General features: G+C 41.9%; 3 protein-coding genes across 3 annotated transcripts in view; 1 reads left to right on the forward strand and 2 right to left on the reverse strand.

Annotated features, from left to right (window-relative positions):
• Positions 1-7,258: 7,258 nt before the first annotated feature.
• pkdccb (protein kinase domain containing, cytoplasmic b) lies at positions 7,259-37,119 on the reverse strand. Its single transcript, XM_034159534.1, has 7 exons — positions 36,445-37,119; positions 31,450-31,563; positions 28,058-28,329; positions 26,213-26,292; positions 25,858-25,965; positions 11,802-11,978; positions 7,259-8,146 (listed from the first exon to the last, which is right to left on the reverse strand). Exons 1-7 carry the CDS (start codon positions 37,036-37,038, stop codon positions 8,040-8,042), a joined length of 1,452 nt encoding a protein of 483 aa, XP_034015425.1. The 5' UTR covers positions 37,039-37,119; the 3' UTR covers positions 7,259-8,039.
• An 8,390-nt stretch (positions 37,120-45,509) lies between these two features.
• On the forward strand, positions 45,510-69,009 carry disp2 (dispatched homolog 2 (Drosophila)). Its single transcript, XM_034194942.1, is given in 15 exon segments — positions 45,510-45,736; positions 51,949-52,081; positions 52,644-52,885; positions 52,964-52,993; positions 53,086-53,209; positions 56,235-56,350; positions 57,103-57,218; positions 57,567-57,664; positions 63,794-63,955; positions 64,760-65,042; positions 65,045-65,424; positions 65,426-66,699; positions 66,701-67,078; positions 67,080-67,192; positions 67,195-69,009. Coding segments are annotated over 15 exon segments (4,446 nt in total). The 5' UTR covers positions 45,510-45,641; the 3' UTR covers positions 68,097-69,009.
• LOC117531953 (RNA pseudouridylate synthase domain-containing protein 2-like) overlaps positions 68,868-72,089 on the reverse strand; it is an 11,083-nt gene continuing 7,861 nt past the window's right edge. The window contains 1 exon segment of the mRNA XM_034195140.1: positions 68,868-70,939. Within this exon segment, the coding sequence (XP_034051031.1) occupies positions 70,109-70,939 (831 nt within the window). The 3' untranslated portion in view covers positions 68,868-70,108.

Here is a 72,089-nt window from a genome sequence, read left to right on the forward strand (position 1 = left end):
GCACCAAACCCTCCAAAAAAGGCCAAGTTGTCAGCTACGTGCTGTGGAAAAAACAGAGGGTCATTGTAGAACACGTGAGTTTTTAAAAAATGGTTTTCATTTAAAAAAGAAAAATTGAAAGTCCATATTTCAAACTACGTAAACAAAGTCTGTGGAAGAACAAAGCTACGGTAAAACTCAAAGGTCTGCTGTGCAGGCCTCCCCTAAAACACTGATTCACCAACTCCAGCTTATTAAGAACAGGACATTTTTGTGCTATGAATATAGGTTACAGTAAGATTACGAAACCAGGGATAACTCAAAATGCCCGAAACCTTCAGGGAAATTTCACAAGTTCCCTGTACTTTTTTTTTTTTTAAATATCTGGTTTAACAATCTTACAGTAACATAATACAGCATTTAACTCAATCAGCACCACATCCTTCAGTGTCCATAGTGTGGATTAATGTGTTTCGAACAGGGACATAGGAAGATTTATAAACCGGGGGGGGGGGGGGGGGGGGCTACGCCCTGTTCATTAAATAAGCGAACCAGAAAGTGTTAGTGTTATTAATTATTATTAGAATTAGTATTTGTATTATTATTATGTGCTTTTGAAAATAATTTCAATTTTTAAATTATTTTCTTTTACATTTTTTAATCCATGGTGGCTGTCAGCCAACACACCACCATTGTTCAGCATCTATAGTGTGGATTAATGTGTTTCTAAAATTGGTGTAGGAAGATCTCCATTAAAAAGGTGGGGGGCAACTATGTCCTCACTCACTCATTCACCTTCAACCGCTTACTCCAATTAAGGGTCATGGGGGGCTGGAGCCTATCCCAGCAGTCTTAAGGCGTGAGGCGGGGTACACCCTTGACAGGACTATCACAGGGCCACATATAGACAAATGAACACATTCACACCCGCACGCGCACCTTCTGACAAGTTAAAGTTTCTAATCCACCTGACCTGAATGTCTTTGAAGCCGGGGCACCCGGAGAGAACACATGCAAATACGGGGAGAACATGCAAACTCCACACAGAAAGGCCACAGATGAGAATCGATCTCATGACCTTCTTGCTGTGAGGCAACAGTGCTAACCACTTATCCACTGTGCTGTCCGCAACAATGTCCTGTTCCATTAAAATAACAGAAATAGTGCTTTGCTGCTGTTGTTATTTTCTGAAAATATCTTTCAATTTTTATGTTATTTTAATTTTTTGGAGTTTTTATAAAAAGCTTAAAGCTTATATAAAGCTTTCGAAAACTGGTCACTGACAGTCAGCATCAGTTGAATACCAATACTTAAATAGTAAGGCTACTTTAGCTTCTTGTTTAGGCCATTTGCTTCTGGTGAGTGTGGGACGTTTCAACCATAGGAGTTGTTGGACTAGGATGTTTAACCCTAAGATGCTTCTACCAAATAACTATGCCACAATGTGGACATTTTGGTCAGAAATGACATCCTTCACACATTTAATGAGTTGTAACCCTAACCATAACTCCTCAAGAAAAAAAATAGAAACTGACATAAAGTTAGTTAAAGTTGTGAAAAATGAAGTTAAAACAAAGATGAGTTGGGTTTCTAGTGTATTTGAACATCTTATCCTATTGTTACACCAATATTAATCAGCATATATTGGTACTAAACCAAACCGTGCATGACCGTGTTATGTTCTAGGCCGACACGGCCGCCCACCACTTTGGGGATTAACAACCTGATCGCACGCCTGCATCAAGAAAAGTGATTTAATCTGTTAGTTCATCATACCATCACAAAACACGTCACATCTTCATGCCAATATCACAAAATTATTTTGTTATGGTATCACAAATTTTGGGGTGACATGGTTGGAGGCAAGGGGGCTGGTTATGTCTAAAATAGTGACTGAAACTTGACCATGTTACAAAAAAGTGATGCATTTCGGGACAGTATCACAAAAAATAAAAAAGCATGAGACTGGGCTGGTATAAATTACCTGTGCTTATTTAGTTCAGAAACAATTCTCAAACGTAACTGTTTTTGATACTTGTCAAAATAAAAGCACAGTTTGTGCATTGGAATGTTTGCATCTTGACAGACTCTGGTGTGGATTTGTAACAGAGGAAAAAATGAGTGGACTGGGTTTAACTGATGAGGGCTGGCTTGCACATCTGGCCGCTGCAAAAAAAGAGCATGATGGTTAATTCAGTGAGGGAGAGGCTCTTTGGCACCCTGCTGATGTGCAGCTCTGCCACCTCAGAATACAGCGCGTCTCCTCTGCTGCACGACAGGCAAAAAATAAAGAAGTGATTAAGGGAGAAAACTGAGGAGTTAGACATTTAAACAACAAGAAAAGCAGATGTGTTTTAGCAAAAAAAAAAAAAAAAAAAAAAAAAAAACCCACATAACAGCTTTCTTTTAACTCTCTTGGGAGACAGAGTTTAGGGTTTTGGCACTTCCACACAATATTTGAAATTATCAATATTTTTAAAACTTTTATATTAATGTGCACAGATTTTTTTTTCTGATCAAAATATACCACAATTTTGGCATGAAAGGAAAAAAACACAACTGAACAACATGAAACAAAATGGAATGAGAAGCAGCAGAATTTTAGACAATTTTTCCAATTTTTTTAAGGATTTGAGCAAACTATGAACTAGCTTAAGTTTCCACTGATATACCTTTAAATACCTGTTTTGTCCTCATTTTGATGCAGATGGACTTGCTGGACCATAATATCAGGTAAATAAATACAAATACAAATCTTCAAAAACACTAACTATAAAAATACTCTTAAGTTTAAAGACTTTAGCATGCTATGCTAGGCTAACAGTAATATCACAACTGCTTCCTTCTGGTCTTCTTCTACGCAGCACTTATGGCACTGTACATAGCACTGCCCCTAGTGGCAAACTATAAAAGTGAGCGGCCACATCCTGCACAGGTCTGGTTTTAAATCCTCATTTTTGCCCCATTTAAGTACAATAACAAGCAATTTACCCATAAGAGCAAAGGACACAACTGTAAGTTGATTTTTTTGGCTGTGAGCCCATCTTATTTTCGGTAAAAGTTAACTTCTCAAATGAATAAACAGTCGAGACCTTGCTGCACATTTTGTGAACATTTCAGGGCTTCTGGTACACTACTTTCTTGAAATTAAAAATTAAGTGAAAAAGATATTTATAAATGTCAGGAGTGTATGGTTTTGTTTTGTTTTTTCTTGGTACGCAAAGCTTTGACCTCCCAGAATTAACATATAAAAATTTGTTTTTGCGAGTATTACGACTCTTGAGTTTGAAAATATGAAAGTTTGCTGGAAGGAAGTATGGAAGGACAGAATTTCTCCTGACAAGCACAACTTACAGTTGTGAAAAAGCTACATGTGTGTTTCAAACAATGTAGCCATCACTGTCCACATACATGTTAACAAACACATCCACTAGAGGGCACTTATCCATTGCTAGCTGTTATATTGCGGTGTACCTGTGTCCAAGTGTAGTTATTTTGTACAGATGTTGCCAGGTGTTGTGTTCCGCTTCAGCTACAATTTCCTGCGATGCCACTTAATTTTGTCCATAGCCATAAACTTTCCAAAAATGTGGACAAATATGGACAAAATGAGTGCAGAGTGTAGACAAGGCTCCGTCCATTTCCGTAGTTAGCGTTGATCGCAAATGTGACGACAATGCTGATATGTAGCCAAACAGAAGTAAAACCCAGGCTTCAGTGTAGACTTGTCCCCAGTGTGAGAACTCCTCCACAACAGGAGTCGCACACAGAAGACTGGTGACAAATGTGCCTTTTGTTCGTGACCACCAAGGGGCGCTGTGTTCTAGCAGAAATAGTGGCCTAGTTGTACGTTATCTCTCTCCTATAACAATAACGCTAAACATTCAAGTTTTTCTGTATTCAATTATGTGATATTTAATGACAGATTCTTGGTTTTTGTTTGACTGTGAAGTTAGTTTCATCACGTCCGCCACATATCTGCGACAACTAGGTCGCAATGACGACATCAGTGCTCTTAGCCAATCAGTGCCTGATGTTTAGATTGGGAAATTCACAACTTGGTTACTGCCTTGTCACAGTTGAAAAAATATATTTGGATCAACTCCCTAACATAAGTGGGAGGGGCTAGAAGGAGCGTCTGGATAACCGAAAGTGTATCTTTTTTTGAGTGGGGGTCGGGGTCCAGGGCAGGATTACGATTGATGAAATCCAGAGAACTGCAGTGTAAAAAATGTGTTGAGGAGGAAAAAGTGGTGGGAGGGAGGAGCACAAATGCCCCCCCAACTTCCTACAACTATGATTTACAAACATTTCAGTTTAAAGGAAGATCTGCAAGAGCCGTGGAAAACCAGAACATCCATTAGTTCTGTACAAACGACAGAAGCCAAGATAAATTGAGCAGACGATTTCTTCGAGCAGGAAGAACCACAACTGAAGGCTTCAGAGAGTTAAAACGGCATCCAGAATTTCAGTAAAGGTCACGTGTGGAAACCCTTCATTCCTCTGAATTCCTGCTCAGATCTAACATGCATGTTAGATCTGCACAAAATGTGCACAAAATGAAGACGCAAACCGTAGAATCTGATCGGCTGATTCTTCAGTGTTTTGAAGTGAAGTGCAGATTAAAAAAATGACTAAAAACAAGCTGTGGTTCCCATCAGTCCAGCTGTGCTGTTGTGATCTTATCTGATCAGACTCAGACTCTTTATCTCCATAATCAGACTGTAATCATGCAGCTTTGTCCAGACAACAAGGGGCCAGCGTGCAGTGAAGAGGAGCCCGAGGCCTCGTCGATGTCTCATCCATAAAGTGCCATTTGTAGACAGAACGTGTCTTTTCAAGTCGGCACTCGTGGTGAGCACTGAAAGAACTTAAACTGCAGCTTCAACTGGAATCAGAATTTCTTTACATGTGGTTTAGAAAATCCGTTTTTGGTCGTTTTGTTTCACCAATGAGATGACACAGATTGCGGTCGGGATCATCCAGGTGGTTTCTTTTTGATGAAATACTGCAAAAAATGATTGTTTTCATGAATGAACTATGTGTAATTTTTTTGTGGTTTAGTTTGTGAATAAAACTAACAACATTACCATCTACTAGATGTTATTTTACTCTTTCAAGCATTTTGAAACACTGAATCTTTTCAGTTTCAGTGGCTCACATTTGAAAGCACTTGTTTAATCTAGTGCTATTATTAGAATGTCATAATCAGTTGGCCACCCCACTGAGTTTGGTCTGCTTGAGGTTTCTTCCACAAATTACACCTGATGGAGTTTCGCCTGCTTGCTCCGGGGGGTTGGTAAGGTCAGACCTTTCTCTTGTGAAGTGCCTTGGGGTGACTTGTGATTTGGCACTTTATAAAATTAATTGAAACTTATCTATAACAAGTGGTTCAATTAACATTTCAAACTGCATCAATGTCTGAAGAAATTCTGACATTTAGTGTTTTATAACAAAGCTGTTTTCTGAAAACTCTGGACTGGACTTTAGACCAGATTTTTGTTGGTTTATTGTACAATCGCATTCGGCCACTAAACCACAGAAATGAACCAACACTGCACCAACTGCACCTAATTTTAAGACCAATGTACTCATTGTGCACAGATGAGTGCAATTACATTTGCTATTTAAAAATCAGGGGCACTGGGTGGCAAAAATGATGTTTCATGATTCATGAATTATCACGTGACAACTGAATTGGTTCCAAATCAGTTTAAAACTGTACAGAAAAGTTTAAACTGACATCTAATTAATCAGATTAAGGAGACTTTAATTAATTTCACAGTTGAGTTAATGTTTTAAAGATAGAACAAAATAACATTTAAGACAGTTTTTTAAAATTTATTTATTTATTTTCAATTATTTGAAGTTATTCAAAGGCATTTTAAAGCAGTTTACTCTTTGTACAGAATATTTTAAAACCAGATTATTTAATTATTCAGATAAAAAAAACTAACTTAAAACCATTTTGTAGTTAGTTTAAATGTGTTTAAAGATATAACTAACTTTCAAAGCTGTTTTTAAAATTACTTTAAGCAATTTAAAGGTATTTTATATCGGTTTACTCTTGGTACAAAAATTACTAGGTTATTTAATTACTGAGATAAAAAAACATTCTGTAGTTGGTTTAAATGGTTTAAAGATAGAACAAAATAACTTTTAAAGCAGTTTTTTTTTTAAACAATTTAAAGGCATTTTAAACCGGTTTACTTGTACTCTTGGTGCAGAATATCTTAAAAGCAGATAATCAAATTTTTCTGATAAAAAAATTAAAACCATTTTATATTTGGATTAAATGTGTTTAAAGATAGAAAAACATGTTACATAAGATATATTTAAACCGGTTTTTAAAATTATTTAAACATGTTCAAAGGCATTTTAAACTACCATACTCTTGGTATAGAATAGTTTAAAACCACATTATCTAATTAATCAGATTAAATACTGTTACAAAATAAATGAGCATAAAAATCTATATCTAATTCTGAAATTTTTTAAAATATATTCCAACCTCATCTCTCCCTCATGTAAAATAGTTTAAAACCAGATTATCTCCAACCAGATTAAAGATGGGTTGAAAGCATTTATCATTTGAAGACATCTTAAAAAAAACAAAACAAAAAAAAAAAACTCTTGCTTTAAAGACTTTCAAACCAGTCTGAAGTCATTTAAAAGCAGTTTGCGGTTGATGTGTAACAATCTAACACCAATTAATCTCAAATAAAATGGAAAAGGAGCAAATCCTCACATTTAAGAAACAAGTACAATTTTGTTCTTTAAAAAAAAAAAATTACATAAATATGTAATAAACAAAATGTGATAATTCTTTCCGCGACCCTGACTTTACTAATCCCTGAAGCTTCGCCCTTATCTGCAGCCTGACGCGCACAGATGGCACAGGCTTTGTCTGCAAACCACATAGTGGGATCTGACCGTCCTGATTTGTCTTACAGCAATGCCTCATGTGAAAAGAACAGCAAGTGAGCTCATTTCCATGTATTAATTAAGGCTGATAATGAACTCAGCATGGCACGGCATTTTCAATGCATTCCTCTGCTATTGTGCAAACGCCGCCGAGCATCCCGGCCATTCACATCAGCTGCAGATTGTAGATGCAGGCACATAAAACACACACACACACACACACACACGTGCAGGTTTTCCCTCCCCCGTCAAACCCCTGACACTCACTCGTGAAGGTGCTAATGAGAAATAAACAGTCTGTTAACTGTTGCTGCACTCAGTAAAATTAAAATAAAAAGCAAAATGGCCATAAAAGTAGAAAGCATATTTTTTATACAAATTACAAATTGTAACCTTTTACATTTCCAACAATTATAAAAAACAAAAACAAAACACTGATTTTGACTTTTCATTGAAAATAAAAGTTTCACCCACAAGGTGCACATATAACGTACTACATTGCATAGTCGTGACAGAACATTTCCTCATATAAGAACATAGAACCTAACAGGCTGGAATGGTTTTAATCATCTTTCACTGATGACGTGTAAATGCTAACATGCTTTTGCGACAATCTCAGAGCGCGGCGCAGCTAAGCCAGTGAACCGTGTAAAAACCCGCCGAAACCTCAGCGCCTTAACTTCAAAGTCTATTTGCATAAGAGCTTGTTTTCTTTTTCTCCTTCTCGGGCTTCAAACGTGGAGCTGCAGCCGCTTTGGTTTCATGAGCAACGACTGCGGCCCGGCCCAACAACGGAAGCCAAAACACGCGGTAAACAAAGGCAAGGTGGAAAAAGAAAAAATATATATATACGTTGGCGGTACAAGGTGTGGCCGCACAGCCCCCCCGCAATTGTACCTGAAGGGAAACCCCTTTATATAGTAGCTGGCAGATGCTGTGATCTGGCACTTAGATCAAACAGTCACTGAGTAGAAGCCCAGAAAATACATCACATTCACTTCAAACGTCTCCTCCTTCCTCCAGCAATTCCACACATCCCAAACACCTTCAGTACTCGACTGAAAACATTTTAATTGCTTCATATCACCGGCCGAGTGTCTTCTGCAAACACTGTTCTCCTCTTTGTCTCCCCCAAGTCACCCTGTTGAATTCTGAGGACTTTTGGCTTTCCTCACATACACCTCCGACATCTGATCGGGAACCAGGCGGCTGAAGCCACTCCTGAAAGAGGCCAAGACGCGACCTGCAAAGACACAAGTAGTGCAAAACACGTCAGCACGTGACACATTTGGACTCGCTATTCCTTAATAACGTTTAGACATTTTCAGAAGCATTAATAGACTGTAGAAGCAGGAGCTAATTTAAGGCGTCGTCACTACGTATTCATGAAACCAGTTTCATTCTGACGAGACTGAGCTCAGAGGTCAAACATACAGTGAAACCATCGTCACCTAGCTACAGAAGCACACCGCACTGGTTAATTTTTCTTCTTTTCTTGTAATTACGAGATCAGGGATCCAATTTTTTTAATCCAGTGAAGGCAATGGGCTTCCGTACACAGCAACTCTTTGTCAGAACAATTTTACATTATTACATCATCGGTTTAACGACACATTTGAAAGCGCACTTTCTGTAAAGCTCTGAAGTAATCCCACAGCTTTACAAATATTAAAAAGTATTACAGCATTTTATCTAGCAAACCTTGCAGAGCCTTATGTTCCTTCCTCTGCTTTATAAAGTGTTTATAATATGTAGGAAAAACTCAAGCATTTTAGTGATTGTACTTGTTTCTGGGTGAGGTTGGAAACTTTCTGAAGGACACTCGTGAAGCAAAAAACAATCACCAACAGCCAACAAAGCTTCAATTCATTCAATTCAAGTGTAAGTGGAGCCGCGAGGCAGACACCAGACGAGAGGATGGAAATCGTGTCCATAAAGGACAGTAAAATGTGTCTCATCTTTTCCCCCTTCATTCAGCTAAATTACCAGATGGTAACATTCATGTGTAAACAAACATGCAAAGCAATGAGCCATATTGAGTTTCCATAAAAATAGTCGAGGTCATCTCCATATATTATGTCGCGTTCACACTGGATGCCACGCAACGCCACAAATTCATCTTTTGCTGAAGGAGGTACATCTGGATGACGGCCGCTTTCAGCGATACTTCTGCCTCTCCAGGATCCAGTTTGAGGACCTCCTGTCTCATTCGCGGGCGCACATGTGAACAAAGAAAAAAATAACTGGCTGCTGCTGCAGTTCCTTGCTCTACTCTCCAACTCTGTCATAACTGTGTTATAAACCAGTAACCATTTGTTTTATTATACATATGTGTAGTTAATAAAATTATCTTCACGGACGATTCGTTCGCGCGTGCACATGTGAACAAAGAAAAAAAACTGGCTGCTGCAGTTCATCGCTCTCCTCTCCAACTCTGTCATAATTGTGTTAAATAAATAAAGGACAAAAGGGACATGTCCACATCAAGTATAAACTCCAGACATCTCCACGTCACTACATATCCAGTCCCTGATTGGTCATCGCGGCACGACAAGACGAAAAAGTTCAGATTTTTCAACTTGGGGAAAAGGGCGACGCGACGCGATGCAATGCGATATCGCGCCACAAATGCGCCAATCGCTTTATTTGCGTCGCTTGATTCGCGTCCATTCGCGTCGCATTGCATGGCTTGAACTTTTGTGGCGCCACAACGCATCCTTCCATAGGGATTACATGGCAACCTGACACCGCTGTCGCTCGCGTGGCGTCCAGTGTGAACGTGGCATTAGGGGTCTGCATGTCTCATAAAACGATCCGACGTGTATCGAGATACTTGGGCTACAATCCGACTTAGGGACAATGCTTTTCAGTATGGAACAAATTGATTTGATACAATACGATGCAATCAGACTCAAATTTTTGTTTAATGTAGACACTGATTTTCCATGATAAATTGGAATAAGCCAAACGTCGTGTTCTTACCTTGAAATACTCATTTCATAAAAGGCTGGTGATTTTCTTCAGGGTTTTTACTACTGTGCTGCAGCACCAAGGTGTTGCCTCTGCACGAGTTTTGCTCACCAATGGGGGCAGCATCACAGTACAAGAAGCCCAGAAGAAGAGGCCAGTTGTTTTAACCCTGTTAGCACAGCATGTGCTGAAATTCATCTAACATCATGTTTGATGTGATGTTTGAACTCCCCAATTTTATTAAAATTTAATTCCACTGTGCAGCAGAGACGATGCAGTGATGAGCCAGCCAGAAACAAGATAGCCTTGCAGCAACATGGAAGCAAAAATGGGCATTTAACAAGGATACAGGAGAAGTTGACCTGCTGCAGCCTTGGCCCCATGTATGAACTGTGCCCAGGGCTAACCCTGAACCCTACCCCTATCCGAATGCTAACCCTAACCCAGACTGAGTTCTTAACCCAGGCAGAGCTCTCTTGTTAACTTTAACAAGCCCTTAAACAGACCTTTTCAATATGAAACCATAAGAGTCTTGCGCTGACCTCTGAATGTTTATGAGCATTTCAAGACACAGAAGTAGCAGCATAACAGCTTTACTCAACTAATTCGTAACATGAAACTCAATGCAGATGTCCGCAAATCAATGTAGCCATATCATTTACTTTAACCCTCTGGGGCCGACGCCGTCGTATACAACGGATAAGACCAAGCTTTACTAAATTATTAATAACTTTATATTGATATGAGATAGAAATTTACTTTTTTTTTTTGCTGAAAAGTTAACTCCGCAGACTTTCGAGTCAGCCATCGGCCATCTTTGTACTCCTCACAGAAGCTGTGTGATGACGTGCGCAATGTGAGTGTCCAATTGTAATTGGTTCACCATCACATGGTTTTCCAAAATCCAATCGTAGGGCAGATTTACCTCACGTGAAAAGCCAAAGATCGTTTTCAGGAGTGATATGTTACTAGTTGGTCCGTTGGAATAGCCCCCGGGTGCTCCAATGAGTACATACTATTAGTACATACTCAGTGTGTCCTGCGCCATTATGCACAGCGTTCAGTGAAAGCAGGAGCAGACAGAGAGCCTCTGATGACAGTCTGACATGGTCAAACAGAGAGTGTGTAACTATCAGGATTGCTCCACTAGTTTGCATGTGAATGTTACTGGATAACTCTGTTGCTTTCTTTGCGTAAAGCACTGTTTACCATATCAATGGAGAACAAAACGCATAGACCATTTTGTATATATTGTTCAAAATGTGCATTTGTGTTTATTGTTTGAACCTTTTTGTTGTACAGTCTTTCACACAAGACCTCAAATTACCTTTATAAAGTGTCAAAAAGAAGTTGTTTATTATAGTTTGGTGTGTTTTGAATAAATGTGTGTGGAAAATTATTTTTCGCTTTATTTTTTCCTTGCCTATTTTTGATTGTAAACCTTTATTACACTTAGAAAACACAACAAAAACATATATATTCTGAAAGCACAGGTTGTCCTGAAAAAAAGAGACATAAAACTTGATTGTGGGATGCAGGGAGAGCTGTTAACAGCAATAATAAAACATTTATGCCAGGCGAGTGAACTGTCCAAAAAATGCCCTCGGACCCCAGAAGGTTAAAATCAATCTCTGATTCGTATTCGTAAATTGTTACATCTCTAACATACATATTACGAGAAGTTGATAATGTAATTATCCTGATAGGACTACACGCACAAACAATGCTTTCAAAGGAACCCAGGATATGCATGTCATCATGCTTGTGGTCAAGGTCACATAGTTACGGGCTTGTACCGATGAGTTAGTATTCCTGCGAAAACGGAAAATGCATTTAGTGGACACTTTCCATGATACCAACAGGTTCTGACAAAGCATCACCATTTGGTAATTTTGGGTTAAGATGGCACGGCAGTGGCGTTTACTGACCTGACCAAGTTGTCTGCCCACTGAGGCTGAAGCTGGTGCACTGAGAGTGGGAGTTACAGATATACGCGGCCTCTTGGATGCCGTAGACCGACAGCACGCAGCCCTGCTGGCTGTAGGAAGGCCAGCAGCGGTACTCCACATTCCCAGAAGTCCTCATTCCTTGCATGACAGTGTAATCTGGCCACAGAAGAGGAACATATGAGCAAAGACTCTGAAATGTTTGCTGAAGATAGAGTGATAGTTTAATGAGCCCCCTGGGTAAAAACATGGAGTGCTGGATGAAAAGCATAAAGAGAAAGAACGAAGAGAATGATGGCAATAATGATGCATTGTCGAGACATATTTCCTGAATTCATGAAACTCTGGCTATGATTTACAGGTTTAAAAGGTGAAGAATGCAGTTTAAAGAAAGAACAATGTCTTATTGTGAAATATATATATATATATATATATATATATATATATATATATATATATATATACACTTTTTTTTTAACAGGAGAAAAGAGCACATTCACAATTATTTGACAATCTCAGGTAAAAATATGCAGTGGTCGGAACAGCTAACCAAAAAGTTAGTTTCGATAACCGCTAAGCCGCTAACTGAAAAGTTAACTTTTATAACGCTGAACTGATAAAATGCTAAAGAATAGAGCCCAACCGATATATCAGCCAATATAAGCCCTTTTCACAGTACTCACTATCGGCCAAAACTTTGCCGATAGACCGCCGATAATGTCTCATAAACAGAACAGTTACTGAAATAATGTTTGTGTCGGCAATGTAAAATGTCCTTGCACCGTTTGTCCAGTAGATGGAGCTCAACTGAGAGCTGCTTACACCCCTGCTTAAATGTGTTCATCACCGGCCCCCGTAGTTCGCCGTCACACTGCACTGATTGACTGACAAAACCATACAAGTAAGTTTATAAGGATCTATATCCTTATCCTAAACCTATATCTAAGTTGCAGCAACAAGAGGTACAAGATCAGATGTATTTCACAACTCTTTTTAAGGATATGTATTTGCTAATTTCACAAAGGTTTAATTCTTGATTGCATTTTTTCAAATCAAATCAAATCAATTTTATTTATATAGCGCCAAATCACAACAAACAGTTGCCCCAAGGCGCTTTATATTGTAAGGCAAGGCCATACAATAATTACGGAAAAACCCCAACGGTCAAAATGACCCCCTGTGAGCAAGCACTTGGCAACAGTGGGAAGGAAAAACTCCCTTTTAACAGGAAGAAACCTCCAGCAGAACCAGGCTCAGGGAGGGGCAGTCTTCTGCTGGGACTGGTTGGGGCTGAGAGAGAGAACCAGGAAAAGGACATGCTGTGGAAGAGAGCAGAGATCGATCACTAATGATTAAATGTAGAGTGGTGCATACAGAGCAAAAAGAAAAAGAAACACTCAGTGCATCATGGGAACTCCCCAGCAGTCTATAGCAGCATAACTAAGGGATGGTTCAGGGTCACCTGATCCAGCCCTAACTATAAGCTTTAGCAAAAAGGAAAGTTTTAAGCCTAATCCTAAAAGTAGAGAGGATGTCTGTCTCCCTGATCCGAATTAGGAGCTGGTTCCACAGGAGAGGAGCCTGAAAGCTGAAGGTTATGAGGTCCCTAAGATAAGATGAGACCTGATTATTCAAAACCTTATAAGTAAGAAGAAGAATTTTAAATTCTATTCTAGAATTTACAGGAAGCCAATGAAGAGAGGCCAATATGGGTGAGATATGCTCTCTCCTTCTAGTCCCCGTCAGCACTCTAGCTGCAGCATTTTGAATTAACTGAAGGCTTTTCAGGGAACCTTTAGGACAACCTGATAATAATGAATTACAATAGTCCAGCCTAGAGGAAATAAATACATGAACTAGTTTTTCAGCATACAAGACCTTTCTAATTTTAGAGATATTGCACAAATGCAAAAAAGCAGTCCTACATATTTGTTTAATATGCACATTAAATGACATATCCTGATGAAAAATGACTCCAAGATTTCTCACAGTATTACTAGAGGTCAGGGTAATGCCATCCAGAGTAAGGATCTGGTTAGACACCATGTTTCTAAGATTTGTGGGGCCAAGTACAATAACTTCAGTTTTATCTGAGTTTAAAAGCAGGAAATTAGAGGTCATCCATGTCTTTATGTCTGTAAGACAATCCTGCAGTTTAGCTAATTGGTGTGTGTCCTCTGGCTTCATGGATAGATAAAGCTGGGTATCATCTGCGTAACAATGAAAATTTAAGAAATGCCGTCTAATAATACTGCCTAAGGGAAGCATGTATAAAGTGAATAAAATTGGTCCTAGCACAGAACCTTGTGGAACTCCATAATTAACCTTAGTCTGTGAAGAAGATTCCCCATTTACATGAACAAATTGTAATCTATTAGATAAATGTGATTCAAACCACCGCAGCGCAGTGCCTTTAATACCTATGGCATGCTCTAATCTCTAATAAAATTTTATGGTCAACAGTATCAAAAGCTGCACTGAGGTCTAACAGAACAAGTACAGAGATGAGTCCACTGTCTGAGGCCATAAGAAGATCATTTGTAACCTTCACTAATGCTGTTTCTGTACTATGATGAATTCTAAAACCTGACTGAAACTCTTCAAATAGACCATTAGACCAAGTAATGGTTTAATTACTGCCACCTTAAAAGCCTGTGGTACATAGCCAACTAATAAAGATAGATTGATCATATTTAAGATCGAAGCATTAATTAATGGTAGGGCTTCCTTAAGCAGCCTGGTAGGAATGGGGTCTAATAGACATGTTGATGGTTTGGAGGAAATAACTAATGAAAATACATCATACAGAACAATTGGAGAGAAAGAGTCTAACCAAATACCGGCGTCACTGAAAGCAGCCAAAGATAACGATACATCTTTGGGATGGTTATGAGTAATTTTTTCTCTAATAGTTAAAATTTTATTAGCAAAGAAAGTCATGAAGTCATTACTAGTTAAAGTTAAAGGAATACTCGGCTCAATAGAGCTCTGACTCTTTGTCAGCCTGGCTACAGTGCTGAAAAGAAACCTGGGGTTGTTCTTATTTTCTTCAATTAGTGATGAGTAGTAAGATGTCCTAGCTTTGCAGAGGGCTTTTTTATAGAGCAACAGACTCTTTTTCCAGGCTAAGTGAAGATCTTGTAAATTAGTGAGACGCCATTTCCTCTCCAACTTACGGGTTATCTGCTTTAAGCTGCGAGTTTGTGAGTTATACCACGGAGTCAGGCACTTCTGATTTAAAGCTTTCTTTTTCAGAGGAGCTACAGCATCCAAAGTTGTCTTCAATGAGGATGTAAAACTATTGACGAGATACTCTATCTCACTTACAGAGTTTAGGTAGCTACTCTGCACTGTGTTGGTATATGGCATTAGAGAACATAAGAAGGAATCATATCCTTAAACCTAGTTACAGCGCTTTCTGAAAGACTTCTAGTGTAATGAAACTTATTCCCCATTGCTGGGTAGTCCATCAGAGTAAATGTAAATGTTATTAAGAAAAGATCAGACAGAAGGGAGTTTTCAGGGAATACTGTTAAGTCTTCAATTTCCATACCATAAGTCAGAACAAGATCTAAGGTATGATTAAAGTGGTGGGTGGACTCATTTACATTTTGAGCAAAGCCAATTGAGTCTAATAATAGATTAAATGCAGTGTTGAGGCTGTCATTCTCAGCATCTGTGTGGATGTTAAAATCGCCCACTATAATTATCTTATCTGAGCTAAGCACTAAGTCAGACAAAAGGTCTGAAAATTCACAGAGAAACTCACAGTAACGACCAGGTGGACGATAGATAATAACAAATAAAACTGGTTTTTGGGACTTCCAATTTGGATGGACAAGACTAAGAGTCAAGCTTTCAAATGAATTAAAGCTCTGTCTGGGTTTTTGATTAATTAATAAGCTGGAATGGAAGATTGCTGCTAATCCTCCGCCTCGGCCCGTGCTACGAGCGTTCTGGCAGTTAGTGTGACTCGGGGGTGTTGACTCATTTAAACTAACATATTCATCCTGCTGTAACCAGGTTTCTGTAAGGCAGAATAAATCCATATGTTGATCAATTATTATATCATTTACTAACAGGGACTTAGAAGAGAGAGACCTAATGTTTAATAGACCACATTTAACTGTTTTAGTATGTGGTGCAGTTGAAGGTGCTATATTATTTTTTCTTTTTGAATTTGTATGCTTAAATAGATTTTTGCTGGTTATTGGTAGTCTGGGAGCAGGCACCGTCTCTACGGGGATGGGGTAATGAGGGGATGGCAGGGGGAGAGAAGCTGCAGAGAGGTGTGTAAGACTACAACTTTTTTTGAACTTGAAAATTCTTCTCTGTTATAAAGTTAATTAATATGAGGACAAAGCTTCAGCTTTTAGCTCATACCTTTTTTTGTTAAGGGTCCAAAAAAGAACATTTTATTCATTTAAAAAAAAATAATAATAATATCGGCTGATTTATCGGCTATCAGCAAATCAGCCGATTTATCAAATATTGGCATTTTTTTAAATCCAAATATCATTATCGGCATAAGCCTAAAAAAATCCATATCGGTCGGGCTCTACTAAAGAATTTAGCGAAAGCTACAGCTAACCGCTAACAGCTAACAGCTAACTTTTAGTATTGACTCAATACGCTGTCGGCCAAGCCAGTTTTGAGTTTAAGCACCGTAAGTGCTGTTGGCTAAATTCAAAGGAGATCACAAACTGAAAACAAACAATGAGGCAGTGCTTCTGTCTTTATGCACCTGGCCCGCTGCTATATATATATATATATATATATATATATATATATATATATATATATATATATATATATATATATATATACACGAGGGCTGTCCATAAAGTATAGGTCCTTTTTATTTTTTTCAAAAACTATATGGATTTCATTCATATGTTTTTACGTCAGACATGCATGAACCCTCGTGCGCATGCGTGAGTTTTTCCACGCCTGTCGGTGACGTCATTCGCCTGTGAGCACTCCTTGTGGGAGGAGTCGTCCAGCCCCTCGTCGGAATTCCTTTGTCTGAGAAGTTGCTGAGAGACTGCCGCTTTGTTTGATCAAAGTTTTTTCTAAACCTGTGAGACACATCGAAGTGGACACGGTTCGAAAAATTAAGCTGGTTTTCAGTGAAAATTTTAACGGCTGATGAGAGATTTTGAGGTGATTCTGTCGCTTTAAGGACTTCCCACGGTGCGAGACGTCGCGCAGCGCTCTCAGGCGGCGTCATCAGCCTGTTTCAAGCTTAAAACCTCCACATTTCAGGCTCTATTGATCCAGGACGTCGTGAGAGAACAGAGAACAAAGAAGTTTCAGAAGAAGTCGGTTTCAGCATTTTATCCGGATATTCCACTGTTAAAGGAGATTTTTTTTAATGAAAGACGTGCGGACGGGTCCGCGCGTCGGGACGGGTCCGCGCGTCGGGACGCAGCCGGCGCGGAGCGGCGGCACAGGAAAAACACCTCCGTGTTGATAACCATTTGTAAAATCCAGGCGGCTTTTGATGGCTTTCAGTGGAGTGAGTATATGAGAAATTGTTTAACAGCTGGACATGTTCCAACTTGTCCTTAAGGCTTCCAACAGAGGTGTTTTTCCTGTGGCGGAGCGTCGGGGCGGCTGCGAGCCGACGCGCGGACCCGTCCGCACGTCTGTCATTAAAAAAATCTCCTTTAACAGTGGAATATCCGGATAAAATGCTGAAACCGACTTCTTCTGAAACGTCTCTGTTCTCTCACGACGTCCTGGATCAATAAAGCCTGAAATGTGGAGGTTTTCAGCTTGAAACAGGCTGATGACGCCACCTGAGAGCGCTGTGCGACGTCTCACTCCGTGGGAAGTCCTTAAAGCGACAGTGTCACCTCAAAATCTCTCATTAGCCGTTAAAATTTTCACTGAAAACCAGCTTAATTTTTCGAACCGTGTCCACTTCGATGTGTCTCACAGGTTTAGAAAAAATTTTGATCAAACAAAGCGCCAGTCTCTCAGCAACTTCTCAGACAAAGGAATTCCGATGAGGGGCTGGACGACTCCTCCCACAAGGAGTGCTCACAGGCGAATGACGTCACCGACAGGCGTGGAAAAACTCATGCATGCGCACGAGGGTTCAAGCATGTCTGACGTAAAAACATATGAATGAAATCCATATAGTTTTTGAAAAAAATAAAAAGGACCTATACTTTATGGACAGACCTTGTATGTATATATATATATATATATATATATATACATATATATATATATATATATATACATATATACATATATATATATATATATATATACACTCAACAAAAATATAAACGCAACACTTTTGGTTTTGCTCCCATTTTGTATGAGATGAACTCAAAGATCTAAAACTTTTTCCACATACACAATATCACCATTTCCCTCAAATATTGTTCACAAACCAGTCTAAATCTGTGATAGTGAGCACTTCTCCTTTGCTGAGATAATCCATCCCACCTCACAGGTGTGCCATACGAAGATGCTGATTAGACACCATGATTAGTGCACAGGTGTGCCTTAGACTGCCCACAATAAAAGGCCACTCTGAAAGGTGCAGTTTTATCACACAGCACAATGCCACAGATGTCGCAAGATTTGAGGGAGCGTGCAATTGGCATGCTGACAGCAGGAATGTCAACCAGAGCTGTTGCTCGTGTATTGAATGTTCATTTCTCTACCATGAGCCATCTCCAAAGGCGTTTCAGAGAATTTGGCAGTACATCCAACCAGCCTCACAACCGCAGACCACGTGTAACCACACCAGCCCAGGACCTCCACATCCAACATGTTCACCTCCAAGATCGTCTGAGACCAGCCACTCGGACAGCTGCTGAAACAATCGGTTTGCATAACCAAAGAATTTCTGCACAAACTGTCAGAAACTGTCTCAGGGAAGCTCATCTGCATGCTCGTCGTCCTCATCGGGGTCTCGACCTGACTCCAGTTCGTCGTCGTAACCGACTTGAGTGGGCAAATGCTCACATTCGCTGGTGTTTGGCACGTTGGAGAGGTGTTCTCTTCACGGATGATGCAAAGGAGATGTGTTGCACTGCATGAGGCATATGGTGGTCACACCAGATACTGACTGGTATCCCCCCCCCCCCCCCCCAATAAAACAAAACTGCACCTTTCAGAGTGGCCTTTTATTGTGGACAGTCTAAGGCACACCTGTGCACTAATCATGGTGTCTAATCAGCATCTTGGTATGGCACACCTGTGAGGTGGGATGGATTATCTCAGCAAAGGAGAAGTGCTCACTATCACAGATTTAGACTGGTTTGTGAACAATATTTGAGGGAAATGGTGATATTGTGTATGTGGAAAAAGTTTTAGATCTTTGAGTTCATCTCATACAAAATGGGAGCAAAACCAAAAGTGTTGCGTTTATATTTTTGTTGAGTATATATATAAAGCATAATTTACTTTCAACATGCATGGACTCAGACAGTGGGCAGAAGACATGAATCACAAAGAACTTTTCACTTATGGTTTAATTTAAAAACAACTAATTCTGGAAAGTTTATCAACATTATTGGCGACGCTGTCAATTTTACAAAGTGAAAATATGATATTGCACATATCTTTTAAAGTAATGCGCTAATTCTGAAGGTTTTTACATGCCTCGTCACAAAAACTGCCTGCTTTTCGTGACACGGTTTTTTATATTTTGCTATTTATAATCTTCCCCTTCTTCTAACTCTAACCATAGCATAAGTGTCTACCCTCTCCAAACGTTAATCATGACTCCCCCAGACCCCCCTTTCACCCCACATTTTGTGCCCTCTGTCACGAAATGAATTTGCGCCCCATTACAAAAACACCCCATTTTCGCACCCTCGTCATGAACCCATAGATTAATATACTTTTTGTAACCCAGTCCTACAAACTACCGCAAGACTTGGTTGGCTAGACGCCACCTACCCCTCGGCCAACCCATAAATTGGTAAAAAAAAAAACATGGAACGTGGGCAAGACCAGCATGACACAGATGGGAGGAATGAAGCCTAAGTAGACCTATCTCAAAGTTACAAAGCTAGCTAAGGCTAACAGGTTAGATCAACTGAATTTAGATGAATAACGCATACGAGGTCTGTTAGAAAAGTATCCGACCTTATTATTTTTTTAAAAAACCATATGGATTTGAATCACGTGTGATTGCGTCAGACAAGCTTGAACCCTCATGTGCATGCGTGAGTTTTTTCATGCCTGTCGGTTGCGTCATTCGCCTGTGAGCAGGCTTTAAGTGAGGTGTGGTCCACCCCTCTCGTCTATTTTTTATTGCGAATAAATGTCTGAACGATTTGGAGCTTTGCTGCGTCAATTTTTTTCCAGAAACTGTGAGAGACCTCCAGGTGGACACCGTTCGGAAAATTAATATGGCTTTCAGGGACGATTTTATGGGGATTAAACAGATTATGGGGTGTTACTGCCGCTTTAAGGACGGCCCACAACTGCTGAGAGCGCGGCGCGCTCCTAGCCCCCATCGACAGGCTGACACCCCGCTGGAACAACCAGATCATTTCCAACGTCAAATCAACCACACACCTAATTGCTTATGACTTTATGGCTTAAAATAGCTTAATTAGCTGTATAAATGTTGACTCCTTATACAGTTGCCATGAAGAGAGAAATTGGATATATAATCCAAAATTTGTTCTTGGAGCAGTTTGTAAACATGCTATTTCTGCTGCAAAGTTGGAGGTTTTAACATGGGCTTCTATGTGGACAGGCCTGTTTTTGGAGCCCTCCTCAAGTGGCCATTCAAAGAACTGCAAGTTATCACACTTCTGCGTTGGCTTCATTTTTCAGCAATGAACGTCAGAGGCTTGGTTCTGCACCAGATTTTGGATATTCTTTACCAATTATTCCAGAAAAACACACATACTTTGTGAAACTTTTTCATGCCAAAGCTGTGTTTAAATAAATACATAAGCTGATGAAAAACAAAAATGCATAAATGATGACGGTTTGGACTAAAGTTTGTGTGAGATTAGCCCATATTAAAACTAGTTATCAAATAAAAAAAGGGTAAACCAACCAAGCTTCATCGTCCCAACAATTGCTCTGGTGTTCATCACTGTCATTCTTGCTTCTCACGGATCAGGCCAGAAATCATCTGCTCCACATTAACAGGAGCCACGTGAAAGACGCGGCGCACGTCATAACAAAAGCCTCGCCTGTTACAAAGTTTGAACCTTCCTGTGAGCGTCGAAGAGGAGAACAATACACAAGGATCATTCTCTGTCGGTCAACAGCTACAAAGAACATTAAAATGAGAAAGAAAGAGGGAAAAAAAAAAAAAAACAGGCCCTTTGATGAAGTAAAAGACGCCTCCTCATCTGTCAGGTTCAACCAATCAGGTTCTGATCTCCTTCAAATCACAGGGGAGCTCAGCTGTGGAAAAGCAGCAGGTCCATGACCAACGAATCTCCATCTGTCAGCGATTTCAAATTAAGACGTGATGAGTGTCTCGCTCAGCTCATTACTCTGTGCTCCTGTTTCAGCTGCGCTGCCTCTTAGCCTCATTTATCATCAGTCTTTGTTTCTTTCAATACGCAACTCCACTTTCTTTTTTTTCTTTTTTTACTCAACCTGTCGGAGAACAAGAAGGTTCTGAGGAGTCTGCTCAACTAAACATAATCACACTACAATTATCTCCAAATATAATCACATAGACTTCAGACTTTTAAAATAAAATGACTTGTAATTGAATATTTCTAATATACAAAGTCTTAGACACTAAGGTGTTTCTGCAAAATGTGATTTTATTTGGAAATTAGGAAGATTTTATGAAAAAGTTTTGTGTTTTGCTCATTTTTATCAAAGTTGTATATGACAGCATTATTTGTATTTTTTAAAGTAGTGTATAAAGAAATTGATTACTGTGATTCCACAAACACAACAATGAGGATAATCAACAAATACTCACATGCACGCCAATAAACATGAAGTTTGTGAAAAGAAAAAAGGTTATAGTTCACCTAAAATAATTCTGTTTTCAAGTTGAGGGGTTGACATGTAAGATACTTTCATGCTGAGCACTACTTATTGGAAATCATTTAATGTTTAAAAGCATTTCAATATTTTTGCAGCTTTATTGTTTAAGAAAAAAGATTCATATTGATATCTGATTATATGCTCAGAGAAATATAACTACAAAAAATACAGTACATACACGTACTTGTTAAATTATACAACTAAATTATTCAAAATGTAATGAAAAAAATTAACTTATTTAATTATTATTATATTTTTTTCAAATGTTAATCTATCAAAGTTACTTTTTTATGTAGATAAAACTGATCTTTGTCATTTTTGACTAAGAATAAAATAGGTCATAAACACAGGTATGACCATGAGCTGCAACAGCATTGCAAGTTATCCAAACGTGCCCTTAGATTTAGTTAATTTTCCATCCCTTAAAAAAAATAAATACGTAAATAAAGGAGATTTGTAAAATTCACCCGTTACTTTTAGAAAAGGATAAAACAGTTCATAAACACAGGTATGACCACAAGCTTCAACAGTATCCTAATGTATGCAAACATAAGGTTTAAAAACCTCAGCTTGTTTTTCTTCTTGGTTTGTTTTTTGAATTACAAAAAATTACAGTAAAACTGATAACTGTCACTGCTGACCTAAAAAGGTCAGAAACAGGAGTGTGACCTTGAGCTTCTAACTGAATTGTAATTCATGGAAATACCTTGAGAGAGACAGAGAAACAGAGATTCAAATAAAAAATGTTTGAAAAAGGTCTGCCATGCAATAGACTGTCCTGGCCTGAACCCCGCTTCTCACTCAGTCACCTCTGGTATAGCTTCCAGCACCCCGTGACCCTTAATTGGCAAATTTAGAAAATAGATGGTTGGATGGATAGATGTGGAAAAAAAAGAAGGAGCTGTTCCACTTAAAACAATAAGAGACACCAGTAAAATTGATCACAAACTTATCATAAACAGGAGTTTGACCTTGAGCTGCAACAGCATCTTACGTTATGTAAACACTTGATTTGAAAAGAAAGCCCCTATTTTTGGTTGGAGAAACTGTTGGCATTGTTCTCTGTGACCTCTGATGGACAGAAATAGGTTAAAAACAAAGAATGCCTTGTTTTAGGCAAATAATCTTAAAACTGGGTGTTTTGAACCAAAGTAACATGACTGCCTACCCACCCCACCCCATTGAACATATACAGCAACACAAACCACAGGGTACAACACCACCCCTCGGGACCCATTTGTGTACAGAGATAAAAATTAATACTCTGATTCATTCCAACATTTTACAAAATTGTGGGGAATTGAGGTAATTCAGTTGCCGACTCTGATCATCTCTATAATCTCTGAGGTTTCTGATTGCTCGTTTATCATTCTAATAGGGAACCAACTTAATCTAAATTATAGTGATGAAAATCTTTTCTCACCTTAAACTATTTCACAGTAAATGAAAACTCTTCTCTTTATGACGCCTCATAGCAGCAACAAAACTCCACCGTTAATCTGAAGTGCACCAACTCCAAGCACTTAAAACTCAATATGGTGAACGAGCACGCACACATTTTTTTTGCAGGTCTTGGCACACGCGGGGTTGAGTCATTGCACCTCCTTGTTAAGCCAAAACATTCCCTCCTGGTGTCAGCGTCAGCGCCCAGGCTCTGAAACTGTGATTAAATTCACAAAGTGCTGCTATGTAAACAGTCCGGCATCTGGGCGACGGAAAACCTCACCGCAGGAACGCAGCCAGTCGTTCTGTTATTAATATTTCATAGAGCCGAGGGTGAATGGAGACAGAGGGGTGAGGGGCATGCAGAGGAGGAGAACAGCCGACTCCCACTACCAAAGTGCCAAAAAACTTTGCAAAAAGATCTGAAGGCCAAAATAACTCAAATACAATCCCGCCTATATTATTTTACACCGTATAAGAAATAACTTTGGGCGTGCTGTGACGTGGCACGCTTATCCAACCTTTCTGGTTTTGTCGTCTTTTCTGCTACCAGTCAAAACTGCCAAACCCCACTCCCCCTTTTTTTAACTATAAAAAGAAAGTGTAGATTGTCTACAGTTCACTGAAATTAAAGCTACAATATGCAGGATTTAGAGGTTATCAGTAGAAATTGTGTATAGCATTTATAACTATCTACTCATTAGTGTTTGTATAACACCTAAATACATCCTTGTCATTTGATTGGTGGTTTGTATGTAACATGATATTTAACCTTTTTTTTATTTTAACCAGCTTAGTCCCATTGAGACAGAGATCTCTTTTACAAAGGAGACCTGGATAATTTTTAAGTTTCCTACCCACCTAACATGCATGTCTTTAGATGTGGGAGGAACCCGGAGCACCCAGAAGAAACCTGCGCAAACATGGGGAGAACATGCAAACTCCACACAGAAAGGCCACAGGTGGGAATCGAACCCATGGCCTTCTTGCTGTGAGGCAACAGTGCTAACAACTAAGCCACCGTGCTTTTAATGGATATGGATCTGGATCATTCATCCCATTTACCATTTTGTTCCATTTTCTGTTCAAATTTGGTTCCATTTAACATCCAATTTTGATTCCATACATTTTGCACCATTGCACACCGTGACCACCGCACACTCACACTAGCGGCACCGCCGCTTATCTTAAAAACAAACATGGCGAGGTTTGTTTTAGTGACAGATGATGATTTGAACGAGCTTATGGACGGTGCACATTCTTCTAACACAAAAAAAGACAAATCCACTACGCCGTAAGCCGTATGGAGGTATTTGCAGTATTCGCTGGGACGCCTCTTGCTGAAGTAGAAACACTGTCAGATTAAGAGCTCACCAAATTTCTGTCGCAATTTTTCACTGTACTCAGGAAAGCAGACGACAGTCTGAACAAGACGAGGTCGATGTACGGCATCAACTACGGACAATATCATCATTTTTAGACCGTGACAGATGTTGATATTAGCAAAACTTATTTGGATTGGATTGGATTGCTATTGAAAGTTCATGTTGGACTGTTTGGAACCTCTTGACCTCAAAAGACCAGTGACGAACACCAAAATGTAAGTCTCCTTTTCACTTGTGTATAAATTCATAAAATGTCAAATGACAAGCATCTATTTTAGGTGTTATATAAAACAAATAATGTTTTTTTAATTTGTGCAACGGTAGCCTCGTTGAATGGAACATTTAATCTTTCACCTCATGAAATATTCTTACCATTCCACTCATACACATTTATTATGATGTTGATACAAGAGCTCAAAAAGGACATTATTACTCCGCCTTTCACATTTAGCAGTGTGATCAGAAGACAGAAGAAAAAAGAGAAATCATATATTATAAAAACTGACAGAAACTTAACTCATCTGCACACGACGCATGTCTCCCTCCCTCCATCCCTATTACCCCCCCACCCCTTGTGTTTCCACTCCCCTCACCCTGGCTTCCTCCCTGCCACCTCAAAGGCAGCACGGTTTTTACTGCTGCAGCCTTCAAATCCCCAAGCTGGGCGGCACGGTGCCCTCCTGCTGCAGCCTGCACCCTTCAAATCCCCAAGCTGGGCGGCACAGTGCCCTCCTGCTGCAGCCTGCACCCACTTTGCCTCAATTCAGATGACGGACTGCTTCAGGTTTAGTGCACATAAACAATGTCAAATGTATATGTGTTGTCTTTAATTCTGATGTGTGCCATTATTACGGTAAACAAGTAATAATTGTGCATTAATTTCTGTATCTTGTCTGAGGTAATTGGAGTGTAAATGTAATTTCGTTGTTGTTGCACTCGTGTAATGACAATGACAATAAATCTCATCTCATCTCTCATATACTGTTTATCACAAGATGCAAGGCAGCATCAATCCCCATCACCAAAGAAGCGATAAAGTGAAGGGAACCAAAATCATCACTGGCAATGGCATAAAGCCAGTCTCACCACTAGGTGGCAATACATCCTACGCACTTCAGCTTTAAATTAAACTGTAAACTGTCCGATGTGTGAGGGACAAGAAGAAAAAGAGGGTCCACAACTGTAGCCTTTATTCATTGTGGTTTTACCTTTGAATACTGATGGAAGCAGGTTGTCCAGGTGCAGGCCAGATTTGTAGAGGTGGAGGATGTGTTCAAAGGACGCCAACGTCTGATTGATGTCAGCTTTCAGCTCACCTGCATAGAACGCATTCATCCCCATATATAACCCCCCGCCCCCCAAAAAAAGCCAAACACACAGAGGTGATTTATGTCATCGGCAGATGTAATCTCAACAGGTAACGTGTATTCATTTCAGTCACATGTTAGTCGTGCCCACTTAATGATGCACACAGACAAGCGTGTCATTACACGACTACAATAACAATTTGCTTTCTGATCTTCCACGGTTACGTTCTGTCATGTCAGGATGACTCGCACTTACCCGTGGTGTTCATGATGTGATCAACCAGGTGTTTGAGGCCGGGTGGTGCCTGGTGCGGCAGCAGGTAGGTGAAAAAATACCTGAGGCAAAGCCAAAAGGAGAAATGACACATGGAAAGTTAGACAAACCTCCCTGTCACGTTCACATCAAACACGGCTCATCACACGTAAAGCTTTCAAAAAATCTGACAGGAAAAGTGTCTCTTTTTTTGTTCCTGTTAAAACTGCCAATATAAGCATCAAAACACAACTCTTTACCTGTGTATAACGCAGAGGTGTACCCAGAAATTTATTGGGGGGGGGGGTGCCCACTGTCCATGAAATGATTTTCCATATCAATTGCAATTTCTAAACATTTTCTCACTTTCTAGTAGCAACTGCTCCAGCTAGTATCTAAAGTGCTTTGCAGTGCTTTAATATAACGCAATGCTAAAATACCCCCCCGCTGTATGAGCATAACAATAAGAAACAATGTGATCTTTTGACCTCTTAAACAGGTCAAGGTTAGTCATCTTTGAACTTGTCCAAGGTCTGCATCTCAAGAATGTTCTCTGTGAACTTGAAGACTCTGGCAGTAACAGGACTGGACTTATGCTGAACACAGACAGATGGACGGACCCAGAACCTTGGCAATACCCGATGGCCATATTTTGGTCTCGGGTAAAAATCTGCAGCAGCTGGATCTTTTAATGCTTTCAAAACATCATCACTTTCGGAAGCAGATGTGTCGTTGTGTCATTTAGTGTTTTGTGTATTTTGAGACAGTCATTTTCTGAAATGGCGATTGCCATCGATTTGTTTGGTCTTCTGACCATTGCAAAACCCTGAAACATTTCTGAAGCAATTGATGCAATCACAGTTTAGTATTTCAGCCATCTGAAGCAATCAGGGCATTTGGTTCAGCATTTCTAGTTTCTGAAGCAATCAGATCATTTGAATCAAAGGTTTTTTTTTGCCATCTGAAGCAGGTAAATTTTTTTTATTATTTTAATATCTGCCATCTGAAGCACTCGATTAATTTGGAGCAAAGGTTGTGCTAATTGAAACAATCACATCATTTGGTTAAAAGCAATTAATTAATTTGGGTCAAAGTTTCTGCCATCTGAAGCACTCAATTCATTTGGGTCAAAATTTCTGCTTTTTGAAGCAATCACATCATTTGCTTCAAAGCAATCAATTACTTTGGGCCACAGGTTCTGCTACTTGAAGCAGTTAATTTGATTCAAAATTTTTCCTGGCTGAAGCAACCAACTAATTTGGTTCAAAGATTCTGCTATCTGAAACAATCAATCTGGGTCACAGTTTCTGCCTTCTGAAGTAATGACTCAATGTGAAATTTTGGCTGCATGAATAGCCAGAAATTAATCTTTGCATACCTCTGTCCATTAGATATTACCATTGTAGTATTTCATATGTTTTGAAACACTGTAGCATTTTCTGAAGCAGTTATGCATTTATAAGCAGTGAATCACTTTCTGAATCAATTACTTGAAGTAACATTTGGAGCACTTTGAAATAGTGAACCATTATCTGAATCATTTGGTCCATTTAGTGCTTTGAATCTATCAAAACATAGTCACTTGCTGAAACAACTGTGCCATTAAATGTTTCCAACATTTTGAAATTTTCCAAAGCAATCGGTTCATTTGGGTCAAAGTTTTAAATCAGTCTGCTTGAATATTTTAGAAAGGGCTCAAAACCCAACGCCGGCCCCTAGCACCATCTTTGGTACAACTTTGTTATCGCCAGCAGTAAAGATGTCACTTGGTTGTATATTTCAGCAGTCATCAGTGTCTCCATCGTTCCAGCACGCATCTATCACCTGACAAATCTGAGACAGTTTTACCTGTAGGCGTTGTAAATGTTCCTCTTCTCATTCAGGTTCTGACAGACTCCGCGGGCCGAACACGACACGGAAAAATTTCTGTGGGGGAACCGGAGGGTGCAGTCTGTGTCCATCTGACAGGTGGGCTCCTCTGCGCTGGCATCATCCAGGTCCGTCAGTTTCAGCGCGCCAGACACCGTGACAAACTGCCGCGGCTGGAAGTCCAGCAGAGTCACAGAGCCCAACGGCGACTGCGACAGGAAGTGGAGGAGCCGGACCAGGTCCAGACACACCTGCGATCATATGAGACACATCACAGCGAAGAACAGTCTGATTAAGTCACACTGCAGATAAGTTCAATCGGAATTCTGCCTCTTTCTAAATGTGCTGCAGCGTTCCCGTCTGCTCAGAGCGACGGTAAATCTGACAAAGTTCTAATCATAGAGGGCCTGATTTACGAACATCCCAGATAACAAGTGCTAAATTAGTGGGCATTCCAAACTTTGGCACATTGGGGTGGTGACAGTTTTGCTGATGATTTACTAAGAATAACTGCACAAATGACATTGTATTTAAATAAGGATTTTACATGAGTTAATGAGTGTAAAGGCAAAGTTAAATTCAATCAGCCGCTTGCAGGGATGCACCTTGTAATCTCTGCCACATAACTGAGCATGTTCATGCGCTGACAGTTACAGTTAAAAGAAACAACAAGCAAACAAACCCCCCCCCCCAATTAATTCAGACATTTAATTACGGTATTATTCCATCCATGGTATTTAAAAACATTTTCCTGTGTATAGTCAGCGGTGAATAATTGCAACAGGAAATGTTGCATTTAGTCCCTGAGTAAGACACACCCACATGCGCACACAACCCAATAAAATAATCTAAAAATAAATAAATAAATAAAAGCACGGAAAATATCATCTGGGCATAGATCCTTGAAACCTTTAGACCATAAGACACAAACAAACCCCACACAGAAGTAAGAAGCTCTCTCTCTCTCTCTCACTCTCTCAACCCATGTAACCCAACCCAAGTAATATATACTCAAAGAAACCAAAACAAGTACTGAAATGAAGTTATGTGTAAAAATGTGAAATGACACAGAAAAAAAGCATCTGAGGCATGAAGAAAAGGAGGTGCAAAAAGGCATGGAAAGCCAAGACACCAGCTGAAATCTATCAATAATTAAAAAGCAATCCTGCCCCTTGTCGGTGCAAATTAATATCAGTTGGTTCAGTCCTAACTGATATTAACCCACCACCTCTATGGGGTCCAGAGTACATTCCAGGACAGAGCCAGCCCTGCTGACTAACCTGTTGAGTCTCTTCCTGTCCCTCTCAAAACTTCCACAGCCCCAGCAGACCATAGCATAAAGCATGGCTGATGCCATGACAGAGTCGTAAAAAGTTAGCAACGGTGTCCCGCACATGGCAAAGGACCTCAGCTTTCTCATCAGGTGAAGATGACTTTGGCCTTTCCTGTACAGGACATCTGTGTTGTGTGTCCAGTCTTGTGTGTTGTTAAGGTGAACACCCAGGTATTTGTACTTCTCCACAATTTCTGTGTCCAAGCCCTGGATGTTCACAGGCACAATCTGAGGAGCCTTCCTTTTGAAGTCAATCACCCCCTCCTTTATCTTGCTAGAGTTGATGCACAGGTGGTTTCATTCACACCAGGCCACAAACTTGGTGATGACCTCCCTGTACTCCAGATCTTTCCCCTCAGACACACGTCCAACAATGGATGTGTCATTGGAAAACTTCTGGAAATGACAACTGTCCCTGTTATAGCTAAAGTTTGATGTGTACAGCATGAAGAGGAAAGGAGAGAGCACTGTACCCTGCGGGGCCCCTCATGCTGCATACTACCACATCAGACACACAGTCGCAAAAGCGATGTGTTGCAAAGTGATGAAGATGAAACGAGGGTGGACATTTCAGCAAGACAATGATCACACAGTCAAGGAAACTCTCAGTTGGTTTCAGAGAATGAAACTAAAGCTGCTAGAATGGCCCAGCAAATCAGATTACTTTATTCCAATAGAAAATCAATGGAAAGAATTAAAGATTAGAGTTCACAGAAGAGGTCCAAAAAACATTCAAGATTTGAAGACTGTCTGTGTGGAAGAATGGACCAACATTACACCTGAGCAATGCATGAGACTAGTTTCTCCATACAGGTGGCATCCTGAAGCGGTCATTACCAACAAAGCCTTTTGTACAAAGTATTAAATAAATTTCAGTAAAAGTGTTCAATAATTTTTCCCTGTGTCGTTCCATTTTATTACACATAATTTCTGTACTTACGTGTTTTGGTTTCATTGCATGTGTAGATTACTTGGGTTGTTATGGACATTTGGTGAAAATTTCATGTTGGTAGGACCTTAAGAATCTATTTACTGAGAAAAAAGGTGATGTGTTCAATATTTACTTTATCTGTTGTGCATGTATGTATGTATGTATGTATGTATGTATGTATGTATATGCATATAATTTTCTGTTACTTAATTCACATAAATGTAATATTTACAATTTCACATTATATGAGGAATGCTGTGAATGAATGCAAAATGCTTCAAATCACTGCGTCATTTGGTCATGTGAATTATAACACTTGAATTGCGTTAATGAACCTTTAACTGATTGAAGATGATCAGATTCCTCAAATTGTTTTAGCTGAACTAACTTATCAGGTTTTTCAGCGTGCATTACTGAAGAATTAAGAAAAAATATATTGTGTTTGAGGTCATTTCACAAACTGTACTTGTATTTCCTCACACTATTGTTCCAGAATTCTTTCACTCGATAATAAAGCTGAAAACAAGCTGCATAAATGAGACATGAGCTGTGCGCTGATGGAGCACGAAATCATTGTGTCAAAGCACGAACATAGCTGCAGCATTAGGTAATGCTCGGTCTCTCCAACATCGGCTGAAGCGCGGTGAAACCAAACACTGCTGGATTACCACGGCCGACGCAGATGCGGCGTGCTGTTAAAGAGGCCGAGCGGCTCCACGGGACATTACGAACGACTGTTTGAGGTGACACCGGAAAACCGGCCACACAGGGTGACATTTCAGACTGGACGTGTTCTCCTGCACATTACAAAAACATGCTGAGGTTTTGCTTCTCAGGACTCTCTCAGCCTCGGCTGACTCCGACTGCGAGCGCGTCGGCGGTGGGGGTCGGGTTAAGCCCGTGTGTTTGTGAATGAGGGATGACATTCCGAGCCTGGAGAGGATTAACTCCGGGATCCATCTCCACTCCAGCTCCAGCCTGATCAAATACCCTGAGGGACAGATGTCCTCCTCCCCCGTCCTTAAAGCTTCATCTCTTCCACTCAAACAGGCGGCTGTACTCGCTTTATGCAGCAAAATCAGAGCGAGCCAGAGTTCACATCCTCACCCTGAATCTCTCCTCCCAGGGGCTCTGCAGCAGCTGGATCATCTGCAGAGGATTCCCTTGTTCCAGAATAACTGTGACTCTTCCGCCCTGAGCGGCTGCACAGTGACCTCTGAGCTGCAAACAGAGAGAGAGAGAGAGACAGAGAGAGAGAAATTGAGTATATAATACACAGTGGTCGCCAAGTGGTTAGTGCACTTGGTTTCAGTGCAGAAGGTTCCTGGTTCACACCCCACCCCTGCCACATTTCTCCATGCAATGTGGAGTTGCGTCAGGAAGGACATCCGGTGTAAAACTTGTGCCAATTCAACATGCATGCAAAAAAACTGACTCATTGGATTGGATTTCCATCTAATAAATATATGTAGTCCCAATTAAATTAAATTATCTTGCATGGATGTGCTTTATTTGAGTTGAGGCTACATAAATTTATTAGATGGAAATCCAATCTAATGAGTCATTTTTCTCAGTGTGCAGATCCACTTTGAATCTGCTGTGGCAACCCGGAGTGAAAACAAGGGAGCAGCTGAAGGGACTTGTACTTACTTAATACAGTAAAAATATGCACCGATTTAAATTAAAATTTATTGTAACACTTTGTAGCGACTTTTATAACATTTAAACTTTGCAACTTTAAAACGTAGTTCACAAAAATTTGCATATGGACAGTTTTTTCATTTCTGTTGTCGACTGCAACATATCAGAAAGAAAATACGAAATTTTCCAATTTACAAGTCACATTAGAGTATAAATGGCACCGTTTTTTCTATATTATCCAGCACTTTAATTTGGGATTTTTTTTTTGCATTCTTGTTTTGTACTTGTTTTCTTGGTATTTATTATTTTATTATTTGAGCTTATTTTGTTTAGTGCTTTCATTCCTGGAAAAGCCCTATTTAAATAGTTATTATAATTATTATTATTAATAACGAATGTGTGACGTTTCGGTACATAAGTCACACCTGAGTATAAGTCGCAGGGCCTACCAAAGTAGTAAAAAAACAAAAACAAAAACAAAAAACTGTGATTTGTACTCTTTTTCAAATGTAGAGAGGTCCCACATGCACTGAGATCAGGTTGGGACTTCACTTCTTCCCTCCAAGTGGAACAAAAAATTATAAGACGGCTGTTGTTTCTGACCAGCTGTTTCGTGGTCACGTGTTATTCCAGACATATTTCTTCTCCAGGCAGCAATCAAAAAATCCATGTATCCTAAAAACATTTAGGAATGTTCTTCTCCAGTTTTCAGGTTGCACGATATGTTTACTCCAAATGGTGTGTGATGGGGTTTGACCCATCCAACAATAGAAATCAAACCTCAGACATGTTATCCAATCAGCATAGACATGTATATGAACCCCATCTTTTTAAAAAGGAAGATTCCAACCAACTCCTTTGGCCAAGGCTATGCAGTGATCAGTTAAAGGTGTTCTAAAAGATATCCTCATCCAATTACACCAACCTATGCACCAATAGCATTTCCTGTATATTCATTTTGTGAATTGTTCTGTAATTTGTGTCTGTATCATGGCCCAAGCAGAGGGTCACCCCTTTGAGTCTGGTCTGCTTGAGGTTTCTTCCTCAGAGGGAGTTTTTCCTTACCACTGTTGCTCTGGGAGTTAGTAAGGTTCGACCTTACTTGTGTGAAGCGCCTTGACCCCTTAACGCCTGAATTTATATAGCTGTATATAAAAAAAATGTTTTGTGTGTGTTTTTGCCTTTAAGTAGATGGTAAATAATGTTGAGATTATTAATTACACTTTTACACAAAAAATAAATAGTAATTTTGGTATTTTGGTAATAATTTATGTTACAATGTTATAATAATAATAATGGTATATTGCAAATTTGCGACAACAGGCATACTGGTCAGTTTGGTATGTTGCATATTTGAGTCAAATATTGTAGCATATATGCGACAATAGGCGCTAAGCGGTTAAGATCCCATACGAAAGCAGTGATGTGGATTCTGCTCACAGAATTTCCAATTTCTCATGAAAACGCTGTTGCCACGATAAACTTTGATGAGCCGACCACACCCTTTGTCTGCCTAACATTTTTATTGAACTATATTATTATGCGGATTAAAATGGAGCCTTAAGTGGTGAACATGGATCTGTGCAAAGGTTGGAATTGGATCAGAATGGGAACAACCCCCTTGTGTCTGATGATTTGCGGACGTTAATGCTAGATTATGGTCGCAAATAGCTGTTTTAATGCGTCACTGGTAAAACTCAATTTGTGACCGTAAAATCCAGCATTAACGTCCGTAAATCATCAGACACAACAGGGTTATTCCCTAAGTAGTCATGGGTATTTTATACCAAAGCTTAAAAAACAACAACAACCCAGAACACACAAATATTAATTTTAATTTATTCTAGGCATAGATTTTCACAAAGCATGTCAATGTTATTATACCATTTCTTGTCGTTAGCATTTTCTGCAAAATACCATCATAATTATGATCCACAACTTCTGTATGCTCCCTTGACAAGATTTTGAAGTATTACATGTGTATTTAAACCTATACCATTTAGCGCTAATATTTCCTTGACAACAACCCCAAGAAACATCTCATCAGTTGCCACATTTGCATAACACAGCTGGGTGTTCAACACACCACTGTTCCTGTTTAAATAAGTGCTTTGCTGTATTCTGTTGGAGCCCAGGGTTGGAGATGCAACTACATTGCTGTTATGTGTTAATGTGAAATTCAAAGAGCTGTTACTAACCATGGAGGGAGAATAGAGAGGGGTGTGGCCAAATCAACTACTTGGCAGGTGAGTTCAGCAACATCAAAAGCCCTTGACAAGCACAGATAAGTGCGGTGGATAACAGATGAATGAAGGACACCCCTTCACAACAGTCGGCCAGATCAAGAACACCATCCAGGACATCATCTTAAATGTGTTGAAATGTTAGTACCTCCCATTCCGATGAAGGCACATCTGGACGGATCATAACTGGCCTCATTAAACAAGTCTCAGCTTGATCCACCCGTAGCCGCTTTCAGAAGTGACATGTTGACACAGCCGATGGCCGATCTTCTATTCAACGTTTTCTATCTCAGCAGCAGCGTGACGGAATGTTTCAAAAACATATCTATGCTCTGCTTCACTTCAAATATGCACCAAGTCTGTTTCTGACAGATGCTTGTTACTATCATTGCTACTCAAGACCTTTTTGAGGCAAAGTGGTAGAATATTCTGCAGTTTCCATGTTGATTGCCTGAGCTGAACCAAATTGATTATGTGCTTCATGAAGGAGAACCACCAGGAGAACGAGCAGGAAGTGAGGGCAGCTGCAACAGAACATCAGCAAAGAGGAAACACAGTGACTTCTCTGGTTTCCAGACTTCATGCCATCTTTGGCAAGATTTACTACCGAAAATTAACATCTGAGATCACAAATTTACATACACCTTGGCTTAATAATTTCAAACTACAATTATCCCCTGTTGCAGACATTGCACATTACGACACTGCCTAAAAACACTCGCTCACTCGTCTTCAACTGCTTACTCCAATTAAGGATAGAGGGGGGCTGAAGCCTATCCCAGCAGTCATAGGGTGTGAGGTGGGGTACACCGAGGACAGGACACCAGTCTGTCACAGGGCCACATTCAATTCAATTTATTAAATTTATATAGCACCAAATCACAACAAAGTTGCCTCAAGCCGCTTCACACAAGTAAGGTCTAACCTTATCAACCCCTAGAGGAAGCACACAGGTGACAGTGGTAAGAAAAAACTCCCTCTGATGATTTGAGGAAAAAACCTCAAGCAGACCAGACTCAAAGGGGTGACCCTCTACTTGGGCCATGCTACCGACACAGTTGACAATACAAATATACAGGAAATGTCGGGAGTCCATGCTTGTGCACATACACATTCACACCCGCACGCACACCTATGGACGATTAAAGTTTCCAATCCACCTAACCTGCATGTCTTTGGATGTGGGAGGAAGCCGAAGCACCTGCAGGGAACCCACACAAACACAGGGAGAACACGCAAACTCCACACAGAAAGGCCACATGAGGGAATCAATCCCGTGACCTTCTTGCTGTGAGGCAACAGTGCTAATCACTAATCCACCGTGCTGCCTGCAAGATAGATTTCTTTCAGTTTAATTGACTGTCAGATTTTCAGTGGGTCAGCAGTTTGATTTCACCAAGATGACAGAAGAGAGCAAGACTTTAATACAAGAAAACAGCTGAAATCTAGGATCGATCACAAATCTCCCAGGTGCCTTCTGGCAAACTGTACTTGAAATTTAATTCCCCCATTTTCAGAAAAAAAAAAGAAAAAGAAATTGTTGCTCTCCACTAGGTAGTAACGGATAATGCAACAGGTTAAGTTGCATTTATTTCTAAATATTCTAAATTTGATACTTAAGTCCAGGATGCTAATAACTGTGAGCAGGACCAGAAGCACTTTGCAGCCTCTCACCTGCATGTCTCAGGTCTGGTACAGATACAGGCTAAAATCAGGACAAAATCAGCTCTGACTGCATTTACCTGCAGCTCCCTCAAAAATTGTTGCAACTGGACCACAAGTCCAGACCCACAGCAACAGCCTGGTGAAAATTCTGCCATTAATCCTCCTTTCAGGCAGCCTGTCTGCAGATAAATCTGGAAGTCTGCACTTTGAGCTCACATCCATTTTATGCTGTTGCAGACATTTAAAAGAAAATGTGACACTTCTGACCTGAAGCAGTTGAGTTGTTGGGAACAGAACGGCCCATTTAACTGAAACTTGTTCTGAACTGGGCTAATGGTCAGACTGAAGAAAGCCGGAGGGTTTCAGATGCAACTGATGATAGTAGTGAGGACAGAAGGGACATTGTCCTTCCCCTGCCACACTGGACCCAAAGGTCACGAGGGGGTCAGGGAATTTAATTTAATTACATGGGAAGGCCCACTCCAGCGTGGGGCAAAAATACGCGGCACAAGATTAAACCCCAAAATAAACAGCACGAGGAGGACAAATGTACCTTTATGACGTTTGGATGCCGCAGCTTCTGCAAAAGGACGATTTCTTTCTTCAGTTTGTATGACACGAGCTCCTGGCAGCCCTGAGGATCTTTAAAATCCTCCAAACACTTTCCCATGTCGATCCCCGCCTCGTTAACCAGTTTCAACGCCACGCACTCACCCCCGGCTAAATTCACTTTCAGAACCAGTTTGGTGTATCCGGATCCGAGGACCTCCACCGCTCGCATGTCCACCAGGGACTCACAGCCCATCTCATCCATGTGCGCTTTCCTGGAGCCGTGCGTAATCTCGTTCCACAGCCTATAATCCAGACTGGGTTCTGGCGCGTCATATTCATCTGGCGGCTCGTTTTCGTTTTCGCTCCTTAAAAGCAGCGGGAGAATTTCTTTGCGCCTTTGGTTGAGTTGGTAAATGAGCGCCTGGCGCTGCGGCGCAAACTTCTCCTCCTCATCGGTGCCAACGGGCGCTTTGGAAAAGTGCGCTGTCTTAGCACCAAACTGTTGCACGCTGGTGATCAGGAGTGACACTAAAATAGAAAGCACCACGAAAGCCAGCAGGGCGGCCGCGCGTAAAGAGCTGCCCATCACGGGCATTTTCCCCGCCGGAGAACAGACGCACGGCCGCAGGCTGGAAGCACCATCCGCCCCGAGCGAGAGGACTGAGAGGGTCCGTGCGCCACGAGAAATCAGCTCCTGGTTCCCACCTCCCCGGGAACTCCCTCTAGAGGTGTGTCCTGTCCGCTCGTAACTTTACACCCGCTCGGCAACTTGGCAGCTCGACCTCATGTCGTCCCTCAGACTCCATAAAAATAAAAAACAAAAACGATCAGGTGCTGATTTTAACGCTGAAAAACAATCACGTGATCACACAGCAACTATTTAATAACTATACTATTTATTCAACACAAACTCCACTAAATGAGAATTTTTATTATTAAAAAATATAATAATAATAATAATAATAAATCGGCCGAACGCACAGCACCGACTCGATCTGTCCAGCAGATGGCAGCAAATCACTTTGTGTTGCTAAGTTTAAACCGTTACATATTTGTTCGATTTCCCGCAGACAAAACAGTAAAAAAGTTTACTGAGGCCTTCGTATGATTTTTGGAGTACACATAACAACTACAGGTATTACTGGTGGCAGGAGTTAAATTTGAACCCATGACACACTAATAGCTGGAAACTGGTTGAACTCAGAGGCTTTGAGCTTAACTTTAGTTAGTACAAAGGAAGTAACCATCAAAAATTATTTTACTTAAGATTAAAAAAACTTGATTATTCGTGTTCAATCCGTTTAAATGAGCACAGCGTTACATTTTAAACATGTTGACATGCAGATGCAGTTAGGCATCAATCTAATGACCTTCTGGTTTAGTTATGGTCATTCACAGCAGGGTTTCTTTTGGAATGTAATCATCTATTGAATACAAAATACAGTACAATTGGAATACTTTTGGATGCCGTTCAGGATAATCTGAATACTTTTGAAATATTTCAAAATCAATTACTGAAAATGCTGCACTTCATACTAAAATGGGCACAGTCATAAACAAATTTTTTTTTATCTGATAAACTATCAATTAAATTATAAATTAAAACAAAGTGTGTAAAATATCCATTCGTCCCTTTTCAAAATGTTTATGTCAGACTGACAAAGTTTAAATTACAGTCACCCATCACTGTGGCGGTTTAAATAAAAGTGGCGATGACTCATCGGGGCATCCTATTTAGAGAGAACTTTAATTAAAACTGTTTTGATACTATTACTGGAATGTTTAATGGTTAATACAATAAAGTATAGGGCCTTTTTATTTTTTTCAAAAACTATATTGATTTCATTCATGTTTTTACGTCAGACATGCTTGAACCCTCGTGCGCATGCGTGAGTTTTTCCACGCCTGACGGTGACGTCATTCACCTGTGAGCACTCCTTGTGGGAGGAGTCGTCCAGCACCTCGTCGGAATTCCTTTGTCTGAGAAGTTGCTGAGAGACTGGCACTTTGTTTGATCAACATTTTTTCTAAACCACATCGAAGTGGACACGGTTCGAAAAATTAAGCTGGTTTTCAGTGAAAATTTTAACGGCTGATGAGAGATTTTGAGGTGATACTGTCGCTTTAAGGACTTCCCACGGTGCGAGAAGTCGAGCAGCGCTCTCAGCCGCCGTCGTCAGCCTGTTTCAAGCTGAAAACCTCCACATTTCAGGCTCTATTGATCCAGGACGTCGTGAGAGAACAGAGAAGTTTCAGAAGAAGTCGGTTTCAGCATTTTATCCGGATATTCCACTGTTAAAGGAGATTTTTTTTTAATGAAAGACGGTGCGGCGGCACAGGAAAAACACCTCCGTGTTGATAACTATTTGTAAAATCCAGGCGGCTTTTGATGGCTTTCAGTGGAGTGAGTATATGAGAAATTGTTTAACAGCAGGACATGTTCCAACTTGTCCTTAAGGCTTCCAACAGAGGTGTTTTTCCTGTGGCGGAGCGTCGCGGACGCTGCAATCCGCCCGCACGTCTTTCATTAAAAAATGACATGGTGAGATGCTGAACAGTTTCGCTCATTCATGTCTGCGACATATTACAAAATATACAGTAATGACAACACATAGGATAACATGAAGGTTTTGAATGCTGGTTGGAGGGGCCCCATGTGACATTTTGCCTTCGGCCCCAACAAACTCCAGAACCATCCCTGCAGGATGGTTCCTCATTTCTCCTGTGAGTCTGGTCATTCTCTGAGGTTGTGACTTATTTGGATCGTACCGTCTTCCTGGCTGTGAGGCGTCTGGCGTATATCTTCCACGAGCTTAAACAGGGCCTGATTAATTCAAGACCTGTGCTTCTGTGCATGAGCTGGATCCGCCACAGGTGCAGAAAATCTATCTGGCGTCTGACAGTGCAGGCCCCACATCACAGCCCATTTTCCAAAATAATGCAACATGCTTTGTCCAGTTTCTTATCTGAGTCAGTCTGACAGTGTGATAGAAGGGTCAGCGCGGTCTGCACACTGACTTCAGGGGGAGTTTGTCATAGCGCTCCCTCAAAAGTCAAAATCTAAGTCATAGCTCTGTCATAAATGTCACTCCCAAATGGACAGCATGAAGAAAACATCTCAGGAGTGCTTGATTCAAATATTTTTGACATTCCCTGGTAAATAAACTCAACTTGTCAGCCAGTATCTCATGGTGGATTTGCTGTTGTATCTGTATGAATCCGGCTGTGTTTGTTTCACAGAGCTGGCGGCACTGATGCTGTAATGAAGCGTTTGCTTTTGCATCACTACTCATAGGAAGATCTGCCACAGAAAATTACCACAGCTGTCACCTCGAGCTCGACTCCGAAGCCGCTCACAGTCGCTCTCCTTATGTGTGTGAGTTTGTGTCTGTCTGGTGTGCTGTCAGGCTTTGGGTAAGTGCAATATAGCAGGTAAACAGTGTGAGTTAATCAGTGTCTGACCTCAACAGGACACAAACCACGTCAACCGTAACACAAACTGCTGGTGCTGCTAAAAAAAACAAAAAAAACATGAAGCCAGCCAGCAACACAACAGGCCTTTACTGAACTGGAGGTTGAAATACACATAAGTAATTCAAACCTGAGTGATATGGAAAAACATATATAAAAATCATTCCTGATTCTGTTTTGGCATGTTTATTTTCAGAAAAGGAATATAGCGTTAGTAACTGTGGTGTATGTCTCTCACTTTTAACATCTTTATTCGTGAAATATTTCACACAAATACAACATAAAAATAAAGCAGAAAAACAGTAAAAACAAATAGATAAAAGTTAAATTAAAAAAAAGAAATCTCCCCAGGAGCAAGATAGATCATTATTAATTCATTGCAATTCTTGTTTGTTAAAAAAAATCTATCATTTAAAAAATTATCTCTCATCTCAAAAAGTTCTACAATTTGACCACAGACTCATACATCTTCCTCACTTGGTGTATTGCATCTATAAAAACTGACATTAAATTGCCTAAAGTATTTGTTTTAATATCCCAACTTTTAAATAACAAATTAAGATTATTGCATATTCTTGAGCTGATATTGGTACTGTTTCCAAATGTATGACTTACTGTATCATTCTCATCTCTGAGACCTGTTACAAAGAAGTTAAGAAATCTCTTATGTAACATAACATCAGGTGGTAACAAACCTGTAATAACAGGCAAGTACTTGCTATGACACATATTGGGAAGACCCCATAACTTACTCTGCGCTTTACTAATAAAAACATAATCTATCACATTCCTTTGTATAGAAGGCACAATTTTGAAAACAATAAAAAAATGCAACAATAAGTATTTTTGACTTCTGAAGTAACAGTGTTAAAATCTCCTAAAATAATTAAACTTAACACCTCTTTTACTGACATAACAATCTACAGTTTCAGTTACAACAGTTGAAGCTAGCGATGCTGACACACAATCTTTAAATCCAAACTGTAGTTTGGAAGTACACATTTTTTCACATTCACAAATACTATAAAATATAAGAAGAACTAGAGCTCTTGGCAGAATTCTAATTTACTTACATTGATGGTAAATGTCCACCAGGTGGTGATATTGCTCCATTTCACGAACTTTGAGTACATGCTGTTGTGAGATGAAACAGTTGCTTATAGTAGTGGATACGTATCTAGACACATGAGCTACGGCACGATTTTCTAACAATACTTTTTAATATGGCATGATTTAGTGCAATTCAATACAATCTGCTGCAATTCTTTGCTTAATGTAGACATAAGCCAAAAGTGCCATTGTTTACCTTTAAATACATATTTCATGAAAAACAGGGGCCTTCTTCAGATTTTCCTTACTGCACTTCAGCATGTTGGCGCTGCCTCTGCTTGCCTTTTATACACCACTGGGGGCAGCAACACATACTGGTGCACAAAGCATAGAAGAAGCCAACTGTTGTTAGCATAGCATAAAAAGCAGAGTATAACTTTCCTGTTCTAACCCGGTATGACAGTAACAAATTGTGAACTGAATGTATCCTGAAAACACATTAAAAAACAATCTTTTAGCGTGTACTAAGATGATACATCCTTATAAAAACAATTTTCAGGCCTGTTACTTTAAGTAGAAGATCAATGCAATGGCTGAAAGTCTTTCTCTCTCTCATACATAAACACACAAACACAAAAGTCCAAACATACTTCTGTGACATATGTCACTTAAGGCTAAAATGAAACTGTTTAAGGTCTGTACACCAGAGTTTCTATTATGGACATAAAATTGTGAATCTTTGGGGGTTTTATGTTAAAAATTCTCAAATACATTTAACTGTAATCAATAGATACGGTGCATCCACAAAGTATTCACAGCGCTGCACTTTTTCCACATTTTTTCATGTTATAGCCTTATTCCAAAATGAAATCTTTTTTTCCCCTCAAAATTCTACACACAATACCCCATAATGACAATGTGAAAAAGTTATAAGATTTTTGCAAATTTATTAAAAAGAACAAAAACTAAAGCCCCTTTCACACCGGGGGTGTTCCCGGTTGCTCCCAGTTGCGCCGTGTATCATTATAACGACGCCGCATGGAAGCAACTCAGTGCCGAGACGATGCAGCTTGGCGCCACAACAGCGCGAGGGCGCAAAGGAGGAAGCAAGTCGGGCGCTGAAAAATTAAACCTGTTTAATTTTTTTGGTGTCCTGTGCTGGACGCAGAAAGGAAGTGGTTCCAGCGCAAGTCGGGGCAAAGAGGCGTAACTTGGGGCAAAGAGGCATTACCCGGTGTGACTCGTAAGCCAATTTATGATTCCTGTTGTGTTCCATTGTTCCCGTAGGATTGTTTTTATACCGTGTACTTAATGCAGCAAAAACTACACGCTGAAGAAAAAAAAAAAAAGCACACTGATTGCCAGAAATATCCAGTAAAAAGTCAGGACATCTCTAGTCCACTCATGGACGTTCGTTCACGCACGCACATGTGAACAATTAAAAGAAAAAAAAAGTCTGGCTGCAGGCATTAGTTCCTTGTTCTCTGCTCAAACTCTCACATCACAGTTAAAAAAAAAAAAAGGACAAAAAAGGACATAAGTCCTGAGACAGGACATGTCAACATCAAGTAGAACTCCAGACATCTACACATTTGCTTAAGGACGGTTTGTGCGTGCGCGCATCTCGTGGTCAAGGGAGGAAAGATAAACTATAACAGAACTCAGAGCGCAGCCCTGCAGCTCAGCACAACAAGTAGAAGAGAAATCAAAGTGCACAGTCTGTCTGCAGCCAAACTGCACTCTGACTTCTCTGTGCAGAGAACCTGCAGGCTGCGTTCTCACCTCCTCTCTGCCCCCTGCTGCGTGCACCTGACGCAGAAATTCCTGCGTCGTCATGACGCCACAGGGAGCAACTGGGAGCAGCCCCGGTGTGAAAGGGGCTTAATGAATCACCATTACATAAGTATTCATAGCATTTGCAATGAAGCTCAAAATTGAGCTCAGATGCATCCTGTTTCCACTGATCATACTTGTGATGTTTCTGCAGCTTAATTGGAGTCCACCTGGCTAAATTCAGTTGATTGGACATAATTTGGAACATCTGTCTAAATATAAGGTCCCACAGTTGACAGTGCATGTCAGAGCACAAACCAAGCATGAAGTCAAAGGAATTGTCTGTAGACCTCCGAGACAGGATTGTCTCAAAATGGCTGTGCACCAGTGCTCCCCATCCAATCTGATGGAGCTTGAGAGGTGCTGCAACGAGGAATGGGCAAAACTGCCCAAAGATATGTGCGCCAAGCTTGTGGCATCATATTCACTAAGACTTGAAGCTGTATTACTGCCAAAGATGTACCAACTAAGTACTGAGCAAAGGGTGTGGATACGTATGCACACGTGTTTGCATAGTTTTTTTTTATTTTGAATAAATTTTGCAAAAAAAAAAATTTATGTTGTTATTATGGGGTGTTGTGACTAGAAGGGGAAAGAATGAGGCTATAACATAACAAAATGTGGAAAAAGTGAAGCGCCGTGAATACTTTCCAGACGCACTGCAAAAACATTTTGCACAATATGTCCCCTTGAATATATATATATATATATATATATATATATATATATATATATATATATATACATACATACATACATACAGTAGTGTTCAGAATAATAGTAGTGCTATGTGACTAAAAAGATTAATCCAGGTTTTGAGTATATTTCTTATTGTTCCATGGGAAACAAGGTACCAGTAGATTCAGTAGATTCTCACAAATCCAACAAGACCAAGCATTCATGATATGCACACTCTTAAGGCTATGAAATTGGGCTATTAGTAAAAAAAGTAGAAAAGGGGGTGTTCACAATAATAGTAGTGTGGCATTCAGTCAGTGAGTTCATCAATTTTGTGGAACAAACAGGTGTGCATCAGGTGTCCCCTATTTAAGGATGAAGCCAGCACCTGTTGAACATGCTTTTCTCTTTGAAAGCCTGAGGAAAATGGGACGTTCAAGACATTGTTCAGAAGAACAGCGTAGTTTGATTAAAAAGTTGATTGGAGAGGGGAAAACTTATACGCAGGTGCAAAAAAATGATAGGCTGTTCATCTACAATGACCTCCAATGCTTTAAAATGGACAAAAAAAAACAAAAAAACAGAGACGTGTGGAAGAAAACAGAAAACAACCATCAAAATGGATAGAAGAATAACCAGAATGGCAAAGGCTCACCCATTGATCAGCTCCAGGATGATCAAAGACAGTCTGGAGTTACCTGTAAGTGCTGTGACAGTTAGAAGACGCCTGTGTGAAGCTAATTTATTTACAAGAATCCCCCACGAAGTCCCTCTGTTAAATAAAAGACATGTGCAGAAGAGGTTACAATTTGCCAAAGAACACATCAACTGGCCTAAAGAGAAATGGAGGAATATTTTGTGGACTGATGAGAGTAAAATTGTTGTTTTTGGGTCCAAGGGCCGCAGACAGTTTGTGAGACGACCCCCAAACTCTGAATTCAAGCCACAGTTCACAGTGAAGACAGTGAAGCATGGTGGTGCAAGCATCATGATATGGGCATGTTTCTCCTACTATGGTGTTGGGCCTATATATCACATACCAGGTATCATGGATCAGTTTGGATATGTCAGAATACTTGAAGAGGTCATGTTGCCTTATGCTGAAGAGGACATGCCCTTGAAATGGGTGTTTCAACAAGACAATGACCCCAAGCACACTAATAAACCAGGAAAATCTTGGTTCCAAACCAACAAAATTAATGCCTCGCAGATGTGAAGAAATCATGAAAAACTGTGGTTATACAACTAAATACTAGTTTAGTGATTCACAGGATTGATAAAAAACCAGTTTGAACATAATAGTTTTGAGTTTGTAGCGTCAACAGCAGATGCTACTATTATTGTGAACACCCCCTTTTCTACTTTTTTTTTTTACTAATAGCCCAATTTCATAGTCTTAAGAGTGTGCATATCATGAATGCTTGGTCTTGTTGGATTTGTGAGAATCTACTGAATCTACTGGTACCTTGTTTCCCATGTAACAATAAGAAATATACTCAAAGTCTGGATTAATCTTTTTAGTCACATAGCACTACTATTATTCTGAACACTACTGTATGTATAAAATCGGGAAATCATGAACTGTTGGGATTTTGCAGAAGCCACACCTCAGCTTTAAAGGCTCAGAAATCATTCATTTTCTTTATGTGGGAAGTATATTTTTTACATTCTTGCAGCATTTGTATTTTCTAGACATTTAGAGGGAAACAGGATTATTTTCACAGTATGATGACTAGCTGCCTTTCAAACAACAGCTCTGCAACCCAAACATGAGCTGGTCACATGAATTAAATAAAATGCTACTATTAAGATATCCAACAGCACGTGCAGCACACTAATGCAACCTTTAAAAAAATCTGCAACCGTTCTATGCATTTTTAAAGTATTTTTTCACCCATGCAAACATTTGATCACTGTTTGCATTGCTGTTCTAGGAGCTGCGTTTTGTGGCTGCACCGTCCCCTACCGGTGCACTGCTGCATCCTTAGCATCACTGCGGCTTGGCCAATCAGAGTGCAGCTCGGGGCAGATTAACTCAGTCAGTCCCGGTGCAGCATCCTCAGAAACAAACCTGTGATCCTTGTGTGGACAGATGAGTGCAGTTTGGTTCAGATAGTCCACATTTACAGCAGATTTATTTTTCTTTTAATACTCGCATGGGGAGAGATGGATTCTTGCTCCACAGTAAGAGAAAGCATCGATGCGATTGTGATGGATGAGTCTCCCTCAGATGAAAAGCAAATTGAGGATTCTTGCCAAAGGTAGGCTGTTTTTCACCCCTCGCCTGTGGATCTCTCTCTGGCTCACAGCGTAACTTCATTAGAAGAAATGCATCTGATTTAGTGAACATATGTTTAATCTTCATCTGATCATTGTTGTTGCTTCATAAGATGCAGCAATAAGATTATGTGGCAGAATGTGATTTGTGATCAGCAGCTTTGGCAGGATCCTTTTAACTGGTGTTGTCATGAGTTTTTGAGAATGTCTTGTGTAATTTTCTAGACAGGGTACAATATAGTATATATCTAGTATATGAAGTCTAATCGTATGACTTAAAGGGGTCATAGCCACTAAACATGTCTGTATTGTTTCAATAAGACAATAGCACCAGCTAGTTATAGTAACAACATCAGATCGGTAGTGGCCCACAATTATATGCTAATGTGACAGTACAGCTGCAAAGCAGATAAATGTCCATTTGCACACCGTGCCTATTCCAAAACAATACTGGTATCCAATATCAGATGGTACGCTTAATTAAAAAACAATATATAATAAAAATACTGATGTGCAGTCGATTCTATGTTGCTGACCGAGCAAGTATACTGTTGTTGTATTGCTGACATATGCCAATATAATGAAAGATGCTGGAACATACTAAAATTACACAGAGTCTACATTTGGTCCTACTTCTAAAACTTTGTCAAAGTGTTAAATAAACTCTATCATATAGCATAAATGACTTTTCAACAATATAACACAATGATAGAGTTTATTTAATATTGTTTGGAACCAAATGTAGCCTGAGTGGAGTGTATTTCACCCTGCAAAATTTACTTGTGAACAAGTTAGTCATGTTTACTGGGAATTGTGAAATTTTTTAATGTAGGTATTTACTCTCTTAATGTAGTTAGAAACTGGTTAGGTTCTTGTTATATGCACACTATTATTATAACTTTATTTTGTCATTTGATTTTTAAAGGGACCACAATGAAAATAAGTGTTTTCACTTTCTTGTGTTACCCATGTATGGTTAACGTATTTACAATTATATTATGTACTTACATTGAACTTACTAAATAAAATCATGCACACACACACACACACACACACACACACACACACACACACACACACACACACACACACACACACACACACACTCTTTTAACATAAAGATGAATTACTGCTCACTGCTGGAATTGCGTGTTAGTGCTGAATGCAGTTAGCAACATTAGCTTATATTTGCAGTTCCTCCAAAATTATTAGTCCTATCAACGTTCCGTTTTCGCAGTGTTCATTCTTGACCCAAAATACATAAGCATATTAAACGGGACATGCCAGCTCTCCTTAGTTTCTCCATGATCAAAGTTAAATATGCACACACGCAGAGCTTTGTGTCTGTTCCGCGTTCTGCTCCAAGCAGGTGCTTCTATTTTTAGACATGCACACACAGAGATGGTGGCAGAAGACAACAAACGCAATACAATTTTCACTCATGGTGAAGGCAACATGACACTTAAATTGACTAAACCCATTGAAATACAAAAACGCAATAAATCAAGAACACTATCAACACTGTTAAACTAACATGAACCAAAATAACAATATTTAAAACCCCAAACTCCCACGGTGCATTGCAGAACAATATCTTGTTTACTGGTTAGCAAAAATAGCTAATTTCTCCAAAAAATTTGTAATATCAACTTTCCATTTTTGCATTGTTTATCCTTGACTCAAAATACATAATACCAAACTGCAAATGTCAGCTTGCCCTGGTTTTTCTGTGATCAAAGCCATAGACACGCACGGGGTGGTTCTAACACCCACCATGTGGAGTTTTCATTGTTCTTTTCTAATTTGTACCAACTCTTTGTATTCCTTCTTCTTTGTTTTAATCTTTGACAGAGACAGCAGCATAGATCAGGGCAGCGCACATACACAAATCTGTTCATCCTCCTGCTTCGGTCAGTCTGAGTCACTGCTGTCAACCCATCACTCATGCCGTTCCTCGCAGTAGACTGGGAAGTAAAAATGAAATGGCTGAGTGGCTGCACACATGAATGTGAGGCTATGAGGGAACTGCTTAGCCCTCAGAAGCCCAAACCTACAGGTGTAATATCATCATGTTCACTTCCTGGCTGCCTGTTTCTCACTTTCAGCACATTTATTAGAAAACGCATACATTTTCAGCTCTATTCAGCTTGGGCCAAGTTAATATTACAGTGCATTGATTTGGAGGTCATAAGATCAAAGTCTGAGTTGTCAATATTAACCACAGTCTGAGGGATGACGTTCTTGCTCTGCAATGCCTCTTCCTCTATTAAACAACACACCACGCATGCCAAATTCAGTCAATTTGAAAGAGTAACTCTTTATGTCACTGTCTCCACTGTATGCGTCTGCAGACCTTAGTGGATCCAGATATTTGATTGGCAGCTCCTCAATTTTTGACACTTGCTGAGTGACTTTAACAGGGATCAGAGTGGACAGGCCTTTGCACCTCTTTAATTTATTACGACTAGGTAACGGTACCTGTGGGCATCATGACATTGAAGGGTACAACAATTTGACGTTTGATTGCAGTGACCATGACCTTCACTGAAATGACTGACATCTGGCTGAGCTTACCAGGGCAATTATTGAATCCACCTAAGTGCCACATTTTGTCTAAATCGAGTTGAAAATAAAATTCCTCATCCTCAACCTGGGTCAAAACAAATTCTTTAAGGAACCCACCCTCCAACTTTGGTGAATATCAGAATGAAAAATAAAAATGTTGTCCTTTGACCTCAATGACGATGACATTTGTCTAAACCATTTAAGGGCATTGCTGGGGTTGGACCTTCATCCACATTCTGTTTGGGGAAAATTGGACAAAGGACGTGGGAGGAGTAGGGGAACTAGACAGTGCACTTTTTTTTAAAGCCATGACTGCATCACATAAACGTTGGTTGGCATACTTTATGATTTATTTATTTATTTATTTTTTTGGAAAGTGTACCCAGAGCCCTGAATTGGAAAAATTTTTTTGGAAAAAAAAAAAAAAACTTGAGGTGGTAAAACTTAACATATTCTCAAGAAAGGTTGGCTTCTAAACATGCAAAAGACTGAGAGCCACGCCCTACTTTTTCTGGGTCAGGCTCAAAACTTGTTTGCTTATTGTAAGCAATGCATGTCTGAATATAGCCGCAAGCAAAAAATGAGGGGGACGTGCAGTTTTCCCTAGAGGATAAATGATACCAAAACGTTTTATTTTTACATTAATTTATATATTTATGCATTTGTCCTTCCTCACAATTGGGCCCTGAGCCTATGCACCAAATTTGGCTTTAACACATCATAGCGTTGCTGAGATATGACCTCACTTCCTATTTGGTGGCTTTGCCCTTGATTTCAATAGGCTGTAACAGATTATCGCTTTGAAAATTCAAACAGCTACATAGATAGAGATCTGAGGCTTGGTTTGAAGATCAGTTTTATACATTTTTGTGAATATTGGACAAAAAAAAAAAAAAAACTGACCTGTGCAATTTTTTCCATAAAATCCAATTCTATGGCAATTTTGCAATGGCAATAAATGATTTCCTAGGGTGTTGGTCCAAGAAATCCAACACTACTGAAAATCTGGCATGTAGTTCCAACATTTCATGCAGAAACAGATCTCCAAATATGACCCACTGGTGGCGCTACAACGCTGGAGGTGCAGACATGAAACTTGGTGAAAAGATTGGCAGGACTGCCCCCAGTAAAAGTACCAAATTTCACAACTATTTACCATACAGGTATACTGTTAAAATTAAATGTGACAGAGGGTTGACAGGACACCAGCAATAATGGATGAAGCATCATTCTATATATCTACAGTTCTGTCGTACTGACCAATGGGGGATGATCAATCAAACGAAGCTTTGGTGCAGTCAATAATGATGTACTCAAAGTATGCTTACAAATAACCTGTTACAATAAACCATAAGCATAATGTCTTAAATTTTGGGTTTACACACTATTTTTTCCCAGAGATCACTGTGCCATCTGTTCGTTTGTTATTCAGTGTGTGGAGCAGCTCAGCAACACCTCTAATTTTATCCACCTGGTGAATTATTAATGAGGTCGGCAACATGCGTTTTTCCTGTTTTGCTTGCTGGTCAGCCCTGTGGAAATCCTTTAAACACCTCGACCTGGCTCCTGTGGTGCAGCCAGAGAGCTTAAATAGTATTTGAAAGCAATTTAGTTTGACCTGTGTGATGTACCAGATATGATGGTCTGATCACGCTGCAGCAGTAAAGCAATAAAAACCCAGAATAATGTACTGACTTTTTAAATCAGTTTACTCACTCCGCCATCTAAACAAGATGACAAACACACTGTGTGAGGAACTGCTGAGCATACACTGGCCTATTTATTATTTGGATCAAATTACAGTTTTATTGTAATGCAGAGACAAAATGCTGTGGTTCAGTGTGTTGCTGAGCTCCGTCATTAATCGGTTCCTTTATTCTTCTGCTACTCCAAACCAGCTATTCGGCACACTACTCTCAAATCTGTGTGGCTCCTTACGACATGCAAATAAAACCATGTTAAGGTCATTCAGCCTGTGTTGATTTACTGTGTTACCATAGTGACAGGAAAGTGTGGTTTCTTCCCATCTACTGTGGAAAAACAAGTATGTGGTAGACGACACAGGCCTGATGTTCCCTTATTACTAGAGATATAACATTACTCATACAGGAGGCAAAACATGTCAGTGTGAAGAGAAAAGTCTGTTGAATCATTTTAAAATTAAAAGTTTGGTAAACTGCCGAACAGTAATATGACCTTTTTTGCATATTTGGGGCTTTATGACATCATAATGATAGTTTAAGAAAGTGATAAATTAAAACATTTTAAGAGTCAGATTTCCATCACTAGCAAACTCTATTCATGCTCTCCTCCTAATCCATGAAACAGGTTTCATTGGTCAATGTGACTAAACCGGCAATGAGTCCTTGTTTTCAACATTCAACTCAAAGCCTCTGAGCTGAACATCAAAGCAACTGAACACAAGCCGAACTACAGCGAGCTGAACAAAAGGCTAATTAAATCTAATTGACAACATCCTAAAACTTTCATATTTAACTGACTTGTTTTATATTCATAAGGCACTAAGTTGCTAATAGTTACCAAACTCTTTACACCACTTTATGGGAGGTGATGGTCCTGTGGTTAAGCGTTGGGCTTGAGACCAGGGGACCTTCAGTTCAAACCCCCGCCAGGCCAGACAATCATTCAGGGCCATTGTGCAAGGTTCTTATTCCCTGAATTGAGCGCCTTGCGCGACAGCACTCTGACATGAGTCTGGGTGAATGAGAGGCATCATTGTAAAGCACTTTGAGCTTCTGATTCAGATGGAAAAGTGTTACGTAAATACAGCCTATTACACAACTTTCATTATGTAAGATAGAATAACTGCTGAAAACATTTTTTTTAATTGACGTTACTCTAATTCTCTATTTTTTAAAATCCACCTCCCTATACTTTTTGCATCTAATCAATCTCTCTCTCTCTCGCTAAACCCATATTTAAAAAAACCTGGAACAAATAGAAAATGCAAATAAAAACAGTGATTCTGACACGCTAAATTTTATTTATTTTTTTTGTTTAATCCAACCTGCAAAAGAAACCAGTAAATTTAAGCAAATTTAAATAAAGGATCTGGATAAAGAAAGTGGTACAGCGTGTTATAATGAATTTCTGGAGGATAAAAAACCTGCATGAAATCGATGCTTCAGCATGTGAACGTACAATACGCTGCAGGAACACTTGCTCCTGACTGCATGCCATTGATTCATGACTGCGTTTCATATTACCTATCCTGGCCAGCTGCCTACATCTAATGGGGTGTGTTGCAGTGAAAATAGTCTCCTCCTCACTTACGTTTTCCTCTTCAGCTCCTCTTGCCCCCCCTTCCAGGAGAACCGTATGTTACCCAGAACTCCATTCCTTACCTCATTAGCTCTGCCATGTGGCTCAACACTCCACTGACTATGAGATGAAGCCAAGCTAAGAATATCTAAGGAGCTGGAATGTCAGTCAATGTGCACTTCCACAAATATTAATGTCTGCGTGCACTGCAGACATGGATTTTTGCCCCTTCAATTTGAAAAGTTTCAACTGTCAATTTGCGTCTCATTTCTTCTCCCCCGGCTTTGCATTTCCTTCTCGTCTCTCCTGTGCTCTCCCACATTCTCACCCGTCTCGTGTTTTTCCTCAGCGACATCCCGGCGGTTTCTCTGTGCCCTCCTGACAGCGAGGCCCAGCTGACAGCCGTGCAGTCGGAAGGGGAGCTTTGTGACAGCTGCAGCAGCCTGGGCAGACCTTCCTCTCCCTGCCAACTTTATCACCAAGTACGTCGGCATCCTGACTTTCTATGTACTGTTTTGCATGAATAAAAAGTTTGACATCTACAAGAATTTGGAAGGCCCTAGCAAAAATAGCCATTCTGACTCTTCATAGTGCTATGAGTTGAATAACAAGTTGATAATAATGTGCAGTGGATTCCTGATGAGGGGTTCAATGTGTAAGACCACACCCCTTGTCGGCAATCGAGTTGTAATGACTGAGTGCAGCGCTGCTGAATGACAGCGGGGCTAATGTAAGCAGCTTACTGTGTAATCTGTTGTTTTAAAAGGTTTCTTTAAAATTCCTCTATAACTGTGATACTATTACTGTAGCAAACATCACAAAGCCATCAATACCTGCTAATAAGTGGTAGTGGTGCTAACATACAAATTATGTAATACTAATATCCCCATCACACAGAATGGCGTCAGAATGACTAATCCGAAAAGTGTCAGATTTCAGTTCCAAAACGTTCAGACAGCCATTCTTTTTTTTGCTATAGGCTTGGGTTAGCATCATGTATGGTACATGCTATTTCCAGTTACCTGGTGTCATTTGATATTTTAGGTCCCTCATGGTCCCCACAACCTTGCTTACAATTCACCACAGTACCTGACATGTCACCGTTGCAATCATCGTGAGCCAATCAAACCAAACAGTTGCAGTGAGCGTCAATCAAATGCAACATGTTCTGCTGGAGGTGCAGTGGTTCAAGTGGAACATCACGGCATGGCGAGAAGTCGCTGGATGCATGGACCACGTGACGGCGGGACGCACAAATCAACACAGCAACACGTGGTGACAGTGAGGTATAAGCCAGCATTTTGTGTGCATTCATTGCTGCTGAACCATTATTTTAATAATCTCATTATTATTAATGATTGCAGGAAAGGTAGAGTCTACTATGTCCTCAGAAGGTAAGAACTGAAATGCAACTTCACTTTTAAAAGCTACTGCATGCAGACCTCTTCTTATAGTATTAACCATTTTTGTTGATTGCGTTTTCCAGTTATGCACAGGTGTTATTGGATTATCCGTTAGCGGTGCTGGTGGGTTGTGCCGTGCTGCTGTTGGGGTTTTCGCTGGCCGGCCTCTTTATTGGTCCACTGCCAGACTTCTCTGACCCTCTACTGGTGAGACTTAGTGATCTTCACCCCAGAAAGCACATCAGCCACAAAAATGCACACGCGCACACACTGAAATAGGAATATTGATGGCACGTAACCCGGTGTCGCCAACCGAACAGTCCCCCCTAAAAATCGGTCCACCCTGCCTTCTCACTGCACATACGTCATTTCTGCGTGTCAGCCGCGGTTCACCGATTATCACCTCGTTTCTGCTTCAGGCTGCACTCCAGTCATCATTCATCTCAGCGACAGATATCTGAAGCTTTTGTACAACAATCATTTCCACATAAATTCAGCATTATTTCATAATAAAAGACGGAGGAAGTGATCAGAGCGTTCACTGCACTTACGTCATTTCAAAGTGTCAGTAGCGACTCACTGATTAGTGCCTCATTTCTCCTTAAAACTGACTTTAGAATGATTTAAGAGGTTTCCCTTTGATTGCTTTGGGTGTAGACACATGCACACTGAAGGTGGGGCTGACCAACTGTTTAGGGGAGGACCGTTCAGTCTGCGACACGGAGTTATTTTTATCTATATAAACATGCCGTCAGTGACATTTCATGGTTGTTTGCATTTTCTTTAACAAACAATACAAACATTCAAAAGCCATTTCATCGACATGTGGAGTTAATAATTTGCATTTTTTTTTATGTCATTTGAGTCTATGCTTTGATTGATATGTTACATTATATTATTATTTGAATATGGCATTTCATATCGTTTTCAAAAATCAGTTTTATTATCAATTATATGAACATAAAAGGATTCTTATTAAACAGGTTATTGGAAAAGACTCAGACAAAATTAAACAGAAGATTTAGAATATTTTAAACTGCAAATCCTCAGTACCCCAAACCTCCTGAACAGTTTATTTAAACTTGAACTCACAGCAAATATAAGATTTTGTTCGGCTTATGTACTTACTGAAACTTTGTAGAAATTGTGGGAAATTTGTCATTTTTATATATAAAATAATAATAATAATGGATTGTAGCTAACAGCTCCTCTGTCTTGTCAAGTTAAACTCAGTCGCAAGGAACACTGACAGCATGCCTTTCACAGTAAAATTATTTGCTGGGATGCTGGCATTAAATGTTTTATTGTGAAATGGTGCGAGCAGCATCAACTATTTGATGTTGTACTTTGCTACCAGTGAGCCACACTTGGTATTATTTGCAAACAAATGTGAAAAGAACACATTTAACTGACTGCTGTTCTTAAAAGTCATTCTCCTGCAGTCTTGTTTTCTCACTTTACCCTGACACTGAAGTTCTTGGACAGAGTTAGCTTACAGTCACAAGACGCCACGGGGGACGCCATCTTGGAAGTACTCATGTTACGATGTTAAAATTAGGGAAAAACCCTGTTGTGTCTGATGATTTGCAGATGTCCATGCTGGTTATACGGTCACAAATTGAGCTTTAAAAAGGCGCTTTACGGCGATGCATTAGCAGAACCATGAAATGGCCATTTGCGACCGTATAACCAGATGAACGTCCACAAATCAGTTGCAAGAGGGTTATTCCCATTCTAATTCAATTCCATCGTTTGCACAGTTTATTTTTCTGTAGGTAATTCGGTCGGTGAGGCTTATTGTCAAGCCGAGGCAGCGTCGCTTCAACAGTGGTCAGGACGCAAAGTAATCCATCAAATGTGAAATGGTAATTCTGTATCAGAATCCACATCAATACTTTCGTATTTCACCCATTTCGGTGGTACACGACTTTCTCTCATCCTGAGCTAACAGCGCTAACAGCGCTAACAGCCAGCAGCACGAGCAGCCGGTGTTCTGTCGAATTGTGTGTCTCGTCACATAAATCAACAGTTCTGCGTCCCAACAACATTGCGCATGCGCAGTTGCACAGAGGACAGGAATGACATCTCGTCAAAACACCGGTCAGGGCGCAGAGTAATACATCCAAATGTGAAATGGTCAAATATTTTGCCACCGTTACCCCGATAATATACGCTCTGAAATCTCACAGGCTTAACCAATCAGATTCACTGACAAAATGGAATTGGATTAGAATAAAGGTTTAATGTCAAAATAAAGGTTTAGAAAATTAACAGCAAAACTTTTCATAATAAAGGATGTGTATCATCATACCATGTACAAGCCATATCCAAACGCTGAGGTTGCGCTAACAGAGATATGCGAGCCACACACACACACACACACACACACACACACACACACACACACACACACACACACACACACACACACACACACACACACACACACACACACACACACACACACACACACACACAAAACAGAAACGTTTTTGCTTTATAGATCACCTGAATTTGCAAGCAAAATTTGTTTCTAGCTAAACAGGGATTTTATTTTTTTTAATCAAATTAGATGATGTACATGTCAATATGACACATGCTGCCATAAGCTAACATGGAGAGCGTAATGGCTAGTAGGCTATGGTAGCTATCTTGCTAGTATGTAATGTGTCTCTCTATCCATAATAAATGAATCATCACTTGAAGAGAGTAATTTGCCCATTATTTTATTCCTCCAATTTGTATCAATTTGTCATTAGAAGACGTACTTCAGTAGGGAATATTTTTTTCCCCCACAATTAGATGATCTATTATGACTTAAGCAATCATCTTAAAATATCAGCACCCATTCAAATATTACTGCTTTTGCATCAGCTCTCTGCCTCACTTCATCTCACCTGCAAACTGATTTTTAAAACCTGTCCTTATTCAAATTTCATAAGAATACTTGCGAGCACTCCTGGTGTTAACAAGTCTGTCCAGAGGCGGGTGAAATGCATAAAATATTCAAAAGACGTGTTAAACACAGAAGTGCAGAAGCACCTCCCTATTATAAATATGATCAAATGCTCAATGACAAAAAGCTTTTATGGCAGAAGGTCAGACCACATTATCAGGTGGTCCTCATGTAAAGTAATTCATCAGCTGTTTAGGTGCTTTGATCAGCACTGATGTCTACATCGTGACATTAGCGTTGATATCTATTTTGTGAATGTGTGATCTCTTTCCTCAGGGCTTTGAGCCAAGGGGAACATATATTGCAGTTCGCCAGTCCAGCTTGTTCAGGTTGCAGGAGAACACCGGTGCGGGCAAAACCCTGTCTCGTTTACCACCACAGCTCGGTCAAAGGTTAGCAGAAGCTCAGTGAGACATTTCCACCCATTGTGAACTGTATGGCCCAACAGAGACACTTTACAAAAGGTGATGACTACGTATATGAAGAATAGCCCTTGTTCTCACTTTCACAGACACGCATTCCAGGAGTTCACAGGCTATAAACATAAACAGGCAAGCAGATACCTCCATGTGATGTGTGGAAAAGCAACTGTAGACTAACCAAAGCATCCCTGTAGTATAATTTTATAATTTTAGCACAGCCTTGGTGTTTCCAGTAAACCTCCTAATGATATTATGGAAGGTACAATATGGAATGGAAATCCAAGGGATTACTAAAAGTTTGTAATGCAAGTTTTTTAATTTTATTTCCAAGCATCTTGAAAGTCCTGCCATTATTAAAATAAGATCCCGGCACAATGACAGAATACCCACATTCAACACAAACACTCTAGTGAACCCTCTCAAGTATCCCAACATAAGAACAAGGTTTCTCACAGTCAATGCTGGGATAGGCTCTAAACCACCCATGACCTTTGACTGGAGTAACTAGGTATAGAAAATGGATACTTGGATATCAGCATTCTTTAGTGTCTACCAGACTAGCTATACAAGACAAATCCAGATTTCACAAATGGCCCCAATATGAACTAACTCAGGTTCCAGCCTAGCTACCTATGCACACATACTGCAATGTCAACATGTTATAAAATTTTTAACTTGTTTTCAGTCATCACCATGTGTCTGTCCATTCTTATCTGTGCTAGCACGGGGGCAGCAATCAGTGGAAAAGGCGGTAGCAGCCGAAAGTCATCAAGACTTCGCAACAGGAGGATGTTGGTCCGAGACTCTTCTCCAGATACGTTCCTCTGTGATGCTCCAGGTGAGTCCTCCTCATATGGTCTTTACATTTTAAGTTTTGGCCATTTTAGATTCCATCTCCATTAAAAAAAATAATAATAAATTAAATAAAATGGTTGGGGGAGATGGAAGCTGCTCCATATCGTCTAAAACTGTATGAAAATACACCAAATAAAGTGAGGATGTATTTGCCAGAAATATCTGTATCTATAAGTATTATTTGTGACTTTCTCACACTGTACAGGAAACTGTAACAGGTGACAATAGTGTCACTGTGTGAACATCCACTGCATAACCATCCGCACACACTGATGAATCACTGTTGGCCGTCTTGCTATTGTACACTGAATCCATCTGTGTCTCTGTGCAGGGGAGCATTTGGCCCAGCTGGTGTTTCGAGCAGAAAACTCAGCCAGTCTCTGGAGTCTGAAGGCCATACACGCCATGTGTGAGATGGAACAATCAAGGGTTCGATCTGATAAACTCATCAATCTCACCTTTGGACCCTTTGTTTCTTTCTCCATCTCTTTTATTCATCATGCCATCATTGTTGTGTGGGCCGCTGAAGAGGAGGTACTGCTGGCCCACCACCACCAGAGGGTGCCCCGCCTGGAGTGCGGGCTCCAGGCACCGGAGGGCGCTGCCGCTGAAGAGGAGCAGCCCAGGTGACAGCCGTCACCCATCACCTGAAACAGCTGACAGTCATCAGCCGAGGGGTATATCAGCTGGACGGCATCTCCATCTCACTGCCGAGATATCGTTCTACCAAGAAGGTAACGCACTCAGCCAGTCATCATATTTCTGAGGACTAACCTGTTTTTGCTTGTGCTTGAGACAGTTGAAGACTGAACTTGATCCATATCGGATAAGTACCCTTCACTGCAATATTGTTTGTGACTAGAGGTGGAGGTGGTGTTTCCACCCTACGTGTTGCTGGGTGCAGCCGCACCCACATCTGACTGTTTCTGTTCCTCGCCAGCAGTACCGGATCCGACGAGCGGAGGCAGTGGCCACCTGGGAGTTCGGGACTTGGCAGCTCCAGTATTCCCGGGGTTCGGTGGCAGAGGAAATCGGGTGGTTCCGGTTCGACTCGGACGGACGTCTCCTATCGTCGAGCCTGCCCACACGTCACCAGTAGAATTGGTTTATTCTTACAATTGTGATCTGTTGTGTTTGTTGTGCGAATTCACAACAGTAAAACCTTGTTATTTGACTTCTTCATTGTCCGTTCATTTGCGCCCCCTGTTGTGGGTCCGTGTTCCTCACTTTCCCCAACAGGATATCTCGGCCAACGTCATGGATCCCGAGGGGCGTCAACCGGCTGTTGAACGGCCGATGGAAGAACAGGACGCGCAGGTGTCCGCAGGAGGGGTAATCGGTGAGTTGCAGCGGATCCTCACCGCTTTCACGACTCGGTTAGATTTGATGACCGAGCAGAACGTCCTCCTTAACCGCAGGGTGGAGGCTCTCGCCGCGCAGGTGGAAGCGCGCCCTCCGGGCGCCGCTGCGGCTCTCCCTCCCGTAGACCCTGTGCGTAACATTGACATTCCACTGGTCGTTCAACGACCCCTCCCACCTTCCCCGGAAGCATACATAAGCCCCCCAGAGCCGTACGGAGGCTGTGTGGAGACGTGCGCGGATTTCCTCATGCAGTGTTCGCTCGTCTTCGCACAGCGTCCAGTTATGTACGCGACCGATGCTAGCAAGGTAGCTTATGTAATAAACCTGCTTCGCGGCGAGGCACGCGCTTGGGCTACAGCGCTCTGGGAGCAGAATTCACGGCTCCTTCAGACATATGATGGGTTTGTGAGGGAGTTCAGAACCGTGTTCGATCACCCTAATAGAGGAGAAACCGCTTCAGCTGTGCTACTGTCAATGAGACAGGGGCGTCGGAGCGCAGCTGCCTATGCAGTCGACTTCCGCATCGCAGCTGCGAGGTCCGGCTGGAATAGCACTGCCCTTCGCGCCGCCTTTGTAAACGGACTGTCATTGGTTCTTAAGGAGCACCTGGTGGCTAAGGACGAACCGCGGGATTTAGATGGGCTCATCGATCTTGTCATACGACTAGACAACCGGTTAGAAGAACGTCGGCGGGAACGAGACGAAGGGCGTGGCCGGGCACGCGCCGTCCCTCTCCCTTCCGGTTCCGACCGCGCTCCGCCTTCCCCACGCTCCACGGCCCCTGCGCTCCGTGGGGCCACAGCTCCCCCTGCTGACGAAGCTATGGACACGAGTAGGGCAACATTTAGGGCACCAGGTGCACAGAGGAGGCAGGCCCACGGAGCTTGTTTTGTTTGTGGCTCGATAGAGCACCACGTAAGAGACTGCCCCGAACGGTTAAACACCAACGCCCGCCCCTAGAGACTGGGCTAGGGGTGGGCCAAGACATTCACGTGGGACACACCCACATCGCCACACGACTCCCAGTTACGATCCTTTATGAGGACTCAACCCTGAAGGCCCCAGCACTGGTGGACACGGGCTCGGAGGGGAATCTGTTGGACAGCAGATGGGCTAGGGAGGTAGGGCTCCCTCTGGTGGTGCTCACCTCGCCTGTGCAGGTGCGGGCGCTAGATGGCTCCGTACTCCCTCCAATCACGCATAAGACACCACCTGTAACTCTGGTGGTGTCAGGAAATCACCGGGAGGAAATCGAGTTTTTTGTGACTCCTGCTACCTCCCGTGTGATTTTGGGGTTTCCTTGGATGTTAAAGCACAATCCCCGGATCGACTGGCCGTCCGGGGTAGTGGTGCAGTGGAGCGAGACCTGCCATCGGGTATGTTTAGGTTCCTCGGTTCCTCCCGGCTCCCAGGCTAAGGAGGAGGTCAGAGTCCCGCCCGATCTGGGGGCGGTGCCGATGGAGTACCATGACCTGGTTGACGTGTTCAGCAAGGATCTGGCGCTCACCCTTCCACCCCACCGTCCTTATGATTGCGCCATTGATTTGGTTCCGGGCAGTGAGTTCCCGTCCAGCAGGCTGTACAACCTCTCACGGCCTGAGCGCGAATCAATGGAGACCTACATCCGGGACTCGTTAGCCGCCGGGTTGATCCGGAATTCCACCTCCCCGATGGGCGCAGGTTTCTTTTTTGTGGGTAAGAAAGACGGCGGACTTCGCCCATGCATTGATTATAGGGGGCTGAACGAGATCACGGTTCGCAATCGATACCCGTTGCCCCTGTTGGATTCAGTGTTCACGCCCCTGCATGGAGCCCGAATATTCACGAAGCTCGATCTTAGAAATGCGTATCACCTGGTTCGGATCCGGAAGGGAGACGAGTGGAAGACGGCATTTAACACCCCGTTAGGTCACTTTGAGTACCTGGTCATGCCGTTCGGTCTCACCAACGCTCCCGCGACTTTCCAAGCGTTGGTTAATGATGTCTTGCGGGATTTCCTGCACCGGTTCATCTTCGTATACCTAGACGATATACTCATCTTTTCTCCGGACCCTGAGACCCATGTTAGGCATGTACGTCAGGTCCTTCAGCGGTTGTTGGAGAACCGACTGTGAAGGGCGAGAAGTGCGAGTTCCACCGCACGTCTTTGTCCTTTCTGGGGTTCATCATCTCCTCCAACTCCGTCGCTCCTGATCCGGCCAAGGTTGCGGCGGTGAGAGACTGGCCCCAACCCACAAGCCGTAGGAAGCTGCAACAGTTCCTCGGTTTTGCTAATTTCTATAGGAGGTTCATCAAGGGCTACAGTCAGGTAGTTAGCCCCCTGACAGCCCTGACCTCTCCAAAAGTTCCCTTCACCTGGTCGGATCGTTGCGATGCCGCGTTCAAGGAGTTGAAACGTCGGTTCTCGTCTGCACCCGTTCTGGTGCAGCCCGATCCTAGTCGCCAGTTAGTGGTTGAAGTGGACGCCTCGGACTCAGGGATAGGAGCCGTGCTGTCCCAGAGCGGGAAGACCGATAAGGTTCTACACCCGTGTGCCTATTTTTCCCGCAGGTTGACCCCGGCCGAACGGAACTATGACGTCGGCAATCGAGAGCTCCTTGCGGTGAAAGAGGCTCTTGAGGAGTGGAGACATCTGTTGGAGGGAACGTCCGTGCCATTCACGGTTTTCACTGACCACCGGAACCTGCAGTATATCAGGACCGCCAAGCGGCTGAATCCCAGGCAAGCCCGCTGGTCACTGTTCTTCGGCCGTTTTGACTTCCGGATCACCTACCGTCCCGGGACCAAGAACCAGAGGTCGGATGCCTTGTCCCGGGTACATGAAGAAGAGGTCAAAACGGAGCCGTCGGATCCCCCGGATCCCATCATCCCGGAGTCCACTATCGTGGCCACCCTCACCTGGGACGTGGAGAAGACCGTCCGGGAGGCCCTGGCATGAAGCCCGGACCCCGGAACTGGGCCGAAGAACAGGCTCTACGTCCCACCAGAAGCTAGGGCTGCCTGGACTTCTGCCACGGTTCGAAGCTCTCCTGTCATCCTGGGGTGCGTAGAACCGTGGCAGTCGTCCGGCAGCACTTCTGGTGGGCATCCCTGGAGACCGACATCTGGGACTATATCCAGGCCTGTACCACCTGCACCAGGGGCAAAGCCGACCACCGCATGTCCTCGGGTTTGCTACAGCCGCTGCCCGTACCTCATCGCCCCTGGTCTCACATCGGCTTGGATTTTGTCACGGGCCTCCCGCCGTCCCAGGGAAACACCGTCATCCTCACGATAGTGGACCGTTTCTCCAAGGCGGCCCACTTCGTGGCCCTCCCGAAGCTCCCAACGGCCCAGGAGACAGCGGACCTCCTGGTCCACCACGTCGTCCGGCTGCATGGGATACCTTCAGACATCGTCTCCGATCGCGGTCCCCAGTTCTCCTCGCACGTCTGGAGGAGTTTCTGCCGGGAACTGGGGGCCACGGTCAGTCTCTCGTCCGGGTATCACCCCCAAACCAACGGGCAAGCAGAACGGGCCAACCAGGAGATGGAGCAGACACTACGCTGTGTGACAGCCGCGCACCCGGCGGCCTGGAGTACTCATCTGGCCTGGATCGAGTACGCCCACAACAGTCAAGTGTCGTCAGCCACCGGCCTCTCTCCTTTTGAGGTGTGTTTGGGGTATCAGCCCCCATTGTTCCCAATGGTTGAGGGAGAGGTCGGCGTGCCCTCGGTCCAGGCCCACCTGCGGAAGTGCCGTCGGGTGTGGCGTGCCGCCCGTTCTGCTTTGTTGAGGGCCCGGGCGAGGGCTAAGGCCCATGCAGACCGGCGGCGGGCCCCGGCCCCTACGTATCGCCCCGGGCAGGAAGTGTGGCTATCCACCAAGGACATACCACTGCAAGCAGCCTCCCCGAAACTCAAAGACCGATACATAGGACCATATAAAATCCTCCAGATCGTCAATCCCGCCGCAGTGAGGCTTCAGCTTCCGGCCTCACTGCGGATCCATCCTGTATTCCATGTGTCCAGGATCAAGCCACATCACACTTCACCCCTCTGTACTCCCGGTCCGGCGCCACCTCCTGCCCGGATCATCGATGGCGAGCCGGCTTGGACCGTGCGCCGGCTTCTGGATGTCCGACGGATGGGCCGGGGTTTTCAATACCTGGTGGACTGGGAGGGGTACGGCCCCGAAGAACGCTCCTGGGTGAAAAGGAGCTTCATCCTGGACCCGGCCCTCCTGGCCGACTTCTACCACCGCCACCCGGACAAGCCCGGTCGGGCGCCAGGAGGCGCCCGTTGAGGGGGGGGTCCTGTTGTGTGGGCCGCTGAAGAGGAGGTACTGCTGGCCCACCACCACCAGAGGGCGCCCCGCCTGGAGTGCGGGCTCCAGGCACCGGAGGGCGCTGCCGCAGAAGAGGAGCAGCCCAGGTGACAGCCGTCACCCATCACCTGAAACAACTGACAGTCATCAGCCGAGGGGTATATCAGCTGGACGGCATCTCCATCTCACTGCCGAGATATCGTTCTACCAAGAAGGTAACGCACTCAGCCAGTCATCATATTTCTGAGGACTAACCTGTTTTTGCTTGTGCTTGAGACAGTTGAAGACTGAACTTGATCCATATCGGATAAGTACCCTTCACTGCAATATTGTTTGTGACTAGAGGTGGAGGTGGTGTTTCCACCCTACGTGTTGCTGGGTGCAGCCGCACCCACAGCTGACTGTTTCTGTTCCTCGCCAGCAGTACCGGATCCGACGAGCGGAGGCAGTGGCCACCTGGGAGTTCGGGACTTGGCGGCTCCAGTATTCCCGGGGTTCGGTGGCAGAGGAAATCGGGTGGTTCCGGTTCGACTCGGACGGACGTCTCCTATCGTTGAGCCTGCCCACACGTCACCAGTAGAATTGGTTTATTCTTACAATTGTGATCTGTTGTGTTTGTTGTGCGAATTCACAACAGTAAACCTTGTTATTTGACTTCTTCATTGTCCGTTCATTTGCGCCCCCTGTTGTGGGTCCGTGTTCCTCACTTTCCCCAACAATCATCCCCCCTTTCTCACATCCACATTTCCTCCATATTAAGACCACGTACCACAGAACTTACTACTCACATTACTAAATCTCCGTCTACTTCCAAGTTCTAAATTGATTCCAACTTGGCATGTGTTGGAGGGGGGGAAAAAAAAAAGCAACCTTTCACTTATTTTGATTCAGATTCGTTCTCAGGACGAGTTCCAGGATTTATGCCAGCAGCATGCGAGGGTAGAAGATGACAAGAGGGCATCCAAAGGGGGCTGCTGTCCAAGCTGGTCTCTGGGAAATTACTTGGCTGTCCTGACTAATGCATCACGCTGTCTCAGTCTAACCTCAAGCCAGGTAGTTATTTTCCCAGAAAGCTTTTCATTTATAAAACAAAAATTATATATAATGATAGTCCATGTTATACTACCGCTGTAAAAAACTGTATTCTACATGATAAAAGTTGAATGTAAAGGTTTGGGTCCCCCTGATAATTTCCATGATTTTCCTTTATAAATCATTGGTTGGTTGGATCAGCAATTTCAGTTAAATATATCATATAGTAGAAGTGAAACGAAGTTTATAGTATTTACAGAGTGTGCGCAATAATTATTTAAACAAAATTAGGCAGGTGCATAAATTTAGGCACCCTTGTCATTTTATTGATTTGAATACATTTAGCACTAATTATTGGAACACAAAATTGGTTTGGTAAGCTCATTGACCCTTGACCTCCTTACACAGGTGAATCCATTCATGAGAAAGGGTATTTAAGGTGGCCAGTTGCAAATTTTCACCTTAAATACACATATTTTATCGTTATTTATATCGTTAGCAGCCTCCAACATAAAGGAAAACCATGAAAATGATCAGGGGTGCCCAAACCTTTGCATACAACTGTAATACACATTGGGGGGAAGGGGTGCTTTACATTTTTAGTCAAATCTTAATGAGGAAACATCCTGAAGACTAACCAAGAAACTCAGCTTCTACATATCTTCTACTTGGACAACTGATGATCACCAACAGTGTCCTATATAGCAAACAGTGGGCGAGTTTGAACATTGAGCTAGCTTGGCCACACAGTGTAATGAATTCATCTCTGAAGATTTGTCAAAGTGCTGCATGTCATTGTTGATATTATATTTTATTTCACATCAGGTTTCCGACTCTCTGGCCCTGCTCCGGGAATGCGCTCCATACTATCATGAAGGGCATCTCTTGGGAAACTGTGTGGCGAGGCCCCAACATGGTAGCTGTTCCTCTGTCCCATCCCGCTGCAAGCAGTCTCACATGGTGTTCCAAATACTACACTTTCTGGTTGATAAAGACTTCCTCGGGCCACAAACTGTTGAGTACCAAATTCCAACTCTGAAGTACAGCCTTCTGTTCTTACCCTTGAACAAAGGCAAACACATGATGGAGGTATACATGAACAGTCTTGAAGCAGGGAACTGACATACAATGACACAACCATCACTGGTATGGACTTTGGCATCAAGAAGACGTTGTTCAAGCACTACCTGGCAAGAGACTCAGTATTCCCTATTTTAGCCATTGTCTCTCTTCTTTTAACCATGGCTCTATACCTCCAGTCTTTCTTCATAATAGCACTGACTGCAGTAGCAATCACCGGGTCCCTCCTAACCACATTCTTCTTCTACAAAGTAGCATTTCACTTGACTTTCTTCCCATTGGTCAACCTCTCTGCATCGCTTATTCTACTGGGAAGCTGCTCCAATCAGGTGTTCATCTTCACTGACTTCTGGAAACTCCAACTGTTGCAGAATCCCTCAGCTTCCCTGGAGAAGAGACTACACAGGGTTTTTTCAAGAAGCTGGGTATGTGATTTTAGCTTCAGGGTTGGCGTCCAGTGCAGCATTTTTCTCTGGATACCTCAGCAGCATCACAGCAATCAGATGTTTCTCTGTATATTTAGGGACTGCCTCCTTCATCAGTTCACTCTTGGCATTGGTGTGGCTTCCATGTTCGTTCATTCTTCGCGAGCGCTACACAGCTGCATCAGCTGGACCAGTAGGAGCTCAGGGATGGAACCCATGCTGCTCCAAAAGCTCCAGCAGCTTCTGGGAGACAAGCTCGCGAAAACGTTGGCTATTCAAGGTGGGGCAGAAGCTGAGAGAACTCAAACGAGGTTTCACCGACACTTGCAATTTATTATTTCTGAAGATCCTGCCTTGCGGAGTGGTGAAGTTTCGATACATTTGGGTGTGCTGGTTTGGAGTACTCGCCACTGGCGGCACATACATGTCCTGCATTGACCCAGGCATGAAGCTGCCTACTCTAGACAGCACGGTCACCCAACTTTTTCGCTCCAGTCACCCATTTGAGAGATACGATGCAGAGTATCGTCACATGTTTATGTTTGAGAGACAGAGGAATGGAGAAGATAAGCAAGTTACGTTAATGCTCGTTTGGGGTATCAAGCCAACTGATAACGGTGATCACTTCAACCCGAGAAGCAATGGTTCTTTGATTTTTGACCAAAACTTCAACATGAGCCAGCTTACTTCACAGACATGGCTAAGGGACCTATGTGGACGTGTTCAGAACCAAAGCTTTTATTCCGCTCCAGCAGCGGAGGACAGAGATGTGAGAATATTCAACATCTGTCTGGTGGAACAGCTAATACAGTGGGTGTCTGTCAGACCGTGTTCAGTGAGCGACGGTGACCTCCAGCGTTGTTGTAATGGCACCCCTTTCCCCTATCCTCCCAGTGTTTTTGAAAACTGCCTCAATATGATGTTGGTAGAGAAGTATAGTGAGGGTCATCTGGCCCACAGTGGAGGTTTGTACTTCCAACCAGATGGCAGAGTAGCTGCGCTTGTGTTACCCTTCAAAACCACATACCTCTACAGCTTCAATTACAGTAGAACTAGTCATTTCTACAAAGAAATCATGACGTGGTTTAAGCAAGAAATGTCAGGAGCACCCCAAGGACTGGAGAACGGCTGGTTCATCAGCCAGTTGTCTCTTTTTGATCTGCAAAAATCTTTAAGCTCAGAGACTCTAGTTGTAGCTGGTTTCTCAGTAAGTCTAACATTTGCCTTTCTTCTCTTAACCACCTGCAATATTCCATTGAGTGTATGGGACTGTGGCTGTAGGTGGTAGTGTGTTTGTCACAATTAGCCTCCTGGTTCTACTTGAATGGCAGCTGAGCGGCACTGAGGCGCTATTCATATCTTCAGCAGCAGGGCTCTCTGTTGACTTTATTGCCAATTACTGCATATCCTACAGTTTAGCTCCTCACTTGGACAGAATTGGGAGAGTAGCGCATGCCACAAAAAGAATGGGATGTCCTGTAGCGGTCGGGTCCGGTGCATTTTTCTGCTTGGGGATCATCATGTTACCCGCTACAGCCTTGCTGTTCAGAAAATTGGGGATTTTTCTTTTTCTAGTTAAATGTGTAGCATGTGGTTTCGCAACCTTCTTCTTTCAGTCCCTATGCTGCTTTTTGGACCCCAAAGAACTGTGGAAACATTGGCTTGCTGTGTTTGTCAGACCACACTGGCGGTGTGCTGTCCTCTTGCTTGGCAGCAGAACCTGGTTCCTCATCAGCCTCCACTGCCAATGGAGCCTTGGCAGAAATAGAATTCGGAGGAATTATGACAAAGATCCAGGTGGTTATCTCTACCCAAACCACCAACAGCAGCAGCGGCAGAAAAAGTCTGGTACAGGGGTTAGCGGAGGATTAGGAGCAGAGCAATACGAGTTACAGCCACTGGCCTATCGGCTGAGTGACAGCTTTGAAAACAGCACTTGCACCAGCAAACTGTCCAACCGACCCTCCATACTCTCTGATGAGATCGAGTACTGTGGCAGAGACATGGACAAGAACAGCACCGAAGAGGACAGCGAGAAGATGTGTGGTCATCAAAGAAAAATCTGTCAACCACCTCCAGCCGTCCAGACATCATCCCCTTACAAAGGAAACACCCTGCGCCCTTCAGGCCAAGCGCAAGGAGACACAACTACAGAGAGACCGCTGTGTAAGATATGCAGGGGTCACACTGATGATGTAAAGTGCTGGAGCAATACGTCCTCTTCAACCTCCAGTATGGAGGAAACCATAATCAGCCACACACTAGAGACCACTGACCAGCTGTCTTTTTGTAAAGAGGACAACAAACTCCATCACCATCATCATCATCATCATCACACCAACAAACGCCACCTCTGCTCCCATTCAAAGAGTTCCTCTGAGGGTCTGGAGGACTCCAATGAAACATGCCCAAGTCACATCGAAGCCAGGCCTTCCAGCACGCAGCAATATGAAGAAGACAACGTACTTCAGTTACAGCCAGGACATCTAAATGGAAAAAGGGATACCCTTCGTCTCTCACTGAAAGAAACAGTCTACGATACCTGTGGCAAAGGTTGCATCAGTCACACTGAAGAAGCAATCATTTTACCCAACAGTAAGCCAGACTTGCCAGATGTCTGGATAAAGAGAGGTGGACAAAGGGAAGATACATGTTGAAGCTGAAGCAATCCCTTCAAACACTGAGTTTCTTAAAACGGGAACCGCTGTGCTTCACACAAGCCTGTAGTCAGCACATAGGGAGCATTTACTGTTCCTCTGGTGCATGAGGGATGCTCACAAGGAATACGACTATAAACCCACGTAACGGCATGACTCCTAATGCTGCTCAAGTTGTGTTTCAAGTGTTAAAAACAACCCACTATTGAAAGACGGCATGTGTTTAAGCCACAGTTCTGCATGAAGAAAACAACAAAAACACACACTTGCAGACGTTTGTACCTGGAAAACGAACATCAGCACACTGCACAGACTGGATCATTATAACACCGGCTACCAGTGACTAACTACTGGCCTTTCAGCCATCTGGAATGACCCAAAACGAGCCATGAAGCAGATGTGCGACATTTACAGGGAACAAAGATGCAATGTGTGTACCTGTGTACACGACAACATGGTGTATATGAGCAAGAACCAGCCCTATCTCTTAATGAGTCACGGTGCATCCACTGGTTTCATCTGTTTGTGATGTAGAATTTGTTCCTTTTGTGACCACAATGTAGAAAATCAGACACCAACATGTAACAATGTGTCATGTGCAGAGTAAGTGTTTGCATTTTAATGTTTCACCGATAAATTAACAGTGGTTATTGTCAGTGCCAAAAAAACTTAATGTTTACTTTCAGATTTTTGAAGATAGTTATGATGAAACAAAGATGATGTCATTGTGGAATTAAGAATCAAACCACATTTTTGCTGAAAGCAGATGCCTTATTTTATTTTTTATTTTGGAAAGATGCTGGAATGAGATTTAGTATACAAACCATGTTGCATCACTGTAAAATAGAAAGGCAGTATTTAAGGACCAGAAAGCCTTTAATAACCATCTGCACCTACCACACGAGTCTCAGAACATCTAAAGCATGATGTGCCAAATGTCTTTCAAAACACTCCACTATAAATGTATGTTTGTGCAATGAGCGAGTCCATCGCAAAATTTAAATGAGTCATCTTTATAGTCCAAAATGTGATGAAATAATGCCTTTAAGGGGGTCGATCGTTTTTAAGACAACAAGGAGAGCTCCGTGTCAAATGTGCCGGTGAGCATGATCATGTCCAGCTTTCTCCTCAGATCTCGTTTGGCATTGACATCTTAACTGTAATAACTCCTAAATGAGTTCTCATCCACTTTAAAAATCTCTCGGCAGGATAAGATACCAATCAATGAAATCTCTCTGCAGGATAAGATACCAATCAATGAAATCTCTCGGCAGGATAAGATACCAATCAATTAAATCTCTCGGCAGGATAAGATACCAATCAATTAAATCTCTCGGCAGGATAAGATACCAATCAATTAAGTTTTCGATTCAAAATATGAAGCAGTTATCTGAGGGGTTACCAATCTTAAGGTTAAAATGAATGCAAACTGATATTTTGTTATTAAAAAGAGCTGTTTAATTAAGCTCACAAAAATGACTCAGTTTGTCTGTATTATACAAGTATATCAGACGTCGCACATATTTTCTGATGAAACTGGTCAACCTCTGTACTGAAGAGCCCAACTGGCCCGTTTTATACATACAAAGGACAAATATATCTAAAAAACAAAGATGGTGGAGCAGAATTATTTGCCTTGTTGCATGTCTTCATATGGCATGCTACTATTGTGCGACGTTTCACCGAAATCCACAGACTGGTTTCTTAGGAGTTGCACGTTATAGGACTTATGGACATACAGATGGACAGGGTGATGCCTATGTACCTGTTGGGGCAGGGGGTGGGCGATAAAAACTCAATATAAAGTGAAAAAAATCCAACTAAGCTTATTTTCTCAACACCCTCTCTCATGGAAAGGTGCTAAAATAGATTAAACTATTAATTATAGTAAGGCATTTATATGTACAAAAAAAATAAAATAAAAAATGACAACAGCTTCCAAGCAAAATGTCTTACAGGACATCCGTCGACACTTTGATTCAACAGTCGTGATTGAAACGAGTTGGTCTGCATTAATCAGCTTCAACCCAGTCATCTTTGGCCCAATCTGGTAAACATGTTGAATATTCAAAATCCGGTCCTTTGTAGCTCAACGCGTGGAGATACATAAGGAGCTCTTTCTCAGTGGGATCCAGTCTTACAAGCTTACATTCTTTACACAGGGGGTCTTGAGTTCCCGGAGCTTGCGTCTGATTTCCACTTGATGCGTCGGGTAAACTGCACTGAGGTTCTTCACGGGGTGGGATGTTATCATCTACGCAGTGGGAACTCGTCGGGTTCACCGTGTCACTGCGGTCTTTCTGCACCTGTGCGCCCTGCTCTTTGCCACCGTCACACAAATCTACCTGTTTCTGCTGACGTTCTCTGCTTTTATCAGGTTCAGACGTGCTTTCTGTTTCCTCAGACACTTTGTTGTCGTTCAGCAACTCTTGTACAGCTTCAATGCCACCATCTGGAATATCCAGCAGGTGTAGGCTTTCTTGAGTACGATGACCCTCTACCAAAGCCTGCAGTAGTTCCTCATCATTCTTCCCCACCTGTCCTCCCTTACCCCTGTGAGGGCCCCAAGCTGAGGATCCATAGATGGGGTCATTGAGGATGGGGAAGCCCAGGTACTGGAGGTGGACCCTGATCTGGTGTGTGCGGCCAGTCAGGGGTAAACAGCGGACCACACTGGTTTTACCGTTAAAACTAAGTCTCTGGAAGACTGTTTGGGACTCTTTTCCCTTGGGGTCAACTCGGCATATGCCGATTTTGAATGAAATGACCAGGATGGGCTCTTCGCAGATCAGCTCACCTTCTGGGAACTCTCCCTCCACTCGGCACACATACTCCTTTTCAACCTGTATTAAGAAAAAAAAAAGTGCAAATGTATGGGTCTGTGGAGAAGGACACATCTGACAGCTAATTCAGGAAGCATAATGACATGCATGAAGATTAACAAATACTTTCGCTATCGTTAGCATGCCAAACTGGTGCGCTGCAGTTTTACACAGCAGTCCAAATGTCACAGACTCGCGTTTCTCAAAAGCAATATTTTAAATCAGCTATGTGCAACTGGCGCTCGGGTGCCAATAACTTATCAAATATGCCGTCTCTCTCCCCCTAGATTTCCCAGCACGCACATTTGTTATGTTCACGCACTCAAAGAAAACAACGCCGAAAACCCAACAACTTTTCACATAGTAGTAAATTTCAAAAAGACAGGTTTAACTTTAAAAATAGCTGCCTCCTTCCCCCTGACAAGACATTTTTTGTTAGTGACTTCGGAATAAAATAATAATAATAACAACAATAATAAATTTCAGAGTGTGGCTTTTTCCTAACACAAGCTGCAGCACGCCCACTAAGCAAGCAAACAGGTCACCAAAAATTTCCAAGGTCTCAAAGCCAAAATTGTGGTTCATCACAAGCCAACGCTGCATCCTAAACTGTACTTAAGCATGTGATTCCTCTGCAGAGACATCAGGCCGGTAAAACCTTAATTATCAGTGGCCCCTTTAGGCGACACTGTAAACTCTGGTCACCGTTCGGCCTGTCATGATATTTACTGTATTTAATATTGATTTAGCAAATATGTTGACAATTTTCCAGATCTTGATATTGTCTGTTGCATACATGTTTCTTCACAAAAGAATGCTGCCAACATAATGTCAGAATAAACACAACTGTTTTCACTACCATTGTGCTGAGCCTGAGTTTTCATAGCGTCAAGTGTCTGTCATTCTTTTTGTTGTTGCCCTCTGCTCTGTGTCAGTTTTACCATCACAGGGGTGTCACACCAACGTGGATGAACATCTCTGAGGAATGTTTCCAACACCTTGCTGAATCTATGCCATGAAGTATTAAGACAGTTCTGAAGGCAACAGTGGGTCCAACTGGGTACTAACAAGGTGTACCTAATAAAAGTGAACATTATAATACTTTGTCAGATCAGAAATCAGAAATTTGTCTTACATATTCACTAGCTCCGTTACAACACAATACATAAAC

The sequence above is a fragment of the Thalassophryne amazonica genome, chromosome 19, assembly GCF_902500255.1.
Source record: "Thalassophryne amazonica chromosome 19, fThaAma1.1, whole genome shotgun sequence".
Lineage (NCBI taxonomy): Eukaryota > Metazoa > Chordata > Actinopteri > Batrachoidiformes > Batrachoididae > Thalassophryne > Thalassophryne amazonica.

Excerpts from the sequence above, each read along its gene's own strand:
- pkdccb (XM_034159534.1), bottom strand. The coding sequence starts at position 37,038 with ATGCCCGTGATGGGCAGCTCTTTACGCGCGGCCGCCCTGCTGGCTTTC. Across the intron at positions 31,564-36,444 it reads GGCATCCAAACGTCATAAAG|CTCAGAGGTCACTGTGCAGC; the intron begins GTACATTTGTCC and ends CTCTGTTTGCAG. Across the intron at positions 25,966-26,212 it reads TCACATCATGAACACCACGG|GTGAGCTGAAAGCTGACATC; the intron begins GTAAGTGCGAGT and ends CGTTCTATGCAG.